General features: G+C 36.5%; 1 protein-coding gene and 1 pseudogene across 1 annotated transcript; both read right to left on the bottom strand.

Moving 5' to 3' along the window:
- Positions 1 to 15526: 15526 nt before the first annotated feature.
- On the bottom strand, positions 15527 to 16271 carry LOC149242334 (calcium-binding protein KIC pseudogene; annotated as a pseudogene).
- Positions 16272 to 32251: 15980 nt separating this feature from the next.
- On the bottom strand, positions 32252 to 36485 carry LOC149242333 (calcium-binding protein KIC-like). The gene is made up of 2 exons (XM_089367671.1): positions 36464 to 36485; positions 32252 to 32626 (listed from the first exon to the last, which is right to left on the bottom strand). Exons 1-2 carry the CDS (start codon positions 36483 to 36485, stop codon positions 32286 to 32288), a joined length of 363 nt encoding a protein of 120 aa, XP_089223797.1. The 3' UTR covers positions 32252 to 32285.
- Between the last annotated feature and the right edge of the window lie 35604 nt (positions 36486 to 72089).

Below are 72089 nucleotides of genomic sequence, written 5' to 3'. Positions count from 1 at the left end.
GGTCAAACTCTGCGGTCAACTTTGTAGTCAACCCTACAATTGGTCTACAATCAAAGTCAACAAATGCCTCAATTCCCGAGCCAATAGATGTGCCTTGCCAAAAATGAAATTCTGGTACAAAAACCGCAGTCAAAGGAGGTCAAACCACCCCCAGTCAATGCTAGTCAAACATGAAATAGTATCTGGAATTTCGGCCTTGTAATTCGTCCTTCTATTGCCACATGTGTGAGGAAAAGAGATGCCTAATACGCTGTATGAACCAATCAGATGAGGAGAGAGAAGGACGTGTGAGTGAATGAGGTGCCAAATGAGGTTGGAGGCCTCTCTTATTTATACAAATCCTTGAGGGTGAAGTGACATGTCTCTTGGGCTTCATGAGCCTACATGAAGATGTGGCCAACCTTGATAATTTGCACATGTGTGGGCATAAATTCGAAAACACATTTCTACTTATCCAAATTTGATGATCTTTTGGTCAATTTTGGTCCTCTCGAAAAGAGGATTTCAATGCAATAATCATCTCCATCAAATGGGTTGTCCAATAGTGTAATTTTACCCTAGTTCCCAATTTTAACAAGATGCCTAACCTATTTCAACAAGATACCCTATCCATTATTTGTCTTGATTCAGACATCTCCCACTCCAACGATATTAAAAAATGCCTTTTTCCTAAATGTACTCTACCATGATCAGCCACTTCATATGTAGTAAAATTAATTTTGTATTGGGTCACATGGTGAGATTCCCTAGAGTCAAGTACTCAATCAATGCTACTATTGGAAGTATATAAATAACATTTTCTATTACTAAGAGATATTTTCTAAGATATGATGACATCAGAATTCATTTGTCGACCTTTTTGAACTATCTAGTGTGGTTCATCTTCAAGACAAGATGAAGAAACAAATCATGGCATCAAATTAAATAGATGCACAAAGATGTTTTCTAGCCATTAGAATATAACAGTTAGTTTGGACTAAATAATAATTATTTGTTAAAAAATAGCTTTTTTAATAAAGTAACAATTGGAAAATAGATGTAAATATTGAATTTAATTAATCAATTAATTAATTATTATTATTTTAATAAAAAATAAGGTCCTATAATAATATGGTCAAACTTAATTATTCCAAACAATAAAGCTAATAAACAAAACAAATAGTAATAAGAAAATAAATAAGTAACATAAAAATATCAACATAATGAATTAAATTAATTTTATTATTTAGATCAAAAGGAAGGTAAAAATAAATTAAAAAATTAACTAATATCGTCAAACTTAATTATTCCAAACAATAAAACAATAAATAAATAATAATAAGAAAATAAATAAATGAATAAATAGGGAGGTTATATTGATCTGGTGGATCAAAATTGGGCTCAAAATTCAAAGTGTGTGACAGAGCTCGAAACCTGAACAGCTGGATAGATCTCAGCGATCTAAATCCAATGCAATTCATTTTGCTCAAACTGATATCGTATGCTCCTGATATTGCGTTCTCGTCGAATTGGAAAAAAAGATAGCTGACTAGACATTTTTGGGCTAGTGGCAGGCTACCACATGGCCTCACGTGATTGGTTGAAAAATAAAAATAAAAATTGATGTGCAAAATTTTTCCTAATGGTTCTAAGTTTCAAATTTATGAATATTGTGGTTGATTGGGTATTTATTTGGCCAATTATGGAGGGCAACGTGGGTCAACCAATGGTGGTCATGTGGCCTCTGGAGGATGCATTAAAAATTTGGCTAAGGTTCGAATGAAGGCCACGGGGGTCGAGCTCGCAACCTCAACCAAAAAGTCCAATGGCCTAACCAATTGCACTATGATGTCACTTGTTAAACTATGGGTGAAAACACTATTTAAAGTTTCATTAATGCACATATGGGGGAGGGGGTTGGGCTAAGCCCTAGCCCCTAGCCACCCCAGCGCCCACAGGACCGCAGGAGGGAGGGCCAAGGGGCTAGGCCTTAGCCCGGCCCACGGCCACAACCCCATACACAACGCAATCAAGAGCCAAGCACAAGACCAGAGGCTAGCGAAGCGGCCAACCCCAAGGCACATGGTGGTATATAACCATGGGCGCGACAGAAGGAGAGGGGCCAGCCTCGGGTCGTATGACCCTCCCTTGTAACCACATGCACGGAGAACTGGCGGGTGTCAGCCCATGATCACAGGGACCGCATAAAACCAGGAGTGCGCGCACAACTGGTTGCTAGACAGCAACCCGGGAATATCGACCCCTTATGCGTTCTTATGGTCGCCACATGACCACAAAATTCAGAACTAGGGGCTTAATGGCAAAGTTAATCGTCCTACAATTTCGCCCATTGAGTGGGAATGTAGGCCAGGTTTGCGCGTTGGTTCCACGTTTGGGGCGCTCAAGCCAGGTTTAGGCCGAATTGGAGGATGATTAGTTGTAGAATGGAGTAAAAACTTGAAACAATCATAACTTACTCAATTTTTGGCCAAATGAGGTGCAGAAAGAACCAAAATGGGGGTTTTTGACAATGTTGGATCCATTGGAGACATCAGTTCTATTGTTTGAGCTTTGTAAAGCATGTAAACACACTTTTGAGCATTTTTAATGAAAGAGGCCCTACATTGGAAGCCGGACCGGGAAATGTAGCCCAGGAGAGGGTGAACTCCTTTATCATGCTTTGTGTTATGTGTTTCAAATATGCTTATTTTGTCTCTGTTTTGTTGTAAATTATGGTTAAAATTTACTTGTTTATGTGTTTAGTAAGTTGATCCTCTATCCAAAATACATATAAATTTAACTTGCAAATTGTTAAAAATCTTAAAGTTTACACCTATAGATCATTTTGGTACCAAAGCAATAGGTTATTGTGAAGATTTGATTTGTTTGCAAGTGTTTTTCTGATGCTTACAAGATTGAAACTCAAAAGAGGAGAATGAGATCTTGTGGATCCAAGATCTCAAATTGTTTCAAGGAGAAAAAACACACCTAAAGCTTCAATAATCATGGCACATGAATAAGGTTCCGAAGCGATGTTTGAAGATGAAAAAACTTTCAGAAAAGCATTCTTTGAGATGTTTGATATGGTTAAGGTTCTGTATGAAGAGAGTAATTTCATATTGGATGGAGAAAGCTCAAAACCTCCAAAAGGAGACGGAGGAAAAGGAGACAAGCCTCCAAAAGGGAATGGAGGGAATGGTGACAAACCACCACCTTCACCTCCATCATCATTCTCGTCATCATCTTCATCCTCATCTTCAACTTCTTCTACCCTTTCACAAACACCTCAAAATTCCCCAAGGGGTCATGGTAAAACTCCTTTGCTTAAGCTTGATATTAAGTTTGAATTTCCTATGTACAATGGAGAGGTAAACGTAGAGAGATTGGATAATTGGATTCGACAGCTTGAATTGTATTGTAGGATACAAAGAACCAAAGATGATGAAACCAAGATTTAGCGTGCTTCTCTTAGATTGGAAGATGCAACACTAATTTGGTGGGAAGCCAAAATGAAAGAGGACATGAAGAAACATGGTAAGGTTTTATCCTTTTGGAATGATTTTGTTGTTGCAATAATAAGACAATTGTATCCATTAGCATACATGCAAAAAGCTATTATGGATTGGCAAAATTTTAGGCAAGCTAAATGGAAAAATGTGCAATCTTATACTCAAGAATTTAGGAAAAGGGCTTTGATTTTGGGCATAGATTTGTCTTCTCAAGATACTTTGCTCAGATACATTGGAGGATTGCAAAGTTACTTGAGACATACCATTCTCATGTTTAACCCTACATGAAGTTTGTGTACAGGCAACTCATTTAGAGGCAAGAGGGAAAAATGTTTATGAAGAAACTAGTGAGAGTTCCTTTGAGTTTGGAGAAAAAGAAAAGGGTAGGTTTAAAGGAAAAGGAAAGAAGAATGCTACCATCAAGATGGAGAAAGAAAAACTTACATGAAAGCATTGTTCCAAAGAGGGCCATGATGAAGATCATTGTTGGAAACTTCATCCAGAGATGACACCCAAAAAGTTTAAAAACAAGGAGAAAGAAAAGACGACTGCAACTAAACAACATGATTTAGTTCTGATTATGGAGATGAAACAAAGATCACAACCATGGGTTTGAAAGGTAAGGACATTACATGTACTAGTTCTTCAATTTGTCTCTATGAAACTCAAGATGAAAAAATAGGAATAAAGTTTTTTCGTATTAGAGTCATTTCAAAACAAACCAAGATAGATACAATGTTTGATAGTGGTTCACAAGAAAATCTTATCTCCGAAGACATTGTCAAGAAGTTGAATTTAGAAACCATTCCTCATACTAAACCTTATCCTCTAGTTTGGATATGTGACAATGCAAAATTGCATGTGACAAAAACATGTAAATAGAAATTTGCAATCACTGGAAACTTTTTAGATGAGGTAGAGCTTGAAGTAGTCCTGATTGATATATGTGGTATTGTTTTGGGAAGCCCATGTCTATATGATAGGAGAGCTATTTTTCATCGCCATGAGAAAATATATCATTTGTTCAAGAATGGGATTGAGTACATTGTTATATCACACAACAAGAAGTTGAATATATCTCTTGTAAATGATGGACAAATAAAGAGGATTGTTAATGCTAGTCAGAACTTTGCATTGTTAATGATCAAACATGAAGATGGTGAGGAATCTAAAGCCTTTCAAGGATATGAATAAAGTTTGAAATCTGATTTCATTGATGTTTCTAATTCATGTGATAAGATGTTTCAAGGGTCTAACAAGTTGCCTCCTAAAAGAGGTAAACAAAATGAAGTAAATTTGAAGCAGGATGCGTCATTGTTGAACATTGGTGTGAACAAGATGCTAGTGTTAAAGCATGCAGAGGTCAAAAATCAAATGCAAAGGCTATTTGAGAAGGAGGACATTGGTCCCAAAACATCTTTTTGTGGGTTTCATAATGTTTTGGCTTTGAATAAGGATGGTACATGGCGATGGCAATCACATTTGGTAAAGAGACGAGCCAAGTGCAAGGTTAGACATGCTAAGTATGGTCATGACAACAATGTTCAAGGTAAAAGGAACTTCAAATTGTTTAATTTTCCATTGATTGAAGACCGAGGAGGGAATGTTCAGGTTCCTTTAAGGGCAGTTTTCTACTCTGCATATATTGAAAAATTGCAGAAAGATGTCATCGTTAACAAAAAGTCAAGGATTCCAAAATTAGGGAAAGTGATGTACTTTCATGAAAATCTCAAAGCGACAAAGTCAAGAAAATTTCAGTGGATTGAGACTGGAATGGTGAGGGCGTTGTACACTCATCTTGATAAAGAGCTTTTAGAGGTCAAAAAGTTTCCAATGGGGAGGAGTGATTCGATGGATCAAAATAGTGCTCAAAATTCAAAGTCCGCGATAAAGCTCAAAACTAGAACTACGGATAGATCTCGACGATCTGAATCCAACACAATTCATTTCACTAAAAACTGATATCGTGTGATCTTGATATCCTGTTCTAATCGAATTGGTAAACAGGAAAATTTTGGCAAAAAAGACAGTTGACTAGACATTTTTGGGCCAGTGGCAAGTTGTCGTATGACCTCACCTCATTGGTTGAAAAAAACAATGTTGTGCATAATTTTTCCTAATGTTTCTATGGTTCAACTTTTTTAATATTGTTGCTGAATCGGTATTTATTTGGCCAATTATGGAGGGTCATGTGGGCCAACTAATGGTGGCCACATGGCCTCCAGAGGATGCATTAAAAATTTGGCTAAGGGTCAAATGAAGGCCGTGGGGATCAAACTTGCAACCTCAACCAACAACTCCAACGGCCTAACCAACTGTGTTGCAATGTCACTTGTTAAACTAAGGGTGAAAAAATTATTTAAAGTTTCATTAATGTGAATATGGGGGAGGGGGTCAGGTTAAACCATATCCCCTGGCCACCCTAGCGCCCATGGGATGACAGGCGAGAGGGCCAGGGGGCTAGGCCTTAGCTCAACCCACGACCATAGCCCCATACACAACGTAGCCGAGAGCCAAGCGCAAGACCAGAGACTAGTGGAGGGGCCAGCCCCAAGGCACATGGTGCCATATAACCACAGGCGCGACGGAAGGAGAGGGGCCAACCACAGGTCGTATGATCCTCCCATGTAACCACAGGTGCGAAGAACCGGCGTGGGCTAGTCCATGGTCACAGGGAACACATAAAACCAGGAACGCGCACCTAGTTGGGTGCTAGACAATAGCCCCAGAATATCGCCCCCCTATGCGGTCTTATGGCCACCACATGACCACAAAATTCGGAACTGGGGGCTTAATGGTGGAGTTAACCATCCTACAATTTCACCCGCCGGGCGTGAATGTAGGCCAGGTTGCACGCCGGTTCTGCGTTTAGGGCGCTCAAGCCAGGTTTAGGCCAAATTGGAGGATGATTAGCTATAGAATGGAGTAAAAACTTGAAACATTCATAACTTACTCAATTTTTGGCAAAATGAGGTGCAAAAAGAACCAAAATGGGGGTTTTTGACAGTGTTGGATCCATTAGAGCCATTAGTTCTAATGTTTGAGCTTTGTAAAGCATGTAAATACACTTTTGAACATTTTTAATGAAAGAGGCCCTGCATTGGAAGCTGGACTAGGAGATGTAGCCCAGGAGAGGGGTGAACTCCTTTATCATGCTTTGTGTTATGTGTTTCATATATGCTTATTTTGTCTCTGTTTGGCTGTAAATTGTGGTTAAATTTTACTTGTTTATGTGTTTAGTAAGTTGACCCTCTTCCCAAAACACATAAATTTAACTTGTAAATTGTTAAAAATCTTCAAGTTACACATACAGGTCCCCTATAGAAAAAACTAAAGCTAGCACAACCACATTAATAAATGTGGTTGATATACGTCGAATGCCTATATCAATCACATGCACAACCACACAAATAAATGTGGTTGAAGGTATATACTTATTATTATTAATTAATATTATTAATATTATTTATTAGTTTTATTATTATTTATGGTTAATTAAATTAAATAACATTATTAATTAATAAATATTAAAAACAAAGAATTAATTTTTTTTATTTCATTCATTTCAATTAATTCATTAATAATAATAATTTCATTTATTTATTTAATTCATTTTTATTTTATTAAAAAAATAAATAATTAATAATAATATATTGGTTTATTAATATAAATATGGTTAATTAAATAAATATTTATTGAGTTGTCTTTAGTGAGACTTTTTGGAAGCTTTTCTGGTGTTTTTGCCGGTCTAATATCTCTAAAATCCCACAGGAATTTATTGAAATCACAAATTCGATGAGTAACCCCTGAATAATTGAAGTGCCCTTGGTGTTTTTCAGGGTTTTGAATCCATATATACAGTCTAAAACCCAGATTAAATAACACAAATCAAGATTTCACCTCAAAATTTTCCGTCGGATTCCAGCACTGGAAAGTCCAAAAAGTCGCACTAAAGACAACTCTAATATTTATTAATACAAATATTGTTAATTACATATTATTAATTAAATACAAATATTAATAATATTTTTAATTAAACTCAATGGATTTATGTTGAACTCAAAGATTAATACTATAAATTCTATGAATAATATTATAACCTAGGAATATGAATTCTTGGATTAATAAATCCAAGGAAATAATAAACCAAAGGGAATCATATTAAACCTAAGGGATAAATATTATAAACATGAGGTATATAAACCCTAAGATAAATATTATAAACCCTGAAAAAAAAACATGGTTGACCATGTTTTACCATGGTTGATTTTCATATTGAGATAATCTTTGTCACAATGCGACATTTGACCATGGTTAATATTCATATTGAGACAATCTTTATCACAATGTGGCATTGGACCATGGTTGTGCATGGTTGACCATGATTATAAAACCAAGAGATTTATATTAAACACTGGGATTAATATTATAAACCTTATGAATAATATTATACCCTTGGAATATGAACCCTTAGATTGATAAACCCAAGGGATTGATATTATAAAACCCTGAGGTATTATAAACCTAAGGGAATAATATTAAACCCAAGCGATAAATATTATAAACCCAATGTATATAAACCCTAGGATAAATATTTTAAACCCTAAATGAAACATGGTTGACCACGGTTGATTTTCACATTGACACAATCTTTGTCACAATGCGACGTTAGACAATGGTTGACCATGATTGATTTTCACATTGAAACAACTTTTGACACAATGCGACATTGGACAATGGTTGGTCATGGTTGATTTGCACAATGTGACATTGGGCCATCGTTCACCATGGTTGACCATGATTATAAATGCACGAGATTTATATTAAACCTTGGGATTAATATTATAAACCCTATGAATAATATTATACCCTAGGAATATGAACCCTTAGATTAATAAACCTAAGGGATTGATATTATCAACCCAAGGGAATCATAAACCTAATGGATTAATTCTAAAATCCCAAGGTATTAAAAATCAAAGGGAATAATAGAAACCCAGGGGATTAATATTATACACGCAAGGTATATAAACCCTAAGATAAATATTATAAACCCTGAAATAAACATGGTTGACCATAGTTCATTTTCATATTGAGACAATCTTTGCTAGAAAGACACGTTGGACCATGGTTGATCATGGGTCGACATGATTGATGTTCATATCGAGACATGGTTGACCACAATTAACCACGATTTATTTTCATAATGACACAATCTTTGTCACAATGCGACGTTGGACAATAGTTGATCATGATTGATTTTCACATTGAGACAATCTTTAGCACAATGTGACGTTGGAAAATGGTTGGTCATGGTTGACCATGGTTTATTTTCATATTGAGACAATCTTTGTCACAATGCGACGTTGGGCCATGGTTGACCATAGATGACCATGGTTGTCACAATGTGATGTTGCACCAATAGACAATATTTGTCACAATGCGACCATGGTTATTGAACATGGTTCACCATGATTGGTCATGGTTGACCATGGTTGATTTACATATTGAGATAGTCTTTGACACAATGCGACATTTGAACATGGTTGACCATGGTTGATTTTCATATTGAGGCAATCCTTGTCACAATGAGACATTGGTTGATTTTCATATTGAGAAAATACTTGTCACAATGTGACGTTGGACGATGGTTGACCATGATTATAAACCCAATGGATTTATATTAAACCCAAAGGTTATTCTTATAAACACTATGAATAATATTATACCCTAGGAATATGAACCCTTAGATTAATAAACTCAAGGGATTAATACTAAAAACCCAAGGGATTATAAACCCAAGGGAACAATATTAAACCCAAGGTATAAAAACCATAAGATAAATATTATAAACCCTAAAATAAATATGGTTGACCATGGTTTACCATCGTTGATTTTTCACACTGAGAAAATCTTTGTCACAATGCAACATTGAACCATGGTTGATTTTCATTTTGAGACAATGCTTGGCACAATGTGACATTGGACCATCGTTGACCACGATTATGCAAGAAATTTATATTAAACCCTAGGATTAATGTTATAAACCCTATGAATAATATTATACCCTATGAATATGAACCCTTAGATTAATAAACCCAATGGATTGATATTATAAACCTAAGGGAATAACAAACCCAATAGATTAATTCTAAAATCCCAAGGTATTATAAATCTAAGGGACTAATATAAACCGAAGAGATTAATATTATAAACACAAGGTATATAAACACTAAGATAAATATTATAAACTCTGAAATAAACGTGGTTGATCGTGGTTGACCATGATTAATTTTCATATTGAGACAATATTTGTTACAAAGAGACATTGGACCATGGTTGAACATGGTTCAACATAATTGATTTTCATACCGAGACAATATTTGTCACATTGCGACGTTGGACCATGGTTGATTTTCATATTGAGAAAATCTCGTCACAACGTGACATTTGACCATGGTTGACCACGATTATAAATCCAAGAGATTTATATTGAACCCAAGGATTTATGTTATAAACCCTATGAATAATATTACACCTTAGGAAAATGAACCCTTAGATTAATAACCCAACATATTAATATTATAAACTGAAGGGAATAATAAACCCAAGGTATAAACCCAAATAATTAATATTATAAATGCTAGGTATATAAAACCCAAGATAAATACTAATATGGTCAAACTTAATTATTCCAAACAACAACAATAAATAACTAATAATAAGAAAATAAATAAATGAATAAATAGGGAGGTCCTATAGAAAAAACTAAAATTAAATAATATGGTCAAATTTAATTATTCCAAACAAAAAAGAATAACAAAAAAAAACTAATGAAAATTAATAATAAATAAATAAATCACGGAATACTCGAAATTTTGATTGAAAATAAAAAAAATAAATAATAAGAATGAATAAATACAATTAAAATGGAAGGATATATAATATATAGAAAAAATATATATAGAAAAAAAAATCAATAAACAAATAAGAAAATAATTAAATATAAAAACATCAAGGAAAAACAATAACTTCAAGACGAAAGTACAGGGACCCAACAACTACTAATTTTCCAGCCATTGTCTCTATTTAGATTGTTTGGTCTCCTTTCAACTTCTATGGCCTCCCTAATATTCTACATACACCATAAATCCAAATTAAAAGTGATCTATGCTAATTATTATTATTATTATTTGTTGTGTTCATCATATCTTCTAATATCTGTGTTTATGCTTGTTTTAAATTTTTAAATTTTGTAATTTTCATAACATCCAATATCTTTTTTTGGTAAAGTTCAGCACTTTCATTACTTCATCAAAAATTTACATGGCACAAGATTAACAACTATTAGTCTACCCAAAGGGAGGCCAAACCAATAGCACAAACTCAAGATTTTGAGCTAGTGTAAACCTCGTTTAGGATGTCTGATAGACATAAATATATGTAGACAAAAATATCCATACACAACTTCTCAATCTCTGGATCAACATTGTTCTAGACAAACCGGATCTTGCTCTCTAGGCGCATTAATATTGCTAGTCATGCCAGCCGAGGAAACTCTGCCATGCTCTTCACCGGAACAAGGACGAGGATCAATAACATTAAAATCTTGAGACAATCTTCTGTTGGTGCACAAATCCTGGTTTCTTCTCAGGTCCAATTTACTCCAAGCCTTTTCACAAAATCAACAGAGAAAGGAACCTCTTCACTCAGAAAATTAGCATTCAAATTCATATGAAAAAATAATTCAATATTCCCAAATCTGAAGGAATGGATCTGTTAAGCTTGTTTTTATCTAGTGCCAAAGCACTCGGAATGTTGAGCCTGGACAAAGATTTAGGTGTATAACTCTCAGAGACTTTGGGGTATTAAGCAAGAGCCCATTAAACTGGTTTGTACTTAGAGCTAAAAGATACAAGTTCTGCAACTTCGCAAGCACTAGGGGAATTATTCCTGAAGGATTATTGAAGCTCAAATATAATTTCTGCAATAGTAACTTGCCCCCAATAGATGGAGGAAGAGGTACTTGTAGCTTATTTTCACTGAGGTTAAGAAGGGAGAGGATTTTGAGGCCTCCAAGATAATTTGGGATCGTTCCTATGAGCTTATTGTAACTAAAGTCCAAGTGTTTCAATTTGTCTAGCTTTCCAAGCTCTGGTGGGATATTGCCATTCAGAACATTTTAAGACAAACTAAGATCTTTTAGTGTAGTCAATCCTGTAAACTCTGTGTATTGAGACAAGCAAAGAATTGTTGGATTTGAATACTAGCTTTTCTAGAGATGGAGATAATCTAACAATGTTCCAGGCCTTGAGAAGCTCGACATGCAAAAGAGCATCATTGGTCTGGTAGCGGATCACTCCTTTTTCAACTGCAAATATGTTGTTAGCTCTTGATTCATTAGCACCCATTACCCATTGTGGGGAGGCGGGTCATTTAATGCAAGCTTGTAACATTCAATTCAAAGGAGGCGTGGAATATTCTGATCCCAAGAAAAGTCAAGTTGCATTTTCCCCATATTAAGTCTAAAATTGGCAAGCTTATCAACTGTTTTATTTCCTTGTCGTCAAATGTGAGTAAGCATGGGAGTTGGAAAAGAAGACATGAATGAGGCTACTTTCTCAATTCTTGCTGACAATTTCCAACTTTGAGATGCTTTAGAGAGATTGGTGCAACATTGGATTTTCCTGAAGATGAAAATTATCAGCTAAGAGACTGCCTTCAGTGATGAGCTTGTGGTACATGTTATGAATTGCAATCGAGAGTCACTATAGGGCCCATGGCTCTACTGCATTGTTAGAGGTATGGTTAATTGCACCTGTGTATATGTGGAGAATTTGGCCTGAAGACTCCTCCATAGCTGGCTTGACCATGGTTTCCCTTTGACGCCCCGTCAAAGTTTAGTTTTATGAAATCCTGGGGAGGCAGGGACTAGATCGTTGGGAGGGAGGTGTAGGGAGTGTTGCTACTGACAACAGGTGGGAAGGTGTTTGGAAGGAAACCCAAAGTTGCAAGATTTGGTTTTTCCTAATTGCTGCAGTGCCAGTCCTGTGTGGACCAAGGGATGATGCAAATAGTTTCTTTTAGCTTGTTGAGGATGGCTTGCAATAAAATATCGGGTGGGGAGGTTGCACCCTTGAATAGTCGCTTATTGCGCTTCTTCCATACTTCCCATAGGAGGAAGCTATGTATGATCTCCTAAGATCTGTTGATGATTGGATTTTAAAAGGAGGTAGTTCTCCAGTTTTTAAGAGAAGTGACATTGGCTATGACTATGCCTGTTTGGCAAAATACTACAGCAAGACGGTCCCAAATTTTGAAGGAAAAAGCACAACTATCAAGGATATGAGTACTGTCCTCAGGGTTGGAATAGCAAAGGTGACAGATAGAGGGACCCTGAAACCCCCGCTTTTGTAGTTTGTCCTAGGTCAAGGTTTTTTAATGTAAGAGGAGCCATAGAAAGAATGTAACCTTTGACCAGTGCTTGAGTTTCCATAGTTTGGACTAGATGTTGCGATCTTCAATGCATTGGCTTCAGGTGATAAGACTGCATGCTTCATGAAGAGTGAAGTTGCCCGAGAGGTGGTACCCCATGTTAGAATATCTTTTCCCTCGTGATTTTCATTTTTTCTTTTGGCTAGTTCATTGGAGAAGTGAGTTACTTCTTGTTAGGAAAAGGAGTTAAGCCATTGAGAGCAGTTGTGCCATTCTCGCCAAGGAGAGTCAGAGTGGTGTAAATCCCAATAATGAGCAACATGGATGTAACCTTGCGAGATGAAGTTATTTTTTACCTGCTGAAGGTGCTCATTGGCAGAGGGGTGTGGCCACTGATTATAGGATTCCTCCTAGAAAAGCACAGTGTTTCCATTGTGAATTTCCCAAACACTTTGATCTTGCATTAGTTGTTTACTACGCCACGCAACATTCCAAATATGAGATCCTACAATGTTTCTGTCCATTTGAATGAGTTGCAATGCAAGAGTGGGGGGAGCATATTTTTTCTTCCACATTTGACTCCACTGTACATTTGGGAATTTGAGCCATCTCCACCAAGTTTTAGCATTCAAATTTTAGCTTAAGGTATTGGGGTCCTGAATTCCGAGGCCACCTTTTGGTTTTGGCTGACAGAGTTTGTCCCAGGAAATCAGAGCCCATTTCCATTCCCTTTTGGCACCACCCCAAAGAAAGGTGCGTTGAATATTTTTGAGGTTATTAATGATTGTTTTTGGAGCTGTCGTGGTTGAAAGAAGGTAAGTTAGGATGGATTGCAGAACAAATTTAAGCAAGGTAAGGCAGCCAGGAATGTTGAGAGCTAAGAAGGTCCAACTAGAGAGCTTTGATTCAAATTTTAGAAGGAGATTTTCCCAAACCTTTTGCTTTAGGGGATTAGTTATTAAAGGGGGCCTAGGTATTTGGACAAAAGGGAGCTCAATCGAATACCAATGAGACGGGAAATATGTCATTGGACCGCAAGAGGGGTATTGAAGAAGAAGAGTTGAGATTTCTATAAGTTTATGGGCATTCCTGAAGCCTCATAGAAGGATTACAAAATGTTCATGAAAGTGGTGGATGCTTTGATTAAGAGAGTTCCCATAAGAAATGTGTCGTTAATGAATTGTTGATGCGTAAAACATTGCAAAGGTGCACTAGGGAAAACTTTGAAGTTGTCCTTGAGATAGAGCATGCTTAATACTTTGTCCTAGGCCTTTCGCCATGAGAAGAAAGATATAGGGGGAGATGGGTTAACTTGTTTGATACCATGTGTGGATACCATGTGTGGGCATGAAGGTGGGGTAGAGAGATTTGAATGTGGGGCAGGGAGATATAGGGAGATTTGAAGGTGGGGCAAGGAGATCTATTGATGAGAATAGATAAGTTAAGATAAGATAATTATATTTATTTCCAATTAATGACCACAAAGTAGATTAAAGAGATGGTTGAGTACAATGATGTCCATAAAATGCAGGAGAACCAAACAGTCTCCTATAAAAAAATACAATGCATGAATATAAAAAGTACAATAGAAAAAAAAGCTTTAGACAAGATAGCCATTATCCAATGAATTCATTTTTGGTGAAATCCAAAAATTAACATGAAAAATAAATTGCCACCTGAAGTTATCGAAAGATTTGGACATATCCAATTTAATGAGCATGCATGGGCGCTTGAGGGAGTAAAGAGAATGAATGTGTTCATGGGAAAGGATAATGCTATCCAGAATTTGGAGGCTTTTCGAATAATTGGTTTGTTAAGGGGAAACAAGGAAGGGAAAGATGGGCTTCAGTCAGTTAGAAATGACTTTGAAAATGATTTTATAGATGACATTGCAAAATGACTTTGAAAATGATTTTATAGATGACATTGCAAAAAGTAATGGGGGTAATTGCTTGTAAAAGAAGTGCATTTTGTTATTTTCAAACCAATGTGGGAATACTTCTAGTGATCTCTCGTATAAAAGGTCTTCGATCAGGGGTACATTCTGAGAGAATAGTCTTGAAGTAGTTTATGATCTCAGTCATCATATCCTCATGGTTCTCTAGTTTTTGATTGAGTGAATTTTGGATGGTTAGAATGTGATTTTGTTGTCTGTGTCATACTTTTTTATTTTATTTTTTAAAATTTAAATAAGTTTATATACCATTTTAAGTAAAACAAATATAAGTATATCTTGTTTTCCTGGACAAGATTGTGTCCAAAAACTGTTCCAAAATATGATTTTTCCATTTAAAAACTGTTCCAAAATATGATTTTTCCATTTAAAAATATATATATAGTTAGTCTGAAAGCTGCTCCAAATATGATTTCTTTGGTGGAAAAAAATACACCCTAAATATAAACCAAATTTAAAGAATACGCTGGTCAGTTTGTGAGATTATAACTAAATTTGATAAAATTTATAAACCAAATCTAAACGCCCTAAATATAAACCAAATTTAAAGAATACCTTGTCAGTTTGTGAGATTATAACAAAATTTGATAAAATTTATCCCTGTAGGCTGGAAGCCAATGGCTAAACCAGATCTGTTACAGACACCTCAATAAATACCCGAATTCATTTTCAACCGAAGACGGAATTAAAAGTACATGTATTATTTTTTAGTTAGGAATTCTTCCAAATCATTTTCCAGGGCGTTGTTCAGCCATTTATAAGCCTCATCCATGAACGAAGGGCTCAATCTGACCATAAGAACGCAGAATTCGTGTTCATTCAGAGCCCCGTCGCCGTCTAAATCCCCCTCCTCCATCATCGCCCGCAGCTCTGAGTCCGTCAGGGAATCCAACCCTAACAGACCCGAATTCCTCTTCAAGCTCTCCATAGTTATCCGGCCCAGCCGGGGATCTGCCAGAAGACGGAAACCATTACAGAGCTCCGCCATGAATTCGCGCTCTCCCAATTTCTCGGCCATAAGTGGCAGGAAATCCTCGAATTCTGTCATTATTGTCAATGCCGAAACCCTAATTGAAACCTGAATTTTGACTTGAATGCAGGCGAAGGCGCTTAAAGCTTGAACTGTGTTGTGAAATGGGGAGGGTTTGTGGTGTTGATATAGCCTCTATAGTCGGCGCGCGAAGAAACAGGGCACCGTGACGCGGCTATGAATTGTGCGCGGCAAGAAATAGTGAGGAAACCGCATGTGCGCTGTCCAGAGGATTCAGAGCTGTGATGGAGCCATCACAGCCTTAGGGAAAAAGTCGGCGCCCAGGGACTGGAGATGGATTTCCATTGTTGAAATTACAAAGGAGGGACTTTCGGTGAAGGCGGGAGCTGTTTCTTGGATCCGCGTCCCGTGAGAGAGACGATCAGGAGATCGAATCGCATGAAGGCAAAAAGGGTTTATAACGACAAAAATGATGAGCATGGAAAACGTGTCGTACAAAGATTGGGAAAAAAGTTTGGGGAAGATCAGACAAGGAACAAAAAGGTTTTTTTTTTGTGGGAGATAAGTCAAATATGGGATCAGGCTTTTAACAATTTTTCACTGATAAACCATTGTTACTGGTTTGAAAAGTCGAATATAAACAAACTTAATGCGATGTATCTGGAAGATATATTACAGAATCCAGAGACTCGCAGAAGTCTCAAAGACAAAATAAGTCAAATAATTCACTTTATTTAGGTTTATAGAAAAATTTAAAGCTGTAATGAAAATAAAATGGCTAAAATATTTGACTTGGTTCATATCATCACATTTTTAGAATATTTCACAATCAACCATCAAATAGTCCAAATAATGTCGTATGGCATCATAATAATAACATCATATTGATGATATCATATTTATATTCTTATTATTGGTATAAATTCAAAAGTATAAATTTTAACAAATTTATTTATTTATTTTTTTGCTAAATTTACATTTAAGTAATAATGAGTTTAAGGGATTATTATTTTTAATTATTTTATAATGAGTTTAATGGATTATTATTTTTAATTATTTTATAATGGGTTTAGTTATTTTTTTAATGATATTTTGATTTTCATATTAATATTATATAAAGAATAGCATAATCATATTTAGCTATGGCTTAGGAAAACTAAAATGAGAACTAGCTCAAAAAAAATCATAATTTAAAAATCAAATAATTAGGTATTACTATGTAATACTAAGAATGTAATAGGTTAAGCAATGCTAGTGAAATATTACAAAATAATATATAACTTATATAAAAAATAACATTTTAAAATTGAACAAAACAAATATGGTGGGTTTAATCTCACTCATAGATGGATCACTATGTCAATCCTAGCTAATCTTCTTCTATTGGTAAGTATTTGGTGGGAAAAAGTACCCTTTAACGCTAGGTTGCTTTTAAGAGTTGTCATGGTGTCATTGTCACTGCTCTTGGGTTGGGAAGCTATGATGTCAATGTACACAACTTCAAGTTGCTCTAGACATATTTCCTCCACAATTTAACCAATCAGTAGTTTATTGAGCCATTATAGTTCTGTCAACCTAAAAATCTAAGTGTTTATTAGGCTCCAACTTTGACATAGTTTTATGCTTGCCTCTTTATTCCTTGACATTTATGACTCACTATCCTTATCACTACATTACTCATGATTTTGACATCCATTCATCCAAAGAGTTGTAAAAGGTAAAATGTTATCAATATCTATGAAATTTCCATTTTTTATGAATATATAAATGAGATATGTTTTTCTTGATAACGTTACCAAATTTTGTTTTGTAACTATAGCATGTAGATTTGGTAATAGATCATTTGTTGACATATGTGCGTTTCTCCAGAAAAAATTTTGCCACATGGCTTTTAATCATTAGGTTTGCGAAATGGTGTGGCTCCTCTAGAATCAACTCTAGATTGCACCAAAATAGCACCAACCGTTAGTCAAAGCCCAAGTGAACAATATGCCCCAAACCAGAGCTTCCCACTATGGTTAAACAATGATTCCAATGATGATGAGAATTTCATGCATTCTACATCTTGAAATTCTCAACTATGTCAATGAAGATCATATTCTTCCTTTTATCTCCATTGGTTTGAGGTAGTGGCATTATCCTCTGTAAATCTTGAAATTCTCAACTATGTCAATGAAGATCATATTCTTCCTTTTATCTCCATTGGTTTGAGGTAGTGGCATTATCCTCTGTAATTTTGTTGAGATCCACGTAAAGGGAGATTGAGCAAGTCTCTTAGATTGCTACTTCCTATACATTGCAATTGATATAAATAAGAAGGCTTAGCAAGACCAAGAGGAGGGAGAGCAAGTCTATTAGATCGCTACTTCCTATACATTGCAATTGGTATAAATAAGAAGGCTTAGCAAGACTAAGAGGAGGGAGAGCAATAGAAGAATTGATGAACGTTGATATTGTAATTATTTGAACATTGATATGATGATGATAATATTAGCATAGATTTATTGATGAATGTTGATATTGTAATTATTTGAATTTTGATATGATGATGATAATGTAATTATTTGAATTTTGACATGATGATGATAATACCAACGTAGATCTATCTTAAATATGGATCTAACATAAGCTGAGAGAGATCAAATTTCTTCACGTGCAAACATTTTTAGATTGCAAAATACAATGTGTTATTTTTTATTGTTGTAATTGTATTTTTGAATGCTAAATAGAGTATATATAAGACCAAATAAAAATTTTAACCATATTTTTTTTTTTGCTATATATAGATATATATGAAGTTGATATCAATATAAATTAGTTAACATAGATCTTCAAATAGTTTATTTGAATTTCTAGTTGAAATATTTTTGAAAAGTATAAGATTTAAACATCTCATTCACACATTTTTTTTACTTCTAATTACTTTACAACATATTCATTTTTTTTAATTATAGCCGATATTATTTTTCTATTTAGAACATAATTTTTAATTTTTAATTTTATTTTAAAAGGGCACGGACGAACAAACTTACACATCCCCTCAGACTGGGCTGTAGAACTAGCATCTCGTCTTAATGAGCCTCTCGGCTCAATAAAACCTTGTTCTTATATATGGTGTTATCATTTATCTCCAAGTATTGTAGTCACACATCCCCTCATACTGGCCTCTTGTCTCAATGAGCCTCTCGGCTCAATAAAATATTATTCTTATATATGGTGTTATCATTTATCTCCAAGTATTGTAGTCACACATCCCCTCATACTGGGCTGTAGAACGAGCCTCTTGTCTCAATCAGCCTCTTGGCTCAATAAAATATTGCTATTATATATGGTGTTATCATGTATCTCCAATTATTGTAGTCTTCTTTAGCAATGTATGCCAAGTTAGGCGTGGCCTCCTCTCTCTTGTATGTGTTGTCTTGTTTTCATTAATTAATAGATTTATTGTTCAAGAGTTTCCTTCGATTCATTGCTTGAAATTTTTGTTTGATACTTGGTTTAGTAGTGTGTTACAAGGGTATCCACTTATATTGATATCTAATGAATTGCACATATAATTATTGCATAAACCCTCTGACCATAGGGACAAAGTGAAATATTATGACCTACAACTTTGATAATTGCAATTCCTACATATGTCAATTCAAATGAAGAACTCATGTATTGCCCAGTTAGTTGGTTTTCATTTCATGATAGAGTAGGATTTAGTGTTACACATACTTTGTTTGCATCTCATAAGCCTAAGTCTCGAATTGATAATTTAATGTAATAAAATTTATGCATATAAAATGCCATAAATTTTTGGCGCGGTTGTCAAAGAGATGCTGAAGGGATTAGAGCATCAATGGTTTTATTATTTTTTCCTTTTATTTTTATCTTTTTGTTTCTACGTCATGATTTTTTGTAGCACCAACATTTACAACTTGGAGGAGGAGAAACAAAAATATGAAAGGTAAGAAGATGCACATTCACTTCAATGTTTTTCTCCAAGACCTCATGTTGGAACAATGTATTTTGTTGATTTAAGTGTGTTTTCTTTTACTTTGCTAAAAACATGAGTAATGGATTCATGGAAAGGAGAACATAACTTATGTCAAAGGAAACTTGGTCACAACAAGGTCTTGGTAACATAAGGGGTTCAAGTACATGGTCATTGTCAAGATTGATTAAGTTTTCTTTGAATGTGGTCTATTTTATTTCTGCAATTTAATTTCATTCATCTATTAAAAGTAGAATTATTAAAGGATAGGTAAAGAAGTTCCACTTGTATTAATCCATTTATAAGCAAGAACTGTAAACCAAGAAAATTTGAAGATGCTGAAGAATCTGTTGATTAAAAGAGAGTAAGTTACCACAATATTTATTTCATATTCGTGTCCATGTTTAGAATTGTAACTAGGGAAGAGTCTGCATCTCAATAAACAATAGAAGAAAAAAGGATTCATGAGAAAATTCCACAAGAAGAAGAGCCATAAGTTGTTCTCATTCATTTTTGCAATCATGCAAGGGAGATAAAACAACCATAGACAACATTTAATGGAGAGCAGACATTAAAGCCAAACATTGAGAAGATTGCTTTCAGATGTAATTTTGGGAATTTAAAGTGTTTGGTAATTCCCTTTGGATTAATGAATGCTCCAACCACTTTTCAAAGTTGTAAGAATTAGGTATTTATGAGTCAATTGAGGAAATTTGATTTGTCGATATTCTTTGATGACATCCTGATTTTTAGTCAGATTTGGGAGGAGCATATGCAACACCTTGAGGAGGTATTGAGTGTCTTAGAAAGTGAGTCTCTATATGCTAAGGAGTCCAAATGTGACTTCGGGATGGCATATCTTCTTTATCTTGATAATATCATAAGTGTAAAGGAAGTAAGAGTAGATCCTGAGAATATCAAGGCTATTCTAGGATGCCCTACACCTACAAATATCACCTAAGGGATTCTTTGTTATTTTCAATTTCTATAGTTGATTTGTTAAGGTTCTTTCACAAATTACACCATCGCTCACAAATTTGACTAAGAAGGGGGCCTTTGAGTGGTTTGATTCAACATAAAAGTGTTTTGACCACCCTTTGAGTTGGAGTGTGATGCTTGGAGAGAGGGGATAAGAGGTGTTCTTATGCAAGGTAAGCACCCCATTACTTTTGAGAGTAGAAAATTAAGAGGCGTGGAGAGGAGTTATTCAAATTTATCATAGAGTGTTGTTGGGCATTATGCATGCCTTAGCTAAATTCAAACCATACCTAGTTGGGGGTAATTTTATCATCAAAACAGATCATAACAACTTCAAATATTTCATGAACTAGAAGGATCTAAATGATAGGCATCATAAGTGGGTCGGTAGATTACATGCATATGATTTTGACATTGCATATGTCAAGGGGAAGAAAATTGTAGTTGTTGATGCACTTTCTAGGAGGCCTCACATATGTTCCTTGTGGGGATTTCTATTGATTGGAGGGAGTTAATTGCAGTAGAGTATTGCAAATATTCATGGGCTACAAGAGTTGTGGAAGGCACAATTCTTGGTGTAAGATATACTGTGGTAAATGAGTTGATTATGTATAAGAGTAGAATTTATTTGGTGCCTTCTTCACAACTTAAGGTAAATATATTGAGTTATTTTGTTTTATTTTAATAAATAAAATGTCAAATCACCGCACACTAACTATCGTGCATTTTCTATTGGCGGGACATTTCATGATGCACCTATGGTTGGTCAATTGGGTTTCTTTAAATATACAGGAAAATCTAGAAGAGATTGACATGGAAAGGACTTCAAAATGAAGTCCTTAAGTATGTTAGAGAGTGTCTTACTTGCTAGCAAAACAAGAATGAGCATACTTATCCAACTAATTTGCTTTAGTCCCTACCCATTCCTAATCAAAAAATGGGAATCTATCTTTATGGATTTCATCACAAGGTTACCTAAGGTACTAGGTAAAGATTGCATCTATATGTTGGTTGACATGTTGACTAAGTTTTCACACTTCTTTTTCATTTCAACGGCTTATACGACAACGCAGGTAGTTGAATTGTTTTTCACTGTGATTTTCAAGTTGCACCAGATGCCCAAAAACATTGTTAGTGATAGGGACAAGTTCTTGAGTATGTTTTGGTAGGCTCTCTTCATATTGAGTGGGATAGAGCTAACTCCTAGAAATAGCTACCACCCACAAACAAATGGTCAAACAGATATAGTGAACAAAATGGGCGAAGGGATATCTTAAGAACTATGTTTCTGGACAATAGAGAGCTTAAATCAAATGGATACACCTTGGTGAGTATTTCTATAATACTACTTATCACATGTCTGTCAGAATGTCTCCATTCATGGATTTATATGGGTATGAGGCTCCCAACTTCATGGATCTATTGTTTGGGTAGAGTGGAGTTCCTGAGGCAAAATACTTACTACAAGAGAGCCAGGACATCATGAAGTCACTAAAGGAAAATTTGCAATAGGCACAAAACTAGCAAAATTTTTATGTTGATCAACGTTGGATAGAGAACACTTTTGAGGTTGGGGACATAGTTTATTTGAGATCGTATCCATCTAGACAGTCCACTCTCAAGAATAGTGGAGCAAAGAAACTCAAGCCCAGGTTTTATGGACCATCCAGAGTATCTCAGAGGGTTGGAGAGGTTTCCTATGAACTTGAGCTACTAACTAGCAACAAGGCTCATAATCTATTTCATGTATCTAGACTCAAAAAAGCACTTGGTTATAACGTGGTTCCTTCATTTGAGTTGCCACTATTGGATGAGGAAGGGAAGTTGATGTTGATTCCAAAGATCATCCTTGATATTAGAGAGATGACTCTACATAAGAGGGTCATCAAAGAGTTTCCTACCAAATGGAAGAACTTGCTAGTAGAGGATGACACATGGGAAAATGAACAGATATTGTAGCATCCTGAGCTGAGATTGCTTAAGGACAAGCAATTTTGGAAAGGGTGGATTGCAATGTCCCCTTTCCATTTAATGGAGTTGGTGAACGCCAAACCTATCAGTTAGCTCCCGTAGGCTATTCAGTTAGGGTTAAAGAACCTTGGAGGTAATTAATCCAGTAGTTTGACAGTGTTTTATGGTCAGTTGAGATCTCACTTGGGATTATGAGCAGGATGCCTTTTTCTAGAATGATTTCAAGATAGCTTTCTAATACTTACTATTTTTAGTAAGTTAATTTTGATCATCGATTGGGCCAATGGGCAGGGTTACTATTTTTAGTATTGTTGATGGGTTCAATTTTGATGACTATCTCATCATTTTATATAGTTCGGTGGTTTTAAATAAAATAACAATAAGTCATTAGTTAATAAAGTTCAATCAAAGATTTAACTTTATTGTTATTTTAATATTTTTAATGAAGAGACTGTAAGGGTAGTTTTAGAATGAAATATATTTTATTAAAAAAAATAAGGACTTTAATTGGGAGATTAAAAGTGATTTTATGTAGTCCCACATGGTTTCATGAAGAGGGTCGAACTTCTTGGGTTTCATTTCATATTTTGGTTTTTATATTTGATGTTGTCATTTTTTGGAGGAGATTACTTCTTTAAACCTATTGCAGTACCTGGGTATTGTTTATTTTGATCATACATTGTAATCTTGGGTATTGTTCATTTTGACCATACATTGTAATCTTGGGTATTGTTCATTTTGATCATTGTGCGAAGAGGCGCTCTACAACCTAGTATGGGGGAGATGTGTAGGATGTTAGATGTGTGGGAGATAAATAGTGAATATTTTTTAAATGTGAGGCTCATTAGTATACATATGTTATGTTATGTTATGTAAGCATTTTGACTTGGTGAAATTACATTAAAAAATAAATTAATAATAATAATAAATTAATAATTAAAATGTCCATGGGGTCTTGGATAGACATCAGATGCTCTGTTAAGGCATTCCTTGATGTGAAGTCACTGGTTCAATTCCTCGCCCCGATTGGGGTGATATATTGGACATGTGGAAGATGTAGTCTTGCCAAACTTACAAAAAACAAAATAATAATAATAATTAAAATAAAATTGAGATAACCCATGGTTTTTCCCATGGTATTCTTCTCTGATGGTCAAATTACATAAAAAAAGTAAATTTTAAATAACATTTAAAAATAATAATAATAATATTTATTTAATTAAAATAAAATTGAAATACAATAGTAAAGATATAGATGGAGGTTTTTGGGCTCCAGTTTTTCACAACCCGTGGTTTTTCCCATGGTATTCTTCTCTAATATAGCCTATTTAAAGGTATCCTTCACTAATGTGAGAATTTCTTGCAATAAAAGTTTTTAGCTAGATCAAAGTAAATCCTAATTTCCACCACAAATATCATAGTCCTGAGCAATTTTCATATCTGAATTGGAAAATAAAACCACTTAATAAATGCACACTACACGAAGACTTTATAGCTCTACAGATGATGCATGCCTTCTAGGTAAAACTTGGAAAAAACAACCTTGCTCACTTTGTTTCAATAGCCTTCAAATATTAGATTTTTCTAGGTTGTTTTGTATGTTATGCATTTTATTTTATATGTTTGAAATTTTACTCTTGTGTATGAAGAGAAATGTGAGCACGAAAAAAATAAAATCCAATGTATGCAATCCTATACTTTGTTTATATTTGTTTTTCTGCGTTAAAATTTATTAGAGTTGCTTAGATTACATTGTGTCAACCGTTGGTTTTAACCTCCATATGAAATTCAGTCAAATATGTCTCACAAATAATTTAGATACAATTATTATTGAGGATTTTTTTTTTTTTTTTTTACATAATCGGTTGTTGTTTGTATTCAAAAAAGATTGGAGAGGCTAAGCTCCACTGTTACAAGGCGATGTGCCTGAGAAGCAAAGTAAGGAAATATAACAGGAGGGACAAAATTCCCCTTTGCTTCTGTCATTCTTAACTTTTTGAAAGCCCGAACTAATATAGATTCTAACAAACTGAAACAATAGAAGGCAAAATTTGCAATTCATGTTTAATCGATGTTTATATGACTGATTTGGCGGGCCATGGATTCTTCAGGATTGCCTTCAGCGCCTGCATTCCTTAAATTTGTTGAGCTGGTTCTAGGAGCGTTACTTTTTTCCATGATGTACTTTAGGATGTCAATGGACTCTTGGGCATGACTACATCTATTTGAGAGGTCATTGAACTGCTCCTGAAGAGAGGTAACTCTGTGAAGAAAGAGATTGAGGTCGGCCTCATGTTTCTCCTTGGTGATCTGAGCATGGGTTTCGATTTTGGTGTCCAAGATCTTCTGGTGAGCTCGAATTTGCTCCAGTTCTGCCTGGAGATCAGCACAGTGCAAACATTCCTCGCTTCTCGCCATTGAGTTTGGCCGAACTGAATTACCAGTGCGCAACAAATGCAGGTGGCTGCTAAAGCGATGTTCCAAAGAGCAGGGGGTAGATCAAACGCTCAAGGCAGCATGAGATCGGCCAGAAGCAAACAGAGGGTAGATCGAACGCAGCAAGGGGGAGAGAGAGGTGTGATTCTGGACGAAGGGGAATGCAAATAAGAAGGAGAGCTCAGACAGGGGAATAAGGTGGAGCGAAGAGGGAGTCACGGGGAATTTGAGTGATAAGTCACGGGTAAGGTATGGAGGAGTCAGAGTTCCTTGGGGGAAGGGACTGAAGTGAGATTTTCGGATTGATTTCAGTGATATTGTGATAGTGTTATCATCATTATGAGATTCAATGAAGATTTCTGCTGCAGCAAGGATCAAATTCAGCCTAAAGATATTGCAAGCGACAATGGGGAGGTACCCGATGTTACTAGATACCTCTGCGGGCGATCTGAAGATTGATTCGCATCTGGTCATGGCAGGTAACATTGAGATTCGATGGCGTTACATCGGAGATTGCCTATGGGTTTGGAGCAGGCTCTGTTTGCACGAGTGTTAGCCTCCTTGTTGAGGGAGCGAAGTACATGGAAAAAACAGACTTCTTTCATTTTTTGGGTAAGTGCTTGACAACGACTTATTGTTTGTTGTAGGAGCACATTGGTGGCGTTCCGATTATATACCATCAGACTAATGATGATGGCCAAGTCTCCAATGATTGTTGCAGTGCTTATGCCAAGTTTTTGAAGCTGAATGAGCCCTTGGTATAGTGTGAGAGCTTCAGCCCTGTTATTAGAGAGGGGGCCTAATCCCCATTCATAAGCAGATTTGATATCTCCATTGGCATTGCAAATGATTCCGCCAGCCCCTGCCATTCCTGGATTAGACTTGGAGGCCCCATCAAAGAAAAGATAGTGAGTGCTACAGTTTCTGAGCCAGATAGAGAACTCCTCATCTTTCATTCTTATTTTCCAACTGTGATTAGAGTTGTTGCATTGACTGCTAGTGTCACTCCCGCTTTGGCCCCTGTTACTTTTATCCAACAAGTACCCTATGAAATTCCTTTCTTCGACACAGAGATCGGCGATGTCAATTTTCTTTTGACTTTTGACAGATATTGCTTCCAATGTAAGGCTCCTTGCCTTGCTACATAATTTCCTGATGTTGGTTTCTTTGTCTTTGAAGACCATACGGTTTCATGCCAGCCATATATTCCACAAAAGAGAGCAGGGGAGAGCATTCCAAACTCTTCTAGCAATATTGTTCTTCTTCTTTTGTTGCCATGGATAGTTCCTCTTCCAAAGATGCAAAATTTCAACAATGGAGTTGTGGGAGCCCCAGGGGAGTTGGGTGTTGAGAAAAAGTTCTTTCCAACAGGCAGTAGCAAAGGGGCAAACGATGAATAGGTGTTGGATGGTTTCTTCAGCTGCTTGGCAATTTGGGCAGTGGGATGGGCCAATTATACCACGTTTTTGCAGATTATTTGAAGTGAGGACTTTCCCTTTTAGGAGGACCCAAATGAAGAATTTTATTTTTGGAAGGGTCTCTGATTTCCAAGAAATTTTCCAATGCGCCCAAGTGGGCATGGGATATTCATTGTTACAAATATGCTGATAGGTAGCTTTGACTGTGTAATTTGAGCCTGAAGGGTCCCAACGGAAGCCATCATCGCTGTTTTTTTTGTCGGGGCAATGCTATGGAGATGGGTTTGGAGATTAGCAAGACTTGCTTCAAGATCAATGGGTATTTCTGGGAAGTTCCATCCTGTCCAAAGCTGTGATTGAGTGTCCCACTGAGATATCTGATTCAAATAATGGAGCCCCATGCTGTCAAAAAAGGATAGAATCTGATGAGTTCTAGGTTTGCTGCCAATGGGCTGCTTGCCCATTATTCTATCTGCCCCAATTCTGATATTGTTGCCACCCTTGGGGATTTTGGAAATATTTTGGGCAAGAAAGGGAATTGCTTTCTTACACAACTTCCAGATTTTAGAGCAAGCTCTGTTAGGGATATCATGATCCAAGAGGTGCTGCCTTGGAGATTTGAGATATTTGGCTTCCAGCACATTTTTCCACCAAGCGGATTGGCCACTAATGAGTCTCCATACAATCTTGCCACCAAATGCCAGATTTAAGAGCTTAGGTGATCTGATTCCTAAACCTCCATGTTCTTGGGATTGAATGACCTGTTTCCAATTTATAAGGTTGTATTTCTTTCTTTCATTTCCCCCCCTTGCCAAAGAAAGTGATGGAAGATGGCTTCCATTTTGTGATGAAAACTGGCAGGAGCTTGCAGAAGTGTGAATTGATATAAGGGCAAAGAAGAAAGACCTGTTTTTAGAAGAATTAGGCAGCCTGCTGGATTAAGCCAAGAGGAGCCCCATTGCTGCACTTTCCTTTTCATTTTATCTATGATAGTGTCCCATACTTCAACTTTCAGAGGACCAGCGCTCACTGGCATGCCCAGATAAGAGAAATGCCCCCAATCTACCTTGCAAGGAACCCCAAATGTGCTAGCAATGTTATGAAGAGCTTGAGCAGATGTGTTCCAACCATAGATGCAGCTCTTGAGATAGTTGACCATACCTCCTGAGTAGCTCATATATTTGTCTAAGAGGGTTTTGAAACGATGGGCTATGATATTGGAGGCTCCTCCCATTAACAGTGTATCGTCAGCAAATTGAGAGTGATTTATGTTTTTGACTCCATTCCCAAATTTAATACCTGTAATAAGACTGACACACCGATTATAATCCAAGGCCTTACTAAAGGACTCAGCCATCAAAATGAACAGGTAAGGAGAAAGGGGACAACCTTGTCTTAAACCTCGAGAAGATTGAAAGGAAGGCCCTGGTCTACCATTGATGAGAGGGGAGATCCAAGGACCTGAAATGCAAGCTTTGACAAGGTTAAGGAAGGGCGCAACAAATCCCATTTTCTTTAGAACCACAAGGAGGAATGAGTGTCTAACTCTGTCAAAGGCATTGGCTAAGTCCAGTTTTAAGATGAAACCTTTTTCTTTTCTAGATTGGCTGGAGTGTATAGCCTCTTGGACAAGGAGAATGGAGTCAGAAATTTGTCTATTGGCCAGGAAGCCTCCCTGATTCTCAGAGATGAGTGAGGGGAGAAGAGGTTTAAGATGAGAAGCGAGGATTTTGGTCAAAATTTTGTATGAGGAATTGCAGAGAGAAATGGGCTGAAATCGGGTGAAAGAAGAAGGTCGATTCTCTTTAGGGAGGAGGGCAAGATGGGTGGCGTTAGTGAAACCTCTGATTTTGCCCTTACGTTGAGCCCATTTTATCATCTTAACAAGGTCTTTTTTTATTATTCCCCAATAAGCTCTGTAGAAGCAAATTGGGAAACCATCTGGGCCAGGAGCCTTGTCTGGCTGAAGTGTCCAGATAGCTCTTCGTATTTCTTCTTCTTCGATTTCCTTGATTAGATTTTCATTGATTTCCTCGCTGATCTCAGTGGGAAGGTGTTGCAGAAGATCTGAGTAATCTTCAACTTCTTTTGTTTCAGTTAAGAGGACACTGTAATGATCTGAGGCAACCTTTCTAATAGCATCTTGTGTGGTTTGGAGGTTGCCTTCAGCATCGATGATGGAAGTAACATTGTTTCTGATTTTCCTGACAGTGGCCTACTTATGAAAGAAGGCAGAGTTTTTGTCACCTCCTTGCAGCCATAGCTGTCTTGATTTTATCCTCCATTTTTGCTCCTCCGCTCTATTGGCATGATATAGATGGAAGTAGAGATCGCCTTCGAGAGCTTTATATTCCTGGGAGAGCCCTCGTTCCTCTATCATGCTGTGTACTTTCTCCAATTTGCTTTTTATTTCAATTTTATCCTTCTCAGGTTCCTTGTAGTGATTTTTTGCCCATTCCTTCAAGGCGCTTTTGGTCCTTTTCAGCTTATTTTCCCATATGTATCCCGGTGACCCTTCTATGTGTTGACTCCATGTGAGTTTGACAATCTGATCAACAATAGGGATGCTGCTCCACAGTGGACTATATTTAAATGGAGTGGGCCCTAAGGGATAGTGGGCTTCGAAAACAAGAGTTGTGGGGTAATGGTCAGATGCTGAGTAGGGGAGTACAACAGCATAAGCAGTGGAGTAAGATGAGAGGAGCGAGACATTCACCAAAATCCTGTCTAGCCTCTCCATGATATTGCCTTTGCCCAGTCTGCAATTATTCCAAGTAAATCTGCGATTTTTTGGAGCAACATCAACTAGATCGTGGTCCTGCATGATGGTTTCCAACCACATTCTGCAAGGGTCATGTGAAAAACAACCTCCTCTTTTCTCGTTGGAGTGGAGTATGAGATTGAGATCTCCACCAAGGATAATATTGTTGTTTTCTTCTTCATCTATGTCTACTTTGAGGGAAGTCCAACATTGTTCTTTGTCTCTATAGTGACTTGGCGCATAAACATTGTAGATAACAATCCTTTTGTTATCTGTTAAGCTCTCTAGAGTGACTTTAATCCAATACTGGCTGACTGTATCTGTTGTGTGTTTCCAAATGTTGTGGTTCCAAAGGGTTGCAATTCCCCCGGAGGCACCCCTTGACTCGCTTATGCATCCTTCATACTGCTTGAGCTGATCAATGATTCCTTTCATTTCTTGCTGTCCTTGTTTTGTTTCTTGGAGCAATAGAATTTATGGCTTCTCATGAATTATCAGATCTTTTAGGGCAACAATTTTGGAGGGGTGCCCTAGTCCCCTGCTATTCCAGGATAAGGCTTTCATCATTGAGTGTGAGGGGTACGGAGAGTTGCTCGCCCTCCTTGTTCCTTATGTGCTGCTTCTTTACTATTTTGCCCCAAAATGTAAGTTTCTATGGGATTCTGTGTACCCATGGCAATATCCTTTTGAGAATTTTCATCTCTCTGCTGCTTTGAAGACTTCCTTCCTGGCCCTTGCTTTTTTTGTGTGTCCAGAATTACATCGTGCTCTTTAGAAGAACTCTTGGTTGATCTAGAGGAGGGAGGATCTTGGGAAAAAGACGAAGAGTTTAGCAGAGGGGGGGTGGGATCATTGGCATCAACTTGGGGCATGGAGGGGGGGGTTATCTTTAGGGGGGGAAATGGCGAAAAAGGGGTTGGATGAAGTGGGGGGGAAGCGGAGGGGCAGGGGTGGATGTAGAAGTGTTGAGGAGAGGAGGGTCCAGTGAGGAGGTGGAGGGGAAGGCTGTGTGATTAGCCTTGGGAGGGGCGGCTTCAGGGTTGAAAGCGGTCTTCTTTTTCTTAACAGTTTCCCATTGCTCATCTTGTGAAACATTTTCAACATCAACTAATTTAGAGCAGCGATTGGCAAAATGGCCATATTTGTGACATACCTTGCATTTAAACGGGATTTGCTCATAGTCCAACTGTTGGATGTGAGTCTAGTCATCCACTTTGAGCTTGATGGCCTCTGGGAGGCCTTTGTCGAGATCAACTTCAACACATATGCGGGCGTAGGCTTGCATGTTGTCTTTTGGCTCACTACGATCAATAAACTTTCCAACAGCATTCCGAGTGGCCGGAACTGATTCATCTCCCCAACAATGGAGAGGGAGATGAGGGAGCCAAACCCAAACCGGAACTACGCTAGGGACATCCGATTTGGGATCAAAATACGGGGTCCATTTGTTGAGGTACAAGCCTCTGGAGTCCATGAAATATGGCATGTTCCTAGAGATTAGATCCTTGTCTTCTCTTGATTCGAAGTGGAAGGTGAAGTACCCTTTCCCACAGAAGCGGATGGAGATTTTGCCTTGTATTTTATCAGACCAGTTTCGCTCGACCCACCTTTGCACCGTCTTTGGAGAGGGCCAGAGACCAGTGAATTGCCCGATGAGACCTCGTTCTGCCAGAGAGAGTGCTGCCATGCGAGGGAGAGCAGGAGGAAGAATCACCTCTTGCAAAACATCTAGCTTCTTAACAAACTTTGAGATTGCTGGGTGGGGGCGCTGAGGCAGTAAAGATTTTACTAGGGTGGAGAAAGCTAGTTGGGCAGCAGCCGCCTCCGGGGTTGCATCCGGAGGGGCCATGGCAAAGGGCCGAAGGCCATAAGCTCTGGAAGGTGCTCAGCAGCGGCGGCGCGAGACCTAGCAGATCCGCAACCCTCATGTTCAACTTCGAAAAATTATTATTGAATTTTACTCAAAGATCAAATGATAACCATAAAAATAAAATTAAAACAAAAATAACCATAAAAATAAAATTAAAACAAAAATAATTAATATCCTCTACTCCTACAAAAACATAAATATATGTTCTTATTAAATTTTATGATGTAATAAAGCTTATTAAATTTTACAGTGTAACAACAAAACTTTAACTATATGAAATACATATTACATAAAAAGTCATTTAAAAAACTTTTATTATATATATATATATATATATATATTTAATTTTTATAAATTAATATAAAATTTCTTTATTATTTAAAAAATAATTTAATAAATCAAAATTTACATTTCTAATTTCCCATGACAATCCTTGTTATGGAGCAATTTCCATGCATTAACATCACTTTTGTTTTTTGAAATGCAAATTAAATTAAAACAATGTATAATGCCTTTTAAACTCCATTCTTTATGGACATGCATTAATATCACTGTTGGTGTTTGAAATACAAATTAAATTAAAACAATGTATAATGCCTTTTAAACTCCATTCTTTAAAGATTTGACCTACTTTTTAATTTTATTTTTCTTAATTTAAATTTATTTTTTAAATCCATATAAATATGCACAAATTTTATATTTAATTAAAACAAACATAAATACAAATTTTATATTTAATTAAAACAAACATAAATACGCCCTTAATTCAAATTTATTTTTTTAAATTCATATAAATTTGCACACCATTTTTATAGATGTATTCAATTAAAACAAACATAAATACACCTTAAATATAAACTAAATTTGATGGATACTTTGTCGGTCTTTGAAATTATAACTAAATTTTGATAAAATTTATCCCTCTACGCTGGAGGTCTGTTACATACACCTCCATAAACGCCTCAATTCATTTTCAACCCTACACGGAATTGAAAATACATGTACTATTTCTCATTTGGGAATTCTTCCAAATCATTTTCCAGGGCGTTGTTCAGCCATTTATACGCCTCATCCATCAATGAAGGGCTCAATCTCATCATCAGAACGCAGAATTCATGTTCATTCAGAGCCCCGTCGCCGTCCAAATCCCCTTCCTCCATCATCGCCCGCAGTTCTGAATCCGTCAGGGAATCCAACCCTAATAGAGCCGAATTCCTCTTCAAGCTCTCCAAAGTTATCAGGCCCAGCCGGGGATCTGCCAGAAGACGGAAACCGTTACAGAGCTCCGCCATGAATTCGCGCTCTCCCAATTTTTCCGCCATAAGTGGCAGGAAATCCTCGAATTCTGCCATTATTTTCAATGCAGAAACCCTAATTGAAACCTCAATTTCGTCTTTAATGCAGGCGAAAGGGCTTAAGGCTTGAACTGTGTTGCGAATCTGGGAGGGTTTGTGGTATTGATATAGCCTCCATAGTCCGCGCGCGAAGAAACAGGGCACCCTGACCCGGCCATGAATTGTGCGCCGCAAGAAATAGTGAGGAAATTGCATGTGCGCCGTCCAGAGGATTCAGAGCTATGAAGGAGCCATCACAGCCTTAGAGAAAAAGTGGGCGCCCAGGGGACTCGAGATGGTCTTCCATTGAAATTGCAAAGGTGGGACTTTCGGTGAAGGCGGAAACTGTTGGTTGGGTTCGCGTCCCGTGAGAGAGACGATCGGAGATCGAGTCGCATGAAAGGTAAAAATGGATTTATGATGGCAAGTCAAATGTCGAGCATGGAAAAGCTGTTGTACGGAAGAATTGGAATGAAGTTCAATATGAAAATATGGTACTTTTAGTACAGAGAGATGTGTGATATATCTTAAAATCGGTAATAAAAATATTTGACTTTGCTAGTATTTATCAAAGTTTGTGAATATTTCTCAATCTAAATCAAGTAGTCCAAATAATCTATACTGTATGACATCATCCTAACAACATCAGATTCCTGATATCATATTTATATTATTATTATTGGTATAAAATTTTAAAGAATTTTCTATGGTGAATCAAAATAAAGGATATTTTATATTTAAGTAATAATGAGTTTAAAGAATTATTAATTTTACTTATTTTATAACGAGTTTAATCATATTTTTTTAATGTACAGGGTAATATTCACCATTATTATTTGTTTTCATAGAGAATTTTTTTAGTCTCCCTTTTAGCAAAAACATAAATTTTTTGAAATATTTCAGTGTTAATTTTTATAAGGTAGGCTTAAGCCTTTTTTGATGCATCATTTATGAAAGTGATAAAACATGAGGCTTCGCTTCCTACAGACTTAACATTCATTGGCCCAAGTACAACAAAGTGTATTAATTCTAATAAATTTGTTTTTCTTTCATGACAACCTCTTATAAAAGAAACTCTTAGTTGTTTACCGTAAATACAATGCTCACAAAGATCATGTTCATAGGATTTCAATCTTAGAAGTAGTCTTTTACTAACAAGAACTTTTAGGCACTTTTCACTCATGTAGCCCAAGCGCTTATGGCATAACTCTACTGAGCTTCCTTCTTTTGCAACAACAAATCCATTTGATATCTCTGTTGTTTCCCTCATTGTATACAAGGTTCATGTCTTGAGTCCTTTAGCCATCACCAACAACCCTTTACTAACTTTCCAACCACCTTTCCCAAAGGTTGTGGAGTAGCCTTCATCATCTAATTGCCCCATAGAGATCAAATTCACACACATCTCTGCAACATGTGTTAATTTTTGAGTTAACATCTTCTTTGCTTAGGGCAATTACTTCATTAATCTATTAGCCCATTATTAATTCCATTAATCCATTATAAATCACATTAACTATTATCATATGACAGAGACTGATGAAAAAACATCCAACATAAATGCAGAAGACAAGTTAAGACAAGAGGACACCAGAGTTGGAGGATGTCAGGGAAAAACCCCAAGATGGGGAAAACCCTTTGATCAATTCTTCTTATTATTATATCAAATGTTCAGCAAAGAGAGAGAGTACAAAAGTCAAAATTGACTTGCCAAAATAGAGTCAAAACAACCCTGTCAAATCTGCAGTCAACAGTAGTCAAATTCTGCCCTAACCAAAAAGTCAATGATGGTCAACACAACAACAAACAATTCTCTATGGTGCTTAGTCAAAGGTAGTCAAACTCGACCTTCTGAAGTGGTCAAAGTCATCCCAAAATAGTCATGAAAACAATAGTCAAACTTGGTCAACTCTACAGTTAGCTCTGTAGCTAACCCTATGATTGGTCTACGATCAAAGTCAACAAAATTCCTCGGTTCTTGAGCCAATAGATGCGGCCTACCAAAAATGGAATTTTGGTACAAAAACCACAGTTAAAGGAGGTCAAACCACCCTTGGTCAACGTTGGTCAAACTTGCAACAGTGTCTGAATTTCAGCTTTGTAGTTCGTCCTTCTGCTACCACACGTGTGAGGAAAAGAGATGCCCAATAAGATGTACGAACCAATCATATGAGGGGAGTGAAGGACATGTGAGTGAGTGAGGTGTCAAATGAGGTTAGAGGTCTCTCTTATTTATACAAATCGTTGAGGGTGAAGTGACATGTCTCTTGGGCTTCATGAGACTACATGAAGATGTGGTCGACCTTGGCAATTTGCACATGTGTGGGCATAAATTCAAAAACACATTTCTTCTTGTCCAAATTTGATGATTAGGTCGATTTTGGTTCGCTCGAAAAGAAGAATTCAATGCAATAATCATCTCCATTAAATGAGTTGTCCAATAGTGGAATTTGGCCCTACTTTCCAATCTTAACACCCTCTCAACTAGGGAGAATTCCGCCTGCCAATCCATCCATCATTATGCCATCCTATCATGATATACCATCTCTACATCTTGTCTCTACTCTGTTGAACATTGATGTAACAATGAAGAAGAATTGATCGAGAGTGAGTTACAAGGCCTTGTCACTCTTCACTAACAAAAGTCAGTCCAGGGGTAGAAACCCAATCGGATTTGATCCCAAATCAAGTTGTTGAACACCATGCATCCTAGTCATGGGGAGTATGGTAGTACACAATGTGTCCATCGGTAGTGCTATGGTCCCCAACCACTTTTCCCAACTCATTGGCCAAATGAGAAGTGTGTGAGAAGTACTTCTCATGTGTTCCTGACTATATGGGTAGGTGATGTTGGGGCAACAACAGGGAAAGAATAAATCACATCTTGCTCATAACCACACGTAGGGAAAGGATAAACCACATCCTATAGTCACATGTCAAAACCATCGTAGGGAAAGGATAAACCACATCCTACGCACATGCAAACCATCGAGAGTAGGGAAAGGATGAACCACATCCTACATGCATGCTAACCAACAATTGTAGGAAGGATCCTACACGTGGGGAAAGGAAGAACTATGTCCCACCCACATGTCAACCATCGATTTAAAGGGAATGAGCATCCTACACATGGGAAATGATGAACCACGTCCCACTGACATGTCCATGTGTGACAACTGACAAATTCCTATATGCATCTCTCACTGGGGTATCCGCGGGAGAAGGTGAACCACTCATCCTGCTCATATGTCATAGGAGAAGGTGAACCATTCATCCTACGTATATCTCATCAACTATAGGGGAAGGCGAACCACTCACCCTATCATCATGGAGTATCATAGGGGAAGGTAAACCACTCACCCTGTACATAGCGTATCTATAGGGAAGGTGAACCACTCACCTTATGGTCGCACATAGCTCCAAGAAGTACCCTAGGCCCCCAAGAGCTCCCATAACTCAATGTTTAACCGAGGCCCTCCTAGTAGGGTTTATCCATGACTCCCAACTTCTCTCTGAAGAAAGATAATCTTGACCTTAACAAGAGGCTATGTAAGGATGACAGTAATCTGCTCATCTAACCAACAATGATAGAGCTTGGTAGCTCTTAAATATACCATATCAAGATAAAGTGGTACCCAATACTTGGAGTTGTAGTGGAACATGGATTCTTTGAAAAATGAATCTCGTTCAAGAATATCGCAATATACAATTATGGTTATCGACACATGCTCAAATGTCTCACTGAAGAGCTTACTCAACCAATTGGATTCATAATACGCCATACTCGTTGTTATATACATCCAGCGTCAATAGTGCTTCCAGAGCAATCGAATCAAGAGATATAACACTAGATGTCCTCTTTCCATCCATCACATTACCAACCGAGCCAACATCAAAATATTCATGGAATCTTAGATTCTAGTAGTGTACCTCAAATTATAGATAATAGAATCACAAAGATGTCTCAATAAGCAGCTATTCAATATATGAGGCTCATCCATAGATCAACTTAGAGTCTTCATAGTGAGGCATATGACTGATAGGTTGTTTATCAAGAACACCAGGGATCCCACAAGATATACATATGCAAACCAGCAGCTTCTCCATCTCATCGAACCTTTAAGTGCAGGGAATAGTGCATCAAGGCTAGGTCTTCCATCTTGACTTTAAAATTCAATTCCCTCTTACATTGATAAATGAGAGGGTCATCAATCAGACATCATCAATAATTGCATCTTTACAATCCAATCAACATAGCTTGTCCATAATCCCTCTAAATATAGGGAAAGTGACCTTGTCAAAACATAATCATCGAGCCACCCATGTCCCTTTTCCTTAGGTCCATGTGCCAAAGTCATCAATCATAATCATGCAACTTCCATGCATCCTCTCAAGTTATAGGGGTATATCAAGGCATCATCAAAGTCATCATAATCATAATCAACTTCCATGACTTGCCTTCATCAATAGACATCGGGCAAGAAGAGTCATTGGGTCATATTGTCAAGGATTCTATAGCTCCTATGAAGCCTTACTTCACGTGATCATCTAGATTTCAACCATGAGATTCTCATGCAAGGGATGAGACTTTCCATGAGGAAACTGCAACAACAAACTTCTAGGAAGCTTGCTTCATATCAGAGAGTAAACTCTGAAGAATCATCATGGTCCTTCTTCAACTAGAGCGAAGAAATCCTCCCATGAGATTGTCCCAAAATAGTTGCATTATCCTTCATTGCTAGATGACTGCAACCAATGCATTAAATCACCCAATCCATGATGAGGAGGGGTCCTTCGCATCTAGGCATCCATATGCATAAGACCATCCTTCATAAGATCCTATCACAACTCATAAAAGTGCCCAATGACCGAATCAAGATGCCAAAATCAGGGTCGTCACAGTTCCCTCTACTCATCGTGCTTGCCAAGACATAGGATCTGCCATGCACATCCTTCTTCCAATGCTTTCTTCATGAGGCACCTGCAATAGCCATAGACAAGCACTACCAAGCACAATATGTGATCATAAAAGCATGAGATATGATCTAGGGTTTTCATACACTAATGGAGGATGGAATTCAAAACATCATCCTCATCAATCATACCCTAGAATCCACAAACCCTAAAAAACAAAAGAAAGGGTTTCTTATGAGGGAACATAATAGGGTTAGGGTTTCATATGTGAGCTAGGGTTTCCCATGAACCATCTCTTGGCATTTTTGTCATTGATGGCGAAAGAGCAGCTATGAGAATAAGAATGTTGGCTTATGTTGTTGTATGTTGAGAATGTAGCTCAAAGGCTGATTTATGTTGAATGCTAGATGGCTTGAACTGAAGAAGGCTGAAAGTGATGTGAAGTACAAAGGCTATGTTAATCAATGTGGGACATAAAATATTGAGACAAAATCTGAAATACATATATTTCTTTGAATAGAAAATGTAGATAATACAAATATGATTTGTCTCTTGTAATTATTACTGATTGAGTTGTTAGTCCAACTCTATTTTATATTACAAATAATTTTTAGAACTGAAATCAAAGAGACAAGCTTGTGAGAAGTTTTTGGAAGTCCAAGAGACAATGTTTCATTTCATATTCTTGCAAAGAATACAAACAACCAAGTTGGCTTGCTTATAAAATATACAATGTAGAATGGAAAATGATCATTTTTGAAGAAAAAGAATCTGCATAAGAAAGTGGATGAGCAACAAGGAAAGAGATGCAAAGTGAAAAGGAGAAGCAACACAACGGTAGACTTGACAACAAAATTGTAAATGAGGTAACCATCATTTGTAACATGATGTTGTGATTGAGAGATTTCTTTTTCTATGTTGCAGCTTGAAAAACGAACATGTTGTAGCATGTTGATGTAGTAGCCTCCTGTGGGTTGTAGCCTGTAAAAAACTTGTGGGAGTTGGAGCTTCCTTTGAGGTATGAGCCTCTTGTAGGTTGGAGCCTACAAAAATTCTGATGTAATAAGGAGTAGCAGCTTACCTTCACATCACTTTTAGCCCAAAATTCATGGTTTTCTCCCTTTGGGGTTTCCACTTATATCCGATGTCTTCTTGTGTTTATTCTTTCTTGTTTTATGTATGTTTTGAATACCTGATAAACAAATTTGCAAATTTATTTATTTGACATCTGCAAAAGGATTCAACAATAATTGAGCACAAACATAAACCATTAACTACATAAGAAGAAGAATAAGCTGAGCAAAAATAAAGAATTTTGGATTATTGTTTCACCCCGCCCCCCCTCCTCTCAGTAATTCCCAATCATAAATATCAATTGGTATCAAAGCCAAGTTCCTTCAATAACAATCTAACAATTGGGAGGAGGTACAAACTATGCCCCTCTGTTATGAGGGAACATAATAGGGTTAGGGTTTCATATGTGAGCTAGGGTTTCCCATGAACTATTGGTTGGCATTGTTGTCATTGATGGCGAAAGAGCAGCTATGAGAATTAGAATGTTGGCTTATGTTGTTGTATGTTGGGAATGTAGCTCAAAGGCTAATTTATGTTGAATGCTAGATGGCTTGAACTAAAGAAGGCTGAAAGTGATGTGAAGTACAAAGGCTATGCTAATCAATGTGAAGGCTAATTAATGTGGGACATAAAATATTGAGACAAAATCTGAAATACATATATTTCTTTGAATATAAAATGTTTGAATATAAAATGTAGATAATACAAATTTGATTTGTCTCTTGTAAGTATTACTGATTGAGTTGTTAGTCCAACTCTATTTTATATTACAAATAATTTTTAGAACTGAAATCAAAGACACAAGCTTGTGAGTAGTTTTTGGAAGTCCAAGAAAGAATGTTTCATTTCATATTCTTGCAAAGAATACAAACAGTCAAGTTGGCTTGCTTATAAAATATACAATGTAGAATGGAAAATGATCCTTTTTGAAGAAAACGAATCTGCATAAGAAAGTTGATGAGCAACAAGGAAATAGACGCAAAGTGAAAAGGAGAAGCAACGCAACAATAGGTTTGGTAGCAGAATTGTAAATGAGGTAACCATCATTTGTAACATGATGTTGTGATTGAGATATTTCTATCATTTTCTATGTTGCAGCTTGAAAAATGAACATTTTGTAGCCTGTTGAGGTAGGAGCCTCCTGTGGGTTGTAGCCTGTAGAAAACCTGTGGGACTTGGAGCTTCCTTCGAGATAGGAGCCTCTTATAGGTTGGAGCCTACAAAATTTCTGATGTAATAAGGAGTAATAGCTTGCCTTCACATCACTTTTAGCCCAAAATTCATGGTTTTCTCCCTTTGGGGTTTCCACTTATATCTGGTGTCTTCCTATGTTTATTCTTTCGTGTTGTGTGAATGTTTTGAATACTTGATAAACAAATCTGAAAATTTATTTATTTGACACCTGCAAAAGGATTCAACAATAATTGAGCACAAACATAAGCCATTAATTGCATAAGAAGAAGAATAAGTTGAGCAAAAATAAAGAATTTTGAATTATTGTTTCACACGCCCTCCCCTCTCCTCCCCCTCCCAGTAATTCCCAATCATAAATATCAATTGGTATTAGAGCCAAGTTCCTTCAATAGCAGTCTAACAACTAGAAGGAGGTCCTAAGTACGGATGCTCAATGAATAAGGCCCCTTTATTTACTAGTACAAACTATGCCTTCTTGACAGTAAGAATGAAGACATATTTAATATCTCTAGGAATAGAAGTCTGGAATGTTGTGATGATGGGGTATAAAGAACCAAAGGAAAACAACTAGTGACAAACATGACAACCTGAATTTTATAGCTAATGCAAAAGCTATGAATGCACTTCTGAGTGGTCTATGTGAGTTTGAATTAATCAAAGTAATGCATTGTGAGACAACTAAAGATATTTGGGTTAAATAAGAAAATATTCATGAAGGAGATAAGAAGGTGAATATGGCCAAATTACAAGTGTATAGAACCCAGTTTGAGACCTTAAAAATGAATGAAGATGAAGATATAGCTAAATTATTTTTAAGAGTTGATGAAATTGTAAATATCATGTTGGGTCTAGGAGAAACAATCAACGAAAGTGTAATAGTTCAGAAAATTTTGAGGTCATTACCTTATAAATTCAATCCTAAGGTTTTAGCTATAGAAGAAACAACATACTTTGAGACTTTAAACAGAGATCAACTATGTGGCTCTTTGACAGCATATGAGATGAGAATTCATAAAGGGAAGGCAACTAGTAGAGAGGCAGCCTTCAAGGTAGACAAACTCACAGAAGAAAAACAATGGTCATGCTTAGGTTCTAATGAAAAAGAAGAAAAATTTGTGAGAAGGTTGAAGAAAGGCACAGGTAAGTATAAAGGAAAAATTCCATTTAAGTGTTTTAACTGTGGAAGAGTGGGAAATTATTCATCAAAATGTCCTTTTAAGAAAGAGGAAAATCAACCTAAAGGGAAAGAGAAGAATGAATCTAACAAAATGCAGAAAGAGAGACAATTCAAAAAAAAATTTCTATGCTCAAGAAGATAACATTGGATCTAAAAGTTTTAATGAATCCCGTAGTGAAGACGGAACCAGTGAAGTCATGTTGATGGCCTTGGAAGGACTTGAAAAATAGTGCTAGGAATATGAAGAAGAAGAGGAAGGTGAGGTAAACCTCGAGGGGGATTTAATCAGTGCCCTAGATAAAATAAAAAGGCTTAAAGTAAAGAATAGAAAACAAAAAGAGATCCCATTGAAATATGTAAAGCAAGAATCAAATTCATAAGACATTATCAAGTTGAAAGTTGAACTTTAAGAAGAAAATAAGGTGGAAGACATTTTAATGAAGCAAATAAAAGATAAAAACCCAGTGTGTGAAAGATTGGAGGAAGAGGTGGTATGTCTAAAGAAAAAGATAGAAAAGGCTCAAATTAAAATAAGCATGAATATTCAGTAGATAAAAAGTTTTGAAAAATTGGATGTAATATTAAATTCTCAGAGGTCTCCACTCATAAAGATTGGGTTAGGCTATGAAGGAGAATCCAGTAAATCTAAGGGAGAGGGTAAAAGGACAATCACCTTTGTAAAAGCTGCTAGGGGAGAGGATGACAACTCACATCAATATGAGAACAAAAATATGAGCAACACTTCGACATCAAGTGAAAAACTGCAAAGAAACATTGTCGGTAAAATATAGAAGGCAAAAGATATGAAAAATCAAACAACCATCTATCAGAAACCTCACTTCTTCAGGAGACATGATTATCAAATGTCAAAATGGTTAGATCCTAAAACAACATTCACTACTGTGTATAGATATTTTTTTTTAGGGATATTGTTACTACTGTAAAACATTTGGACATAAAGCCACAAATTGTAGAGCTTATGTGAGAAGAAATGATTTTGGAAATTTTAAGATGAGAAACATTGGATTCACAAACATTAAAACAAACATGAGTCTAGACAAAAATGCATTTTCTCCTCTCCTTAATGCCACTGAATGTTTCTATTGTCACAAATTTGGGCACAAGTCTTATGAATGTTAGCTTAAAGACAATAGATTAACATATCATAACATTTATAGAACAAATGGATGTGTACAATGGAGAAAGAAGGTAGAACAAAAGAAACCTGATAAGTGTGATCTAGTTCTGTTATGCTCAAGGTCAAAACAGTGAGTCGTATGTGGATAGTGGTTGCTCTAGACATATGACAGGAGATAAAAGAAAGTTTGTTTCCTTGAATGAAAATAAAACTGAAAATGTCACATTCAGTAATGATGAAGCATGAAGAATTAGAGGAAAAGGTATAGTCCATCTGAACAACGGAAGAGGAAAGGCTCAAGATGTATTGTTTTTACATGGTCTAAAACATAACTTTTTGAGCGTAAGTCAGATGTGTGACAAAGGGTGTGATGCTATCTTTAGAGCTCAAGATTGTGAAATCAGGTCAGCATCTATAGGGAAGGTTCTGGCTAAAGGAGTTTGAACTAAGAATAATGTGTATATCTTGAATGAAGAGAGTGAGGAATGCTACATCAACAAACAAGATGAATCATGGCTATGACATAGGAGATTGGAGCATCTCAACTTTTATCACATCATCAAACTCAAAAAGAAAGGAGAAGTCAGAGATCTACCAACAATAAATAAGCCTCAAAATACTATCTGCAAGTCATGTCAAATAGGTAAAAAAACATGAACATCATTCAAAGTCAAAGATAAACTATCAAGTAGCAAGCCTCTGCAGCTAGTTCATATGGATTTGTACGGGCCTTCCAGAATAGAAGCACCAGGAGGAGAACAATATTTCATGCTGGTAATCGATGACTATTCGAGATTGACTTGGGTGGCATTTCTTAGAAATAAGTCAGAAGCATTTGAGAAATTTAAAACATTTAAGGCATTGGCAGAAAATCAAACAAGGTGCAAGATAAAGTGCATAAGGTCAGACAGAGGAGGTGAATTTACATCAGATGAGTTTACAGACCTATGTAATGAATTTGGGATAAAACAACAATATACTATTGCAGACACACCACAACAAAATGGAGTCATAGAGAGACAAAACATGTATGTTCAGCAAATAGCCAAAGCCATGATGCAAGAAAGAAACATTGCTCAAACCTATTGGGTAGAAATGGTGCATACATCGGTACATATTCTCAATAAGGCACATCTCAGACCAAATTGTGATAAAAAAACTTATGAACTGTGGCACAGGAAACCAACATCAATCAAGAATTTTAAAGTATTCGGGAGTAAATGTTATATAAAAAATAATGATGAAAATCTAGGAAAGTTTGATGCTCGATCTGATGAAGGAATATTTTTGGGATATTCGTAAAAAAGTAAGGGATACATATGTTATAATAAAATATTGCATAAGATTGTGGAATGCATAGATGTTAAGGTTGACGAAGAGCCTCCCAATAAAAACAAGAGCACAGGTTTTATCAATCCTCCATATCATCATCATCATATCAGTAAAGAGAATGAAGTACAAGATGAAGAATTAGAAGATACAGAGACTTATTCAAAAGGACCCTCAAGACACACTCAAAAGAATCATCCTGAGAATCAAATTATTGGAGATAAAAGTGAAGGAGTACAAACAAGGAGGAAACTAGCAGAAAAATATGAGCAAGTTCATATAGCGATGTTGTCACAGATAGAGCCAAAGAACTTTGAAGAGGCAAGTAAAGACAAAAGTTGGATAGATGCTATGAACGAGGAGTTAGATCAAATTGAGAAGAACGAGACTTGGGAACTAACACCCAGACCTACCAGAAAGAATGTCATTGGCACAAAATGGGTATTCAAAAATAAGATGAATGAACAAGGTCAAGTTGTTAGAAACAAAGCCAAACTAGTGTGTAAGGGTTACTCACAAGTGGAAGGTCTTGATTATGAAGAGACTTTTGCACCAGTCGCAAGACTGGAGGCAATCAGGATGTTTTTGGCCTTTGCATGCTACAATGATTTCAAGGTGTACCAAATGGATGTGAGGTCTGTCTTCCTAAATGGCGATCTTGAGGAAGAAGTTTATATGGAACAAACTGAAGGTTTTTCATTGATATATAAGCCTAATTATGTCTGCAGGTTAAGGAAAGCACTATATGGTCTTAAACAAGCACCATGGTCGTGGTACTCTAGAGTGAACAAGTACCTTCAAGAACAGGGTTTCAAGAGAGGAGGAGCTGATAGTAATATGTACATAAATGCTAATGGAGATGAATTACTGATTATAGTTGTGTATGTGGCTGATATTAGTTTTGGCAATAATGAATATTATCTAGTAGAATGGTTTGCTGAAGAGATGAAGACCCGAGTTCAAAATGTCTATGATTGGAGAACTTACCTTCTACTTAGGGCTCCAAATCCTACAAAAACCTCGAGGCATATTCATTTCTCAAGAGAAATACCTAAGAGATATGTTGAAAAGATTCAAAATGGAAGATTGTAAACCTGTCTCAACCCCCATGACTACAGGATGTAATCTATGTGCAAATGATGAATCACCTGATGTGGATCAAAAGCTATACATATCTATTATAGGAAGTATGTTATACCTAACAACTTCTCGACCAAATATAATGTTGGCAGATGGATTGGTAGCAAGATATCAATCAACACCCAAGCAAATCCATTTGTTAGCAACAAAAAGAATATTTAGGTACTTGAAAGGGACTACAAGCTATGGACTATGGTATCCGAAAGGTAAGGACTTTACATTGACAACATACACAGATGTAGATTGGGCGAGCTGTGTGGATGACAAAAAAAGTACAAGTGGTGGTTCATTCTACCTAGGAGAGTCTTTGGTAGCATGGATAAGAAAAAAAAAACATCGATTTATCTATCTACTGCGAAAGCTAAATACATAGCAGCTGCAGCCAGTTGCACACAAGTGTTGTGGATGAAACAGACACTACATGACATGAAGGTAAATTTTAATGAACCTATATCTATCAAATGTGACAATACAAGTGCAATAAACATTTCCAAAAATCTTGTGCTCCATTCAAAGACTAAGCATATACCTATAAAGTACCACTTTCTCAGAGAACAAGTTGCTCAACAAACAATGAAGTTGGAGTACATACCCACAAAAGAACAAATAACAAATATATTTACAAATCCCCTTGCTAGAGAAGTGTTTGAATATCTGAGAAACAAGTTAGGGATAATTTTTGCAAACTCTCTTCACTAATGTGACTTCAAAAGGAGAACCTAAAATACTACAGAGTATATGAAATTGAGCACGATCTAAGGGGGATATTATAGGAGCAGGAAGGAGTAATGAAGAGGAACAAGAGGATTATGATTATGTCAAGAATTTGAAGCATTTAAAGGAGCAACAAAAATGAAATCATCATCAAAGTGTGAGATCAAGCCACTTTCTTCAGGAGCTAACAACATCAATCAGGTTCACCATTCAAAAGCCCATTCTTCAATGATTTTTTTTCACACATGTATATATACGATACATAAACACATAAACAAATTTTTGCAAGCATACATCGTACTGCTAAGACAATTGCATATATATTCAAATCATGTTGGAAGTTAAGCCTAACTTATTGTATAATTGCATCATCAAATTTTCTCAAGATTCTTCATTTTCTAGAATGAATCAATGTACATTATGATGATCCCCATTAAACATTTGATGTATGAAAACCTGAGAGCCATCCAAATATAAACATGGAAGCAAAAGCAAAGGTATTTCCAGGAAGCGGAGGAGCAGACTCTATATTTTTATGTTTGGTTTATAGATGCATTCATCATGAAGCATCATGAGATCTACATCCGAACCTTATTATTTTCAATCTCCATGTGAAGATTTCTATCTCAGCAACTAATCAAATATTGTACCAATGTAAAGGATAATTTCATGTACATATCCTTTATGATTGCAAGAGACTGCTATTGAAATGAAAATGGTTCTACAAATAATTAAATTACATTGCTACAGTTCACTGCATCACTAGGATTTCTCTAAATCCTTCAACACTGTTATTGTGAACACAAATATTTGGATGCAAGAAGAGTTAAAGTGTATTCATTATCAATAAAAGAAACCTCTTGAAAAACATCAACAACATAGTTGAAGATGAAGATCAGATGAGGATCCACCATCTCATGAGGATTTGAATGAAAAATCAATACATCAAGAGCTTATAGTTATTCTAAAGCATAACATTTAAATTCAAATAGAGAATTCTCCATATATATTCAAGATGCAGAAAATAAAACTCATATATCTCATTGCAAGCAAATGAACAGACATTCAAAACCATTGTGTTTCCAAGTCTATTCTCTACAGTCATCGAGATGCAATTTCTGGGCATCCAATACTGAGAAAATTTCGAGAACAACAATTTGTTGAACAAAAGGCTACCATTCCATGGCATTGAAAAGGGAATCACTAGAATTGATTGTTTACATACATTAAAATTCTTCAAAGAAAAAGGGAGATTCCTAAAAGTTCAAGAAAAACTTAGAGTAAGCACCAGGAAGGAAATGGCAACCCAAAGAGAATTGAGTGCTCAAAGTAATTCACCTATGTAATGGAGAGAATGAGTTGTTGAAGAAAAGGTGTTAGAAAGAAAAAGTAATGGAAGATTAATAATGATAGGTACATAATGGCAGAAGACAGAATGGGAACAGTATGACAGGAGACATAAAGATAATAAAAATGGACAGCTCAACATAAATACGTTACTAATGCAAATGGTTGAATGGATAGTGTTGGAATATAATGATGAAATCGATACATGCTCCAACATTGAATTTCTGAATACACACAGGAAAAACATTACCACCTGCAGCTCAACCTAATCCTATTGGAGAGCAACTCAACGTATATTATTTGTGGCATGAACCAAGAGACGAATAGTAATATTATTATTTTCTCCAACGTTATTGTTATAGCAAGAGACGAATGGCTCTTATTATTTTCTCCAAGAAATTTCCTTTGAGCTCGACCGTTATATTGTTTCAACGTTTATTTGTCTAGCGTATATTATTTGAACGAACTTTGCTTCAACTTATTTCCGACTATCGTCTCAACATATATCGATATAGTTCTTACTTGAACGATTATTGTTTCAACGCATATGGATTATCATTTCAACGTAGAGTTATTGTTGCCCATATTTCTTTTCAACATATATCGTTATCGCTACCCATATATCGTTTCATTAACGCATTTCTGATTATCGTCCCAACATATATCAATATAGTTCTTTAACAATTATTGTTTCAATTCATATGGATTATCGTTTCAACATATAGTTATTGCTGCCCATATATCGTTTCAAAATTTGTAGGGTTTTTTGTTGAATCAGAGTGATATCATCTTCATCTGCCGGTGGAAATAACAAAACGACATCATGCTTGCAACGCAGTATACTATTGATGGTTTATATTATCGTTGTTCGACTACCCCAATGAAATTAATGGCCTGCATGATTGAAAGCCAGTTCGAGTTGTATAACTCTAACAAGTTTCATTGAAATTATTCAGCAGAGTTTTAGTTCACAACGCATAGTTTCTGTGTTCGGGCTTGAAGAGTTTGGACACAAAAAGCAGTAGTGAGTGGTCTATGTATTCGGTGCACCATAGAGTAGAGGAAAATCCATTAGTTGTCGCCTGTTTGTGGTTTGTGAAAATGGTTATCCAAACAATGCAACACTGCATATGTAATTGTACAAAAGGGAATGTGTTAATATGAATGAATTATGGACGCAAAGAGTTATATTTAAAAAAAAAATCTTAATGGATGAATTTATTGAAGAATGTGCATAAAGGAAATATGGCTACATTAAATGTTTCATGACAAGATCAAATTATTCTGTGAGGTGTGATATATCAAGCTCCACATAAATGTATATGCACTGTCGAAAGATAATACATCAAATAGAGTGATAGCAAGGTTTGGCATGGGATGATGCATTGGTGAGATAGGATAAAAAAACTATATGGAACAAGGTACCAATTTTTTCCAAATGTTATAACATGTGCACTGGAATCGAAGACTACCATAATTCCACACTAATCCAAGTTGAAAAGTCATACAAGGATATGTGTGTGATAGTGCATAGGTTCAGAGAAACTCCAGAGTTTGTGTTCAAACATATGTAATGACATACACAACATGGATCCCAACGATATGATTATTGCATTATGTGATGAGTTATGAAAATCACATTGAAAGAGGAATGACAATGTTTTGTGATATCAACCAAAATATTGTGGAAGGATGATACACAATGAAGGTGATGACAATTTGATACCATGATAAACAAAAGCACGGAAATAGAGGCCACAATTTGTGTTATAGTGCAATGGGAAGCTTCAACGTGCTAGCACATTTGCAGAGGCACCTTATAGAGAAACAAGTCTCACCTATTACTACTACAACTACCATCATTGATCAAGCACAATTGCAGTAATAATGGTGCATTATCACACAGTTAAATCACTACTTGCAAGAGGAGGGTTAGCACTCCAACAAGACACCAAACAAAGAACTTGATAAAGTTGTTGTGCGTGACTGTAGTATGCGAATGAGAGCCAAATTCAAAACATAAAACATAAAGTTGTTGTGCATACTGTAGTATGTGAATGGGAGCCAAATTCATTTCTTCCTGCATGTTAATGACAAGTCCAGTTGCCAAAGTTTAATGGTGTATTAAAATTTTTGAATGTAGTGCGATTTGGTACATGATTGAGCTATGTTCCTACAAGCAAAGGCATCCATTCATATGGAGCATTAGAAGTTGTGATGGATTAGAAAAATCAAGCACTTGGAGGCTATATATATTTATGCATTGAGAAAGTCATGTGTTCATATCCTCTCACAACAATGTAAATATACAATTTCAATATCTTACAAAGTGTTCTACCAATAATATTCCTGCAATGTGTTCGAAAGTGTGTTCAATTCAATGAGTTCTTGCAATATTTTACATAGTGTTCTCACAACAGAGTTTTGCAGTGCTCTTTATTGTGAGTTGAAGACCATATTTTTTTCAATCCCATAATAACAAAAAATGGATAAATGTGGATTGGAGGGCTACGAGGCATCTATAACCCCTTTCCATTAATGTCAAAGCGGGAGATAAGCAGAGGTTATGTGCAACAATGAGAAATAACTTTCAGGAACAAAGGGGGAGGACGAATGTGTTGTCATTAATGCCAAAGGGGGATATTATTGGCATTGTTGTCATTGATGGCAAAAGAGAAGCTATGAGAATCAAAATGTTGGCTTATGTTGTTCTATGTTGAGAATGTAGCTCAAAGGCTGATTTATGTTGAGTGTTTATGTTGAATGCTAGATGGCTTGAATTGAAGAAGGCTGAAATATATATATTTATTTGAATGGAAAATGTAGATAATACAAATATGATTTGTCTCTTGTAATTATTACTGATTGGGTTGTTAGTCCAACTGGTGAGCTCCAGTATTGTAGCAATAATGCTACAACTCATGGGGCTTCCTGTCTCTTAATTTTATCAACCCGGTAGTTCGTACAAACTTGGAAGCGACGGTGTTGTATGCACAAGTACTAGCTCTTGTCGCAGCTGTCACTTGGTCAGCTAGGGCTCAAGCTAACTTCTATAGGCTCACAGAAGAAGCTTTATCAATGATGGACGAAAGCTAGCTCAAAGAAGACTAATCTAACCCTAATTTAACTAGTCTAACCTCTACAATGCAAGAAATGTGAATGAAACTTCTACCAATGCTGCTGTTACCTCTAATAAGTGCAAATGCATGGATCTAAACTACTTGCATCATGAAAAATATGTTTTTGTATTTTTCCTTTAAGTGTGTGGAATGATTGTGATCTTGTGCTAACTAGGGTTTGGTTGTGCAGATGGGATGGAGAAGGAAGGAAAGCGTGGGATAGGTTGGGGAGGCTAGGAGAGGTCCCTAGGGATCCTTAGCATCCATCCACAGAGGTTCCTCGCATTCAGATGCTCGGCAACCGAGAGAGTGGCCTCCTACAGGATGGCTGTGGAGGATCCTACAGGATACTCTGTTTTCTACAGGATGTCTACAAATGGCTACAGGATGACCTACCGTGAGTGTTTGGAGTGATGGAGGGGTAATGGAATGGTAGGGGGAGATGTGTAAGGTAGGAATGAGGCTGGTGATGGCTGTAGAAGTGGAGGAATAGGATAGGGAGTGAATGTAGGGAGTAGGTTGGAAGATAGAGGGCTAGGTCAATGAAAGGGCTAGAGAATGGAAGTACGTGAGGAGTGAAAGACTTTGGGAGATGACAGAGCGGAGCAGAGGTCAAAGATGTGTTTGCAGGTGTGATCAAGGTGGAGGACGAAGTGATGGAACGAGAGAAGGCAGTGTAGATGAAACAAATGTTTGTGACTGTTACCAAAACGAGAATGCTTCAACCTGAGCTACCTGTGACATAAAATCAATGAACAGCAATATAAATTGTGAAGGAAACTCATGCATGGCAGTGGAATGAAGAAGCAATGCTAAATATGAAAGTGCATGAATGGATCTAAGTAATGCCTCAGCCTACTTCCAAACAACTACAGCAGTTCTAACTGATAAAACTAATCTGTTTGACTTCTACAGGAAATCTAAATCAGCAGCTATACTCAAATGCATGTAAAGGAAAATGTAAACGAAATGCTAAAGGAACAATATTGATACAAAGGAAGGAGGCCTGAGCTCTCAGGTTGGGCCCAACCCCGAGAGCTTTAGGCTCCTTTAAAAACTTAAAATCTGATCCAAAACTGCTTGCTTTTATTCATAATCAAAAGTCTAATGTCATGCCAAAACTGGCTTACAAAGAGCGAAAACCAAATTGACTAACTAGCTGCTACGAAATGACTAACTACTAGCTACCAAAAATGACTACCAACTAGCTACAAAACGACTACCCACTAGCTAACCAAAATGAGGCCCCAAGCCTTCTTATTTATACAATTTTAGGACCCAACAGTCCTCCTAAAAGTTAGGGACTTGGCTGCCCAAGACTTGGAGTTAACAGCAGTCCAACTTGACTTGCTTGGCTGCCCTTGTGCTCATTGATTTGGTGGCCTTTGAACTCCGAGCTGATGGTGGAGAATTCGAGGTAAGGGCCCATAAATGAGGGGGACACATTCCTACAAATCCTCTAGCTTGTTCTCCCACGAATTTGGCTGCCAAGTGCTCATTAAGACCTTCAAATTTGTCTCCAAGTTGACCAACAAGGCTACACAAAGCACCCATTAGACTTGTTGGCATAATGACTAACCAAATTCACTCTATTAACATAAAAATAATCAAAAACATGCAATAAACAAATGAGAATGGTGGACTAAGCCAAATTAGGAGGTTGAATGAGCCCAAATAATTGTACATTTTTGGGGCTCATCATCACCCCCCTACTGAAAGTGTTGCTCATCCTCTGAGCAACCAAATTTCTCCCTTGTCTTTGATGGCCTTGGTGACTTCCTTGGCTCGCATTTCGGCCGATTTCTCCTTTGGCTTCCCTCTCTTCAAACTTTCCTGTAGAAACTGTTCTGTCTTCCTGTAGAAACAGACTCTGTCTTCCTGTAGAAATCGTTTCAACTGTTTTGGTCTGCTTGGTTGGGGGTTCCTTCTCCTTCCAGCTTTGCTGTGGCAACCTTCATCTTCTCCCCCTTGCTGCTCTATTTCCAGACTTCCTGTAGGAAGTCTTGTAGCTTCCTGTAGAAGTCTGCCCCATGACCGGATTGTGTCCATCTTTGAAATTTAAACGGCCCCTCTGAAAAATGGTAGCTGCATGCAGAGCCTCAGTCAATCTTCACTGATAAGTATATTGTGCGCACAAACCAAAGGCATGCATAGAAACCCATTATACCGGTCAGAGCAAAGAAATGAGTATGACATGATGGGCATGTAGCCAAAATATAAAATTCTAGAAACAAGTTTTGTCATCTCCAGCTTGGTGAAAAACTAGAATGTGGCATAGAGAAACAAGTAAAATGCTGAGGAGCCTGCGATCAAATAAGATCTCCACCACCAGTTGTAATCTTCACTGCACATTTCAACGTAGCACAAGATAACAATGATTTCTGCACATGTAACCATGAGGATCACAAAGACAATGAACAGGAACCCAAATATACAGTAGAACTGATGCAGCCATATTGAAGTTAATCTGAAGAACAGTCCAATGGATACAACTCCAAACCATAAAAAGACTGAGGCAAACATAGTCTCGAAAGGAACTACACCAACTGATTTTTTTCCATAGCAGTGCATTGAGAATAAAGAAAATGCAAAAGGAAATGCCTGGAAACAAGAATGTGGCCTTCAGCATGTTCCTCCTCTGTTTTGTGCCCCTGAACATCTTAGGTAGACGTGACAATGCATACCCTGCAAAGAAACCCGTAAACATCCATAATAGCAGCATAGCGGTCATTAAACTTCCATGGTTCAATGTTCGCATCATGATCATTACAACCATTTCGGAGAGAAATAAATCAACCATCAATGAGTTTATGATAGAGAACCAATTAACTGATTGTGCACACTTCAGCTGAGGACGTGGAAAGTGCAGATGAACAGCAGTTCATGAGTTTCAGCCAAGCCGCCTTGAATTGCTGCGTGATTTGGTGATGTAGTGAAGTGGCCAAGTATACGTTGGCCCCATGTAACTGTTGTCTCCACTGCGGTGTTTAACTAGTTGTTCTCTGCTGTTAATCTCATCCATCAAGCACGCTGAGGTCTAACTGTCCATCACTACCCGTTTTCAATTTTCTCTTGAGTTGGCTGAGCACACGTGTCGTATCCACCCACCGAGCGCTGTTGAACTAGATGAGGGTGTCCAGTTGGCTGGCCACCGATTCTCTTAACCACAACCATCTCATTCGTTCATGCAATGCTTCGAATTACATTCATGCAACAGAGGAACAAGGTTAAGTCACGTACCTGCAAGTCGTGCGTGGTTGCTTTGTGAAGCGTCTTGCTGCATGCATGTGTTGATCTTCATTTGCTGCATGTATGGTAGCTTGATTGATGATTTATGGCTGTTTTCTCTTGTGCAGGTGCCCTCTGGACGGATGCATGCAACAAAAGTTCATTTCCACGTTCAGATTTGCACATTCAAGCTGCTGTTGCTGCATCTTCACCAAACCAGAACTTCTTTTTGCCATTTCTCCCAAACGGAAAACCGGATTGAGCTGAAACTTGGTGGGCATGTTCCTACCATCATTATGCATCTCCCATAGCAAATTCGTGATCAATGGATGCACGGATTTCGAGAAAATTGGAAAATGGCTGAAGATTTCAGAGCTCGATTTCTCGGAAACCGTGCATCGGAATTGGCTGAAACTGCTTGGGTAGGCTACTATCACCCACGTGCATCTCCCCATGAAACAGGTTTTGAAACGGATGCACGGTTATGGAGAAAATGCAAAAATGGCTGATGGTGATGGAGGCTGATTCCTTGGAAACCGTGCACCGGAATTGCATGAAACTGCTCAGGCATGTTTTCATCGACCTTGTACAATTCCCCATAAAGCGGTTTGTCAAATGGATGAATGGTTTTCAAGTTATGGCAAAAACAAATTTGGTTCTATGGATTTTTGCCTCAAGGCTTTTTGCATGTGCTTGCATGGGATGACAAAATGAATTTTGTTTGTGATGCAGGTATGGAGATGGTGGAGGATGAGTTGGAAGACTGCAGGAGGACTCTTGAACCTTTGAGGAAGCTACCATGCTTGCAAAACCACTTTTTGAAATGCATGCCTAGTTTCCCACAATTTCTACAGGAAGATCCTGTAGAAGCACAATGAGAGGCACAAGGAGGTGGAAAAAATGATGGATGAAGGCAAGGGATGGACACACAAGTGCTTGTAGGCCTAATCAACAGATTCCCACCATTAGATTCATTTTTGAGATTGAATTTGGCTCGTCCAAAGGTTCTACAGGATGTTTCCTGTAGAAATATAAAGCATCCTGTAGAAAACACAGTTTTGAGGAAAGAAGCATAATGACATGAAAAGAATGATGGAAAAGGGGTGAGGAGTGGAAACATAGATGAGTGTAGGCCTCATGGACATATTCCAAGCCTTCAGGTCCTCTTTGGAGATCAATTTGGCTTTTTTTGTAAGCTTCCTGTAGAAGATACGAAACTTCCTGTAGAAGGCACAAAAACTCCTTTGTCTTTGATTTGAGTGCTCCTCCTATCATGAAACGTCCTCCTTGAAACCTGCAATGTCATTGCTGCAACATAAAATTATTCAATGGAGATTAGCTTTATTTTTCTTTTTCTTTTTCTCTTTTTTTTTTTGAAAAACAACTAGGGCGCCTCATGGAGGTTTTCACTCTAATTGCCTGCCTTGGGCGCCTCCAAGGGAGGTTTTCACCCAAAGTTTTTTTTCTCTTTTCTCTTTTTTTTTTTTCAACCCATTGACCGCCTCATGGAGGTTTTCAATCAATGAGCCAATCTAAGGCGCCTCCAAGGAGGTTTTCACCTTAGATTTCTATTTTCCTTTTTTCATTTTTTTCTTTTTCTTTTTTTCTCTTTTTTTTTTTCTTTTTTCATTTTTCTACCCTAACCTACTTGAAAAACAAAATCATTTTCAAGTATAAGAATACTTCCAATGGAGCCATGTGCACATCGAGATTAGAGACAAAATGATGTAAAGGCTCGGAATGCATGCTTTGACAACTATCCAACTTTCAGAGACAACATGATCTGACTTTGAAAGTACAAAACATAGTTGAGGAAGAGAGTACTGCTGCAACTTAGTGACCTTCTGAAACCATATCTCAATATAGCTTTGATATCCTTGGTCATCTTGCTGATTTGGATCATTCTTCATGTCACCTTCTATCATGACTTTCTCATCTTCCTCCTTTTGTTGATCTTTATCTTGAGTACATGGAGGATTTGATGGTAACCATGAGGGATCTCTCTCGATCTCTGATTTAGATCTCTTTTCTTCATCAAGTGCAACCCATGGTTCTTTGATCTCCTCTTTTGATTCTCCTTTTGCTTTTGGTCCTTCAATGCTTTCAAGATGATCTCTTTTTTGCATTACTTTTCCGGAGCTTTGGTGAACATCATTGAGCTCACGAGGAATCATTTGCACATGTTGTGCCTCAGATTTGCAATTGGGTTGAGCTACTCCATTGCATGGTTTTGGAAATGGAGGTACGGGTAGCTGAGTGGAGGTGTGAAATTGAGATGGAGATGGATGGCATTGTGGTTGGGTAGGCATTTGGGGTTGCCTTGGTGGAGGAGGAGGCGATGGTTGTGGATGAGCAGGTGGTGGAGGAAAATGAGCGGGATGAGAGTTGTACTGGGGCCTCCACTCCTGATAAGGTGCATTCCACTGAGGCTGTGGCTGAGCATAAGAGTGAAATGAATGAGCAACTGGTTGGGCATAATATGGATCTGTGAAGGAACAAGGAGAATATGACCAAGGAGGGGGTGTAGACTAGGAAGGATGAGCAGGGGGATCCCAAGAAGGCATGAAAGTGGCTTGATAAGGGTCATAATAGGTCTCGGGTATCCCTTGCAGTTCCTGCTGGTAAGATCTAGGTCCATGCGGCCAACTTTGGTTCATGTAATAGAGTGATTCAGTGGCTCCTTTGGCTCTTTGATATGCAGCTTTGATTCTGGGCAAGGAAGGGCACTGATCCGTAGGATGGTATTCTTCACATACAAAACACACTTCTAGGGAGTGCATTGGACATTCGTTCCTAGGATGCTTCTTAAGGCACCTAGGACAAAAAATGACCAAAGCCCTCTTGGCTTCTTCTTGCTTCTTTTGGATCCGCAAGGTATCCAGTCGCATGGCAAGAAACTGCCTCATATCACTCTTGAAATCTTTGATCTGATTTTCAAATTCATCTTTGGACAAGGGACTGCTCCCAACATTTCTGCTTGTAGCCATTTGCTTCAGAGGAATGTTTCTTCTTCTTCTCCCCTAGAGGTTCTTCAGATATGTCTTGATGTCCACCCAGGGGTTCTTTCATCACAGCCATCGAAGAAGAACGTTGGCTGTGTGAAGCAGTGGGGGTGTTGTGCAATCATTTTTCTAACTTACCTCTACTCCTACAAGGCATGAAATAGATTGAACTGCAATTGACTATCTTGCGAAATTGAAATGAAAGCAGGAAAGGACTAATCTATTTTGCTCAAATGAAATTGCAAGAATGAAATGCTAGTCTACGCTTGCGAAATTGAAATGCTAATCTACGCTTGCAGAATTGAAATGCGGAATTGAAAGGCTATTCTAGGAAAGCAGGAAATGCTAATCTACTTTTGCATAAATGAAATTGCATAATGGAAATGAAATAAACTACTTAGCAGAAGGTTGTAGTAGAAGATAGAAGAATAGCAACAATCACCAATACTCTGCCGCTTCCCCGGCAACGACGCCAAAAAGATGGTGAGCTCCAGTATTGTAGCAATAATGCTACAACTCATGGGGCTTCCTGTCTCTTAATTTTATCAACCCGGTAGTTCGTACAAACTTGGAAGCGACGGTGCTGTATGCACAAGTACTAGCTCTTGTCGCAGCTGTCACTTGGTCAGCTGGCACAAGTCCGCTAGGGCTCAAGCCAACTTCTATAGGCTCACAGAAGAAGCTTTATCAATGATGGACGAAAGCTAGCTCAAAGAAGACTAATCTACTTGGCAAAAATGAACTGAAAGTAAATCAAAGCATGTAAACCTAGGAAACCCTAATTTAACTAGTATAACCTCTACAATGCAAGAAATGTGAATGAAACTTCTACCAATGCTGCTGTTACCTCTAATAAGTGCAAATGCATGGATCTAAACTACTTGCATCATGAAAAATATGTTTTTGTATTTTTCCTTTAAGTGTGTGGAATGATTGTGATCTTGTGCTAACTAGGGTTTGGTTGTGCAGATGGGATGGAGAAGGAAGGAAAGCGTGGGATAGGTTGGGGAGGCTAGGAGAGGTCCCTAGGGATCCTTAGCATCCATCCACAGAGGTTCCTCACATTCAGATGCTCGGCAACCGAGAGAGTGGCCTCCTACAGGATGGCTGTGGAGGATCCTACAGGATACTCTGTTTTCTACAGGATGTCTACAAATGGCTACAGGATGACCTACCGTGAGTGTTTGGAGTGATGGAGGGGTAATGGAATGGTAGGGGGAGATGTGTAAGGTAGGAATGAGGCTGGTGATGGCTGTAGAAGTGGAGGAATAGGATAGGGAGTGAATGTAGGGAGTAGGTTGGAAGATAGAGGGCTAGGTCAATGAAAGGGCTAGAGAATGGAAGTACGTGAGGAGTGAAAGACTTTGGGAGATGACAGAGCGGAGCAGAGGTCAAAGATGTGTTTGCAGGTGTGATCAAGGTGGAGGACGAAGTGATGGAACGAGAGAAGGCAGTGTAGATGAAACAAATGTTTGTGACTGTTACCAAAACGAGAATGCTTCAACCTGAGCTACCTGTGACATAAAATCAATGAACAGCAATATAAATTGTGAAGGAAACTCATGCATGGCAGTGGAATGAAGAAGCAATGCTAAATATGAAAGTGCATGAATGGATCTAAGTAATGCCTCAGCCTACTTCCAAACAACTACAGCAGTTCTAATTGATAAAACTAATCTGTTTGACTTCTACAGGAAATCTAAGTCAGCAGCTATACTCAAATGCATGTAAAGGAAAATGTAAACGAAATGCTAAAGGAACAATATTGATACAAAGGAAGGAGGCCTGAGCTCTCAGGTTGGGCCCAACCCCGAGAGCTTTAGGCTCCTTTAAAAACTTAAAATCTGATCCAAAACTGCTTGCTTTTATTCATAATCAAAAGTCTAATGTCATGCCAAAACTGACTTACAAAGAGCGAAAACCAAATTGACTAACTAGCTGCTACGAAATGACTAACTACTAGCTACCAAAAATGACTACCAACTAGCTACAAAACGACTACCCACTAGCTAACCAAAATGAGGCCCCAAGCCTTCTTATTTATACAATTTGAGGACCCAACAGTCCTCCTAAAAGTTAGGGACTTGGCTGCCCAAGACTTGGAGTTAACAGCAGTCCAACTTGACTTTCTTGGCTGCCCTTGTGCTCATTGATTTGGTGGCCTTTGAACTCCGAGCTGATGGTGGAGAATTCGAGGTAAGGGCCCATAAATGAGGGGGACACCTTCCTACAAATCCTCTAGCTTGTTCTCCCACGAATTTGGCTGCCAAGTGCTCATTAAGACCTTCAAATTTGTCTCCAAGTTGACCAACAAGGCTACACAAAGCACCCATTAGACTTGTTGGCATAATGACTAACCAAATTCACTCTATTAACATAAAAATAATCAAAAACATGCAATAAACAAATGAGAATGGTGGACTAAGCCAAATTAGGAGGTTGAATGAGCCCAAATAATTGTACATTTTTGGGGCTCATCACCAACTCTATTTTATATTACAAATAATTTTCAGAACTGAAAGCGTAGAGCCAAGCTTGTGAGCAGTTTTTGGAATTCCAAGAGACAATGTTTCATTTCATATTCTTGCAAACAATAAAAACAACCAAGTTGGCTTGCTTATAAAATATATAATGTAGAATGTAAAATGATCCTTTTTGAAGCAAAATAATCTGCATAAGAAAGTGGATGAGCAGCAAGGAAATAGATGCAAAGTGAAAAGGAGAAGCAGCGCAGCAGTAGACTTGACAACATAACTGTAAATGAGGTAATCAACATTTGTAACATAATGTTGTGATTGAGAAATTTATGTCCCCTTCTATGTTGCAGCGTGAAAAAAGAACATTTTGTAGCTTGTTGAGGTAGGAGCCTCCTGTGGGTTGTAGCCTCCAGAAAACTTGTGGGAGTTGGAGCTTCCTTTGAGGTAGGAGCCTCTTGTAGGTTTGAGCCTACAAAAATTCTAATTTAATAAGGAGTAATAGCTTGCCTTCACATCAATTTCAGCCTAAAAATCGTGGTTTTCTCCCTTCAGGGTTTCCACTTATAGATGGTGTCTTCATGTGTTTATTCTTGCGTGTTGTGTGAATGTTTGAATACTTGATAAACAAATCTGCAAATTTATTTCTTTGACACCTGCAAAAGGATTAAACAATAAATAAGCACAAACATAAACGATTAACTACATAAGAAGAAGAATAAGTTGAGCAAAAATAAAGAATTTTGAATTATTGATTCATCCCCCCCTCTCAATAATTCCAAATAATAAATATCACGATCTAGGGTTCCTTTTCAAATCAATTTCTCCATCAAAAGATCCTTAAAACAAATAAAAATAAATGCATTGCACGTACCTTGAGAGATACCATACCTCTGATTTTATGTTCATATAGGCTACTACAGGGGTTTGCTCCAAAGTGCCTTACACTTCTTTTATCTACCAGACTTTCAAGGGTACCATCATCCTTGTCCAAAGATGCCAACATAAAGGAGTTGCATACTTTTCCTTTGCTTTGGATACTAGACAAAAATAGGATCACATGGAGGGTTGCCACTAAACCTTCTCAACAAAATCACATCAGCTACTAGATAATGATAAACTTAGTCAATAATATGACATTAAGGAGGGCTTTTACTATTATTCAAAAATCATTTTCAAATTGATGTCTGAAGGGACCATCCCCTCTACTTTCATTAGCTTTAGGAAACCTTTTATGAAGGCTTCAAAGACATGAATATATATATTCCTTATTGATTTCCAAGTTGTCTACAATGGAATTGGATTATATATATATATATATATATATATATATATATGTGCTTGTAACAATAATAATGACTCAACCTCTTCTTCAATACACAGAATAGGGTTCCTTGATTTTACTTAGGGTTCCTTGATTTTACTTATATGGATGACATAGGATGCCCACTAATTATCTTTTCAAGGCTACAATTCATACCTTGAAAATATATGCATGCAAGATCTCATCTTCCTTAGATTATGGAGGGCCTTAGAACTGTCCTTTATAATGTTGTGCCATGAATTCCAGGAAAAGTCCTCCTCAATATGATTGTTAGGATACCGCCCTTCTAGTTGTAATTGAAGTCACCTTTTAGGGCTTCATAGTCCAATGACCACAATGTATCAAAATTCACAGAATTTCCAAAAAAATATATTCAGATTAGGGCATTTAACTTTTTCAGAACAATGAGAATAACAAACTGATAACAAGGATGCATTTTCAAGAGAAGCAAAAGAAAAATACCCATCAATTCTACTTGTGCAAAGTAGTCCTCCAAAATTTCTTTAGATAGAGAGAAATACCTTTTTCATACTTAGAAGCAAGCCTTCAAATTAATGTACAAAGATGCCATGAATTGATCCACATTAAATTCCTCAGTGTAGACAAGGAACTTAATGACTCAGTCTAAAGGTTGTTGTGGCTCAATTACAAATGCTTTCACTTTGAAGAATAACATAGTGAAACCCTCTACAATCAGATCACATAACTTAACATTGTAGGTTTAGTCCCTAGTTCTTTATATGCCTCGAATTACCAAAGGCCTCCTACAGTGCCGAAGTCTTGCCAAAAGGAGTCGCACTAGTCTCAAACATTTACAACCTTGATGCGTGCCATAAACCATAGAATAATGTGAATACTCTGCCTAGATTACTGCGCTACCAGTGGGATAAGAATCCTCCACTGGTGGCCAATCAAAGGTTCAGATCCCACAACCAGCAGAGCCCTAAGCCCAACAAAAATGATAAAATTGTGCCACAAATGACCTTGGATGAGACTGAATAACCACAAACAGTTTGCTCCTTCAACGAGTGACCTAAATAGAAAACAAGATAAAAATGCCAATCTTCCACAGTAGATTCATTGCTCCATAGGGACGCAATACTATTGAAGGAGGACTTTAGCATCTTCAGATTTGATTAATGGCCTTCCTGAGCTATTTAGCCCAACTCTTGCATATACCTAAAATTCCATTATTTTTCGAGACCTATCATGTTTTCTAGGGCTTGCAGCAAGATACTTCAAATGCATTAGCAGTCCACTGCTTTATCTTGACTATAGGGAAACTTGAAAACATCTTTTTTTATTACATTCCTACTCTTTCTTGGGCTTGACCTCACCTGGCTTGGATACCATGTTAATTTTTGAGTTAACATGTTCTTTGCTTAGGTCAGTTACTTCATTAAACCATTAGGTCGTTATTAATTCCATTAATAAATTAGCAATCACATTAATCATTATCATATGACATTAACTAATCAAATAACATCAAACATAAATGCAGAAAACAAGCCAAGACAAGAGGACACCAAATTTGGTGGATGCCAGGGAAAAACCCCACGATGGGGAAATCCTTTGATCAATTCTTCTTATTATTATATCAAATGTTCAATAGAGAGAGAGAGTACAAAAGTCAAAATTGGCTTACTAAATCAGAGTCAAAACAACCCTGTCAAATCTGTGGTCAACAACAATCAAATTCTACCCTAATTAGAAAGTCAATGATGGTCAATGCAACAACAAAAAATCCTCTATGGAGCTCTGTCAAAGGTAATATGACTTTGCCTTCTTAAGTGGTCAAAGTCGGCCCAAAACGGTCATGAAAATGGTGGTCAAACTTGGTCAAACTCTGCGGTCAACTCTGTAGTCAACATTGTGGTTAGTCTATAGTCATAGTCAACAAAATGACTTGGTTCCTGAGCCAATAGATGTAGCTTACCAAAAACGGAATTCTGGTACAAAAACCACAATCAAAGGAGGTGAAACTACCCCTGGTCAATGCTGGTCAAACATGCAATTCATCCTTTTGCTACCAAACGTGTGAGAAAAAAAGATGCTTAATAAGTTGTACGAACCAATCAGACAAGGAAAGAGAAGGAAATGTGAGTGAATGAGGTGCCAAATGAGGTTGGAGGTCTCTCTTATTTATACAAATCGTTGAGGGTGAAGTGACATGTCTCTTGGGCTTCATGAGCCTACATGAAGATGTGGCTGACCCTGACAATTTAACATGTGTGGGTATAAATTCAAAAACACATTTCTGCTTGTCCAAATTTGATGATATTTTGGCCGGTTTTGGTCCTCTCGAAAAGAGATTTCAATGCATTAATCATCTCCATCAAATGAGTTTTCCAATAGTGGAATTTGGCCCTAGTTTCCAATTTTAACAACATGCCCAACCTATTTCAACAAGATACCTTATCCATTATTTGTCTTGATTCAGACATCTCCCATTCCAACGATATTAAAAAATGTTTTTTTCCTAAATGTACTCTACCATGATCACCCACTTCAGATGTAGTAAAATAAATTTTGTATTGGGTCACATGGTGAGATGCCCTAGAGTCAAGTACCCAATCAATGCTATTATTGGAAGTTGTTGTGGTAAAAAACATAACCCCCCTATTATTCATTTAATTCTCATTATGGGGACCCTTTCATTGGATGGTTGGTAATTGGATGGTTGGTCATATTACTATTCGATTTTGAGAGTTTGGATTGCCTAAATAAGTTCATTTTGTTCTTATCTTCCTATTATAACTCATTTGATCTCATTTGGACATTTGGTTTGAAAATATTTCCTAGCCGATGATCGAACATTTTCACTACCTTGGCCTAATCAAATGTATACATTTTCATTATTTCTAACCCCTGAGAACAAGCTGTTCATTATAAAGTGGTTGTAGTTTATTGGTTGGAGAAACCTTTTAATAATAGAGTTATGACATCAAAGGAACTCTTTTGGAATTCTCTAATACCAAAACTCCGATACACATGACATTGGCTCTTTATAATAATAAAAAAATATCCAAAGTCTGAACCATTGAATGCGGTAGAAATGATTAATATAACATATATCCAAAGTTCACAAATAAACACAATGCATATACTAGAGGAATAGTATATCATCGTTTTTTTGTGACACCATTTAAAATATCTGACTTCTGATTATTTAATGTCTCCAACCTCCAATATGCAATAAAGGCCTTCACTCCGATTTGCCAATATTGATGCGCCTATGATCTCCAACTTCCGATAATCATTCAACTCTGATCGTTGATATGTGATAACCATTCTCCTCCAACCTCCGATCTTTGACATATTCTTCACTTCGATATCTGGACCCGATATGGTATTAATTCCAGTCCAATCATAATTTCGCATCCGCTCCCATATTGCAACTTCTAAAATGGCACCTCCGATAAGACTAGACCTTCGATCGTCGATTTGGTTACAGATCCAATATTGATTTTAAAAAGAGTTGAATATTATTTCGCATCCGCTCCACATCGAAGCTACCCATATTGCAAATATTTTGCATTGTCTCACTTTTAAAACTGCCGATATCAAATCTCTGATACCACTCATCGTTTGCCATGTGTATCATCCTCCAACCATTGTTATAGCCACTTCATTAAAATTAAAAAAGTCTTGAGTCATGTGTATTGAATTTTCGTGATGGCTAATTATGATTTCTCTGTTACAGGAAAACGCCAGGGCTGATTCGAATAGATAATTTGATCAAAAACCACGCAGCCATGTGTCGAGATCCAAAGAGGAAGTCAAATCAAAATCTTAAACGAAGACTAATACCATGAAGAGTGCAAGCTTGTCTATTAATTTGCTCAGTTGTGGTTGAAAAAAAATAGATGGAACTCAACAACAAGCTAAATTAGGCACTTTATCAACAAAAGCGATCAATATTTGGCCTGTGATTCAACAGAAGCAATAACCACCTAATTTAATTGCTTTTATTATCTCGATTGTAGAGAGATACATGGAGTTGTTGATATTTTCACGATTTCACCTCAAGCTCTGTATAAATAATCTCTTCACGGATTGTATAAGGACTTTTTGCCATGGGGGGGAATTTGATTATTATAATTGCATGATAGGAACTGATAAGCATAGTTAGAATAGGAATAGGGGGATTCAAATCCGAGAGGAAGAGAAGCAGAGTAATGCTTGGGCTTAAACGTTTGTAGAGGGAGTTCAACGCTCATGTGCATTATTGTAGTGAGATTGAAGTCTTCTTTACAGACAAAGATTGAGTTGTTGGCTGTAGGGGATCTACACTACTGTAGTCTTTTGGGGTTGATGTAACTTGATTCAATTCTGCAATAAAATTTATTTTTGTAAGTGTATGCATAGCACTACTATTTGCATCAATTATTGAAATGAATTCTTCAGCTTTCAATTTCATTTCTGTTGTATGAGTATTTTAGTTGGCTTTAGCACTATTGTGAAATGTTAATTATTAGCTCATAAATCACTATAGGTCAATCTAGTCCCCAACGGGTGGATTTAATAAACAACGGGGAATGGGAGTAGTCACCTAAACTAATTCACGTTTTAAAATTCTGATCAAGCTATCTTGCAGAATTAATCAGAAATGTGTCATTGAAAACTGAGAATTGTATAAGAACAACTTTTTATTTTTTTAGGCTGACTAGCTGTCCAACAGTTTAAAGATATAAATTTCCTGAATTTCTACATGCCATTTTAATTGAACTACTTCAGTATTATGGCATGAATTTCTTGTTCTTATGCATATGTTTTATTAGGAGTTGGAATTATTTATAGCTAAGTGTCTGGTAACTACTTATTAGGCATTTAGTTATTCATAATTATTTTAACAAGCATTAGATCTTGTGAACTATTTCCCTAGTCTAGTTCCTTCATTTTATTTTCAATTCCTACATGCTTCTTTTCCCATCCTTTTAGCTTTCTCTTGATTAAGAGAAGGGCTAATAATTCATTCAATCGAGATAAATCTAGTATTAGATGCATCTTAGATTATACTTTACATTTAGTTATACTTTTTGTATTCTAAAAGTCATCTCTAAAAGAGGCAAACTTTAGTTGTGGCTTGGCTAAGCCCCAGATCAACTTAATGATCACTTTCTTGCTTAATCAGCAAGAGGGTTGATCTGATGTCTCTTTACTATTGGTAGGTGAAAGTCATATTTTAAGCCAGTGGAGATAGAGAGAAGGTAACTGTACCTAGTTTAACCAGTCGAACCACCATTTCAACGGAAAATGAACTGCTCTAAGTTCTCGACCGGGTGGTCTCCCTTATAATGTTGTAAGGAGAGATTTTCAAGCCTTCAACATTTTTGGCACTAGAAGGAGGGCCTTGAGCTAGTTTATCTATTTGAAATTTTATTTTATCATTTTTAACTAATCATGGCTCCTATATGCATTCCTACATTGGGTCGTGCTTTTAGCTCATCCAAACCTACCACAGGCATGGCCAAGAAGCAGATTGAGTCCTTGTCTAATTTGAGGTTTGATGGTGAGAGTAAATTTTATGCCTTAGATCATCTTTGTAATTTTGTAAATAGATGTGAATCTTTCAATATTACTGTTGATAATGAGATCTGCAAGATTTTTACTCTGACATTCCAAGGACGAATCCGAAAATGGTTCAAAGTACTTCCAGAGAAGTCAATTCATTCCTGGAACCATTTCATGCAGGTATTTCTAAAATCCCATCAAAATTAAAGTTATGACAATTTTTATTTAGAATTATATAATATTTTCATGTACGAAGATGAATCTTTTGATGATTCTTCTAACAGATTTTGGTCACTTTTTTATCAATTTCATTTATGTGATTTACCTTCGACTGAAGATTTGATTGAGCATTACTCTTTTCTTGTTTCTTCTAATTCTGAAGCTGATAAATTAAATAATGAAGAACAAGACACATTTAATTCATATTAGTCTTAATCAACAAATGATTTTATTGAGCCTGAACCTAAGATTGAAATTAGATCATAGCCTTTATTGTTGGAAAGTTGCAACACACATTTTCCGATTTCTGAAATGAATACTTCAAATATAAATACAGAATGTGAAAATGTAATTGAGACAATTTCTAATGATTCTTATGCTCAACAAGTAGACCCAATATAATCTAATCAACAACAATATTTAAATAATGACTATGTTAATCTATCTTTTCTTAAGGTGAACACTGAAAATTCAGAACACATTTTTACAGCTGAAAGAATTTCATAAAACCAGAATTATGATAATACGACGAATTATCAAGATGACTCTTTCCAACCAACATTATATTCTGGTGGTCATTATTTTCTTTATTGTGATATCTTTTCAAATCATGTTTCATTAAATAATGACCATTTTAATATGTCGGTTGAAAACAAGTTTATCACTAATTCTGAAAATATTGCTCATTCAGATGATAATTCTTTTGTCATCAATGACATTTCAAAATATTATTCTCTCATATTTTATGATTCTGCTAGTACATATCAGTTATTTGATTTCCAAGAGGAGGAAATTTATGATGAATACAGTGATGATGATGACAAAGACTTTTATCCTATACAAAGTGCACTAATTATAAAAATTGATTTCTCTCATGAAGATTCACGTGCTATGATTTTGTCTCCTATTGTTGAACATAAATTTTATCCTGAACATTTTGATGGATTAGATTTCACTGTTTCTAAAACTTTTTATTCTGATTTTCCTTTGGAAACTTGCATCTATAGCATTTTGTTGGAATGTTCTTTTAGTGGCAATTCGATCACTGAATTTAATGATAGGTTCAAGAGTTTCCTTGTAACATTATGTTGTAATTTTAATGTCAACAGAAAATTGTTTATGATTTCTTTTTGTCAATTCTTTCGTTATGTTTTCTTTTCTGATCTTTTATGCAGACATGTCAAATATCTTAGCATTGAACACCCCCAAGATGCATTAACTAAAGATAATGAATATGTTATTCGAAATTTTAATTATGAATATAAAAAATCTTTTCTTTTTCAAATTAATTTGATGTTCATTTCATTTCAATTATCTCATTGTCGACAAAATTTAACTCTTGAGAATGTTCCCTCACAATCTACCTTGCTACCTTCTCCTTTGGTTAGTTTTGAATCTCTTACAAATATACATCCATACTTTTATGATCCGATAGATATTTGTTTAGAGACAACTTTCCAAGAGAGATGGTTTTCAAATGAGTTATTTGTAAATAAGTTGTTCTTTGTACATACTTTATTTTTAGATGTATATAATCAATTCAGATTTACTTTTGTTATTTCAATTGTGCTTTTGTTACTGATATTTGACTAGTGTGTACATGCAGTAAACAAAGCACTTGAATGGTTACATTGGAAGTTTGATTTTACCTAGTCATAATCTGTTTTTTTAGATTAGGATTAAGAATAAATTATATTCCTTTTTGTTAACTTTTTGTTGATTAAATAAAAAGATGATTTTAAACACTCTAAATAAATGCATGGAAGAAGACGAAGATCCATTGAGTTAAAATGACTATTAAATTCTTCCAAGTATGTATTTGCAATTTTATTATCATTTGTTTGTGTGTTTTTATTTCAATTTATTCTTTTCTGCTTTTTTCTTTTTCTTTAATCGATCATTTGTGAATAAGTCAATTGTGGTAAACATAAATACTAAATGGAGCATATTTCAAACCTTACTTAGGGAGATTTTCTTAACTCGGAATTTTTCTTATCATTTTTGTGATATGTTTTAAAGCAAGATTTGAGTAAGGAAATAAATATTTGTTAAGCTCTCAAGTGAAATTTTTAATCACAAATCGTCATTAGTTAGTTTTTAATAAAATCATGAAAAAGAAACTCATTAAGCAAGACAACATTTCGGCTTGCCAAATTCATTGCAAGATCTTAATGCCTTATGTCAAGATATGAATTTATCTTGTTTGAATTGTTTCTAATTCATGGTATTTTATGCAATGGTTTGTTTTCTTAATTTGGTTTGCATTTCTCTTTTATCTTGCTTTTGGATCTGATTTCATGACATTTCATTTTGTTCCCCTTTGAAAATCCCCTTGGTAATATTACCAAATATTTTAGTTGAAGAGAATTTTCACATCCATCTTTGGTCTGATACATGGGAATTTTTTATGCTTTTTCAATGAAGTTCATTAGTAAAAGGAAGAATATTAAAATAATCATCAAATTGCTATATTTCACATTTAGATTTGAAACTATTATTGTGTTTCCTTTTCATTTTTATAATCTCACTTTATAGTATAAGAGAATTCTATTTTGAGACAACTTATTTTATAAAACAACTATTAAAGTGACAAAAAAACAACATATAAGTTTAGTATTCTATAACTCTTCCATGTCATCCTATCTCTTAAGGAGAGGATTTTTCTCCCCATCTATTAGCACAAATTATTAGAGTATAAATTAAAAGTTGTGTGAAAAACCTGAAAGATAGGGGGTCTCCTAAAAGAGCCAACCTACCATGATCATGAGCTTTGATTGTTATGACATTATCACATCTGGTCACCAAGCCAGGATAATGGCTCACAACACTTTGTTGTAAGACAAGAGGTCTCATCACGAGCTAGCTTATTCATGACTATCAACACTTGTGAATGGAATTGTCAATATCTAGTCGTCAATCCAAGACAATGGTTTTCAGAGTTATTAATGAAATATGTCTTCTCTGAAATACTAAATAGTAGATGGGATACTGACATTCCTTTGGGTTAAAAAGGTAACCATGTCAAGGCTATGGACACTTGTTGGCAGTAGTGGCTCTACCTGTGACAATGAGAGTTCATCTTTCTTACTAAACACAATCCTAAACTTTTGTCCTTTAGTTTATGCTCTCATTAATTAATGGTTGTTGTAAACATGGTCTTGCTCTTATGATCATTACATAAGATGTTCAAAATGATTAAACTTTGGTTTGACTTTTTTTAGGGATTTCATAGAGTCCGAGTCTTAGCATTTTGATTTTATTTAGTCTTGCTCTTTTTCATTTTTGAGATTTCATTAATAATAAACTAGAGATAACCGGTTCTTCCCAGTGTGTCGCCATTGTTGTGGTAAAAACACAACCCCCCATTATTCATTTAATTCTCATTATGGGGACCCTTTAATTTCATGGTTGGTCATATTACTATTCGATTTTGAGAGTTTAGATTGCCTAAATGAGTTTGTTTTGTTCTTATCTTCCTATCATAACTTGTTTGATCTCATTTGGACATTTGGTTTGAAAATGTTGCCTAGCTAATGATCGAACATTTTCACTACCCTAGCCTAATCAATTCTATAAATGTCCATTATTTCTAGCCCTTGAGAACAATATTTTCATTAGAAAGTGGTTGTAGTTTATTGGTCAGAGAAACCTTTTTATAAAAGAGTTATATCGAAGTTTTCAGAGTTATGACATTGGAGGAACTCTTTTGGAATTTTCTAATACCAAAACTCTGATACATATGACATTGTCTCTTTATAATAACAAACAAATATCGAAATTCCAAACCATTGAATGTGGTAGGAAGGCTTAATGTAACATATACCCAAATTTCACAAATAAACACAATGAATATATGGGAGGAATACTATATCGACGTTTTTCTTTTGTGACACCGTTCAAAATCTCTAACTTTCGATTATTCAATGCGTCTGGCCTCTGATATGTGATAAAGGCCTCCGCTTTGATTTGTCGATATTCATGTGCCTTCGATCTCTGACTTTCGATAATCATTCACCTCCGATTGCCGATATGCGATAACCATTCTCCTCTGACCTCTGATCTCCGACATATTCTTTGCTCTGATATCCAAACCCGATATGGTATTAATTCCAGTGTAATCAGAATTTCACATCCGCCCACGTATCGCAACTTCTAAAATGGCACCTCCAATAATATTGGACCTTCGATCACTAATTTGGTTACGGATCCAATATAGATTTAAAAAAAGAGTTGAATATGATTTCGCATCCGCTCCATATCAGAGCTACCCATATCGCAAATATTTTTCTTTGTCTCATTTTTAAAACTGCCGATATCAAATCTCTGATACCACTCAACTTTTTCCACGTGTATCATCCTTCGGCCACTGTTATAACCCCTTCATTAAAATTAAAAGGTCTTGAGTCATATGTGTATTGAATTTTCGTCATGGCTAATTCTGATTTCTCTGTTACAGGAAAACGCTAGGGCTGATTCGAATAGATCATTCGATCAACAACCACTCAACCATGTGTCGAGATCCAAAGAGGAAGTCAAAGAAAAAGCTTAAACAAAGACTAATACCATGAAGAGCGTAAGCATGTCTAGCAATCTGCTTAGTAGTGGTCAACATAAAACAAATCGAACTCAACAACAAGCTAAATTGGGCACTTTATCAACATAAGTGATCGATATTTGGCCTGTGATTCAATATAAGCAATAACCACCGAATTTAATTGTTTTTATTATCTCGGTTGTGGAGAGATACATGGCGCTACTGATATTTTCACGATTTCACCTCAAGCTCTGTATAAATAATCTCTTCGCAGATTGTATAAGGACTTTTTGCGAGGGGGGAATTTGATGATTAGAATTGCATGATAGGCATTGATAGGCACAATTAGAATAGGAATAGGGGGATTCAAATCTGGGAGGAAGAGAAGCAGAGTAATGATTGGGCTTGTAACCTGTTTGTAGAGGGAGTTCAACGCTCATGTGCACTATTGTAGTGAGATTGAAGTCTTCTTTATAGACAAATATTGAGTTGCTGGATGCAAGGGATCTACACTACTGTAGTCTTTTGGGGTTCATGTAACTTGATTCAATTATGTAATAAAATTTATTTTTCCAAGTGTATGCATAGAACTACTGTTTGCATCAGTTATTTAAATGAATTCTTCAACTTTCAATTGAATTCCTGTTGTATGAGTATTTTAGTTGGATTTAGCACTATTTTGAAATGTTAATTATTAGCTCACTTAAAATTATGATCAAGCTATCTTGCAGAATTAATCAGATATGTGTCATTGAAAACTGAGAATTGTATAAGAACAATTTTTTATTTATTTAGGCTGGCTAACTATCTAACAGTTTAAATATATAAATTTCCTTCTTTTCTACATACCATTTTATTTGAACTACTTCAGTATTATGACATGAATTTCTTGTTCTTATGCATATGTTGTATTAGGAGTTGGAGTTATTTACAATTAAGTGTCTAGTAACTACTTATTAGGCATTTAGTTGTTCATACTTATTTTAACAAGGATTAGATATTGTGAAATATTTTCCTAGTCTAGTTCCTTCATTTTATTTCAATTCCTACATGCTTCTTTTCTCATCCTTTTAGGTTGCTCTTGATTGAGAGAAGGACTAATCATTCCTTCAACCGAGATAGGTCTAGGATTAGATGAATCTTAGATTATACTTTACATTTAGTTCTACTTTCTGTATTCTGCAAGTCCTCTCTCAAAGAGGTAAACTTTAGTTGTGGCTTGGCTGAGCCCCAGATTAGCTTAAGGATAGCTTTCTTGCCTAATCAGCAAGAAGGTTGATCTGATGTCTCTTTTATATTGATATGTGAAAGTCATATTTTAAGCCAGTGGAGATAGAGAGAAGGTAACTGGACCTAGTTTAACCAGTCGGAACCACCATTTCAACAGAAAAGGAACTTCTCTACGTTCCCGATCGGATGGTCTCCCTTATCATGTTGTACGGAGAGATTTTCAAGCCTTCAACAGAAGTATATAAATAGACATATTCTATTACTAAGATATATTTTCTCGGAGATGATCATGTCATAATTCATTTTTCAACGCGTTTTGAACCATCTAGTGTGGTTCATCTTCAGGAAAAGATGAAGAAACAAATCATGGCATCAAATTAAATAGACGCAGAGAGATCTTTTCTAGTCATTAGAATATAACATTTAGTTTGGACTAAAGTATAATTATTTGTTAAAAATTATCTTTTTAAATAAAGTAGCAGTTGGCATATAGATGTAAATATTGAATTAAATTAATTTTATTATTATTATTATTTTAATCAAAAGGAAGGTCCTATAATAATATGGTCAAACTTAATTATTCCAAACAATAAAGCTAATAAACAAAACAAATAATAATAAGAAAATAAATAAATGAATAAGTAGGGAGGTCCTATAGAAAAAGAACTAAAATTAAATAGCATGGTCAAATTTAATTATTCCAAACAATAAAAAAAATAACAAAAATAAAATTAATGAAAATTAATATAAATAAATAAACAAGGAACACTAGAAATTTCGATTGAATTTTTTTTAATAAGAAT

The sequence above is a fragment of the Pinus tabuliformis genome, chromosome 8 (genome assembly GCF_031772625.1).
Source record: "Pinus tabuliformis cultivar Carrire ecotype Pingquan chromosome 8, CPIR1, whole genome shotgun sequence".
Lineage (NCBI taxonomy): Eukaryota > Viridiplantae > Streptophyta > Pinopsida > Pinales > Pinaceae > Pinus > Pinus tabuliformis.
Note: the sequence above shows the minus strand (reverse complement) of the source record. Positions and strands in the feature narration are given on the sequence as shown.

Coding starts and splice junctions, on each gene's coding strand:
- LOC149242333 (XM_089367671.1), bottom strand. CDS start 36,485: ATGGATGGAAAGAGGACATCTA. Junction 32,627..36,463: donor GGATGGAAAGAGGACATCTA/GTGTTATATCTC, acceptor AAATAATGGCAG/AATTCGAGGATTTCCTGCCA.